The sequence below is a fragment of the Salminus brasiliensis genome, chromosome 1 (genome assembly GCF_030463535.1).
Source record: "Salminus brasiliensis chromosome 1, fSalBra1.hap2, whole genome shotgun sequence".
NCBI lineage: Eukaryota > Metazoa > Chordata > Actinopteri > Characiformes > Bryconidae > Salminus > Salminus brasiliensis.
This window is the reverse complement of record NC_132878.1, coordinates 18,770,600-18,842,688: the sequence shown is the minus strand read 5'-3', so window position 1 is coordinate 18,842,688 and position 72,089 is coordinate 18,770,600. Positions and strand designations below refer to the sequence as shown.

At 39.8% G+C, this 72,089-nt stretch overlaps 3 protein-coding genes across 4 annotated transcripts; 2 read left to right on the top strand and 1 right to left on the bottom strand.

Moving 5' to 3' along the window:
• The first annotated feature begins 21,363 nt into the window (after positions 1-21,363).
• gfm2 (GTP dependent ribosome recycling factor mitochondrial 2) lies at positions 21,364-35,189 on the top strand. The gene is made up of 20 exons (XM_072674019.1): positions 21,364-21,705; positions 23,037-23,118; positions 23,218-23,263; positions 24,604-24,701; positions 24,815-24,940; positions 25,050-25,138; positions 26,251-26,339; positions 26,535-26,595; positions 26,707-26,892; positions 27,381-27,461; positions 27,561-27,709; positions 27,914-28,054; positions 28,543-28,642; positions 29,209-29,398; positions 30,440-30,516; positions 31,041-31,179; positions 32,687-32,857; positions 33,407-33,522; positions 34,149-34,331; positions 34,645-35,189. The coding sequence occupies exons 1-20, from the start codon at positions 21,670-21,672 to the stop codon at positions 34,771-34,773; spliced, it is 2,289 nt and encodes a 762-aa protein (XP_072530120.1). The 5' UTR covers positions 21,364-21,669; the 3' UTR covers positions 34,774-35,189.
• Positions 34,870-49,812, bottom strand: hexb (hexosaminidase B (beta polypeptide)). Of its 2 annotated transcripts, none has more exons than XM_072674035.1 (14): positions 49,504-49,812; positions 48,322-48,470; positions 47,611-47,676; positions 47,058-47,104; positions 46,263-46,373; positions 44,772-44,873; positions 42,778-42,910; positions 42,314-42,494; positions 41,923-42,009; positions 41,760-41,832; positions 37,747-37,924; positions 36,536-36,626; positions 35,740-35,844; positions 34,870-35,366 (listed from the first exon to the last, which is right to left on the bottom strand). In XM_072674035.1, the coding sequence occupies exons 1-14, from the start codon at positions 49,755-49,757 to the stop codon at positions 35,303-35,305; spliced, it is 1,641 nt and encodes a 546-aa protein (XP_072530136.1). In that variant the 5' UTR covers positions 49,758-49,812; the 3' UTR covers positions 34,870-35,302. The 2 variants fall into 2 exon arrangements, with proteins under 2 accessions (XP_072530136.1, XP_072530143.1); XM_072674042.1 differs by lacking the exon at positions 37,747-37,924 and adding an exon at positions 40,567-40,741 and having other exon boundaries at positions 49,504-49,811.
• Positions 49,813-54,831: 5,019 nt separating this feature from the next.
• On the top strand, positions 54,832-66,990 carry enc1 (ectodermal-neural cortex 1). Its single transcript, XM_072674028.1, has 4 exons — positions 54,832-54,914; positions 56,457-56,756; positions 56,881-58,408; positions 66,603-66,990. The coding sequence occupies exons 2-3, from the start codon at positions 56,463-56,465 to the stop codon at positions 58,360-58,362; spliced, it is 1,776 nt and encodes a 591-aa protein (XP_072530129.1). The 5' UTR covers positions 54,832-54,914; positions 56,457-56,462; the 3' UTR covers positions 58,363-58,408; positions 66,603-66,990.
• Positions 66,991-72,089: the final 5,099 nt, after the last annotated feature.

The window sequence follows — 72,089 nt, the reverse complement described above, 5'->3', positions numbered from 1 at the left end:
ACATTGTGACCTCATGATATTGTGATGTCACGATGCATTGTGACCTCATGATATTGTGATTTAACGATTCATTATTACCTCGTGACAGTATGATGTCACAATGCATTGTGACCTTATGATATTGTGATGTCACACTGCATTGTGACCTCATGATATTGTGATTTAACGATTCATTATTACCTCGTGACAGTATGATGTCACAATGCATTGTGACCTTATGATATTGTGATGTCACACTGCATTGTGACCTCATGATATTGTGATGTCACAATGCATTGTGACCTCATGATATTTTCATATAACTATACATTGTGGCATTATGATATTGTCATATAACGATACATTGTGGCATTATGATATTGTGATGTTACAATGCATTAAGACCTCATAATATTGTGATGTCACAATGCATTGTGACCTCATGATATCGTGATGTCACAATGCATTGTGACCTCATGACATTGTGATGTCACACTGCATTGTGACCTCATGATATTGTGATGTAATGATGTAGTGATGTCACAATGCATTAAGACTTCATAATATTGTGATATTAATGCAATGCGTGACAATGTCACAATGCATTTTGACCTAATCATATTTTGATCTCACAATGCATTGTGACCTCATGATATTGTGATGTCACAATGCATTGTGACCTGATGATATTGTGATGTCACAATGCATGGTGACTCCATGATATTGTGAAGTCATAATGCATTGTGACCTCATGATATTGTAATGTTACAATGCATTAGGACCTTATTTTATTGTGATGTAACGATATATTGTGACCTCATGATATTGTGATATCACAATGCATTGTGACCTCATGATATTGTGATGTCACAATGCATTGTGACCTCATGATATTCTGATGTCACAATGCATTGTGACCTCATGATATTGTGATGTCACAATGCATTGTGACCTCATGATATAGTGCTGTCACAATGCATTAAGACCTCATAATATTGTGATGTCACAATGCATTGTGACCTCATGATATTGTGATGTCACAATGCATTGTGACCTCATGACATTGTGATGTCACACTGCATTGTGACCTCATGACATTGTGATGTCACAATGCATTGTGACCTTATGACATTGTGAAGTCACAATGCATTATGACCTCATAATATTGTGATGTCATGATATAGTGATGTGACAATGCATTAAGACCTCATGACATTTTGATGTAACAATGCATTTTGACCTCATTATATTGTGATGTCACAATGCATTGTGACCTCATGACATTGTGATGTCACAATGCATTGTGACCTTATGATATTGTGATGTCATGATATAGTGATGTCACAATGCATTAAGACCTCATAATATTGTTATGACACAATGTGTTGTAACCTCATGATATTGTGATGTCACAATGCATTGTGACCTCATGATATTGTGATATCACAATGCATTGTGACCTCATGATATTGTGATGTCACAATGCATTGTGACCTCATGATATTGTGATGTAATGATGTAGTGATGTCACAATGCATTAAGACTTCATAATATTGTGATGTTAATGCAATGCGTGACAATGTATTGTGACCTCATGATATTGTGATGTCACAAGGCATTGTTACCTCATGACATTTTGATGTCACAATGCATTGTGACCTCATGATATTGTGATGTCACAATGCATTGTGACCTCATGACATTGTGATGTCACAATGCATTATGATCTCAAAATATTGTGATGTCATGATATAGTGATGTGACAATGCATTAAGACCCCATGACATTTTGATGTAACAATGCATTTTGACCTCATGATATTGTGATGTCACAATGCATTGTGACCTCATGACATTGTGATGTCACAATGCATTGTGACCTGATGATATTGTGATGTCATGATATAGTGATGTCACAATGCATTAAGACCTCATAATATTGTGATGACACAATGCATTATGACCTCATGATATTGTGATGTCACAATGCATTGTGACATCATGATATTTTCATATAAAGATACATTTCAAATAAATATGCATTGTGACCTCATGATATATTGATGTCACAATGCATTGTGACCTCATGATATTGTGATGTCACAATGCATTGTGACCTTATGACATTGTGAAGTCACAATGCATTATGACCTCATAATATTGTGATGTCATGATATAGTGATGTGACAATGCATTAAGACCTCATGACATTTTGATGTAACAATGCATTTTGACCTTTAACAATGCATTTTGATGTCACAATGCATTAAGACTTCATAATATTGTGATGTTAATGCAATGCGTGACAATGTATTGTGACCTCATGATATTGTGATGTCACAATGCATTGTGACCTCATGATATTGTGATGTCACAATGCATTGTGACCTCATGATATAGTGATGTCATGATATAGTGATGTGACAATGCATTGGACCTCATGATATTGTGATGTCACAATGCATTGTGGCCTCATGATATTGTGATGTCACAAGGCATTGTTACCTCATGACATTTTGATGTCACAATGCATTGTGACCACATTATGTTGTAATGTCACAATGCATTTTGACCTAATCATATTTTGATCTCACAATGCATTGTGACCACATGATATTGTGATGTCACAATGCATTGTGACCTGATGATATTGTGATGTCACAATGCATGGTGACTCCATGATATTGTGATGTCATAATGCATTGTGACCTCATGATATTGTAATGTTACAATGCATTAGGACCTTATTTTATTGTGATGTAACGATATATTGTGACCTCATGATATTGTAAGTTCACAATGCATTGTGACCTCATGTTCTCTCTTTCTCGCGCCATGTTCATGTTCTCTCTTTTTTTTTCTTTTTTTTTTTATATTGACTTACAATATCATGAACTTACAATACCTCATGATATTGTGATATCACATTGCATTGTGTCCTCGTGATATTAAGATAAGATAAGATAAGATAGTCCTTTATTAGTCCCGCAGTGGGGAAATTCACAGTGTAACAGCAGAAAGGGATAGCAGGACACTCAGTTACAAAAATTTAGATAAATAAATAATTTACACTATATACACACAATATAGATAAGAATTAAAAAAGCAATAAACAATATTATTTACAGCAAAAGACTCTTAATTGCACATGGGGGTGGGATATTGCACATAGTATTCCCTGAACATGAACATGTGTGTGTAGTTAAGTGTGTGTGTATGTGGTCCGCTGGGAGCAGTGTTGGTTGTGTAGTCTGACGGCAGCAGGAAGGAAGGACCTGCGATACCGCTCCTTCACACACTTGGGGTGAAGCAGCCTGTCGCTAAAGGAGCTGCCCAGTGCTGCCAGAGTCTCATGCATGGGGTGGGAGCTGTTCTCCAGCATGGATGCCAGCTTGGTTGTCATCCTCCTGTCTCCCACCACCTGCACTGGGTCTAAGAAGCACCCCAGGACAGAGCCGGCCCTCTTTATGAGTTTGTCCAGTCTCTTCTTATCTGCCGTCGAGATGCTACTGCCCCAGCAGACCACTCCATAAAAGATGGCAGATGCCACCACTGTGTCGAAGAACGTCCTCAGGAGCGCTCCCTGCACTCCAAAGGACCTCAATCTCCTCAGCAGGTAGAGTCTGCTCTGGCCTTTCTTGTAGAGAGCTGCAGTGTTGACTGACCAGTCCAGTTTGTTGTTCAGATGAACACCCAGGTATTTATAAGAGTCCACACTCTCGATGTTCATACCGCGGATGTTCACTGATGGAGGGGGGTGTCTGCACCTGCGGAAATCCACCACCAGTTCTTTGGTTTTTCCAGCGTTTATCTGCAGATGGTTCTGCAGACACCAGTCCACAAAGTCCTGAATAAGTTCTCTGTACTCGCTGTCCTCCTCATTGGATATGAGGCCGACGATCGCTGAGTCATCAGAGAACTTCTGGAGGTGACAGGTCGGTGAGCTGTACATGAAGTCAGCAGTGTACAGGGTGAAGAGGAACGGTGCCAAGACCGTTCCTTGAGGGGCTCCTGTGCTGCTGACCACCAAGTCAGAGACACAGTCCCGTGCCCTCACATACTGTGGTCGGTTGGTGAGGTAGTCCAGTATCCAGTTTGACAGGTGACTGTCCACTCCACAATGTCCCAACTTGTCCTTTAGAAGCCCTGGCTGTATGGTGTTAAAAGCACTGGAGAAATCGAAGAAGGTGATCCTCACAGTGCTGCCACAGTGCTGCCACAGTGCTGCCACAGTGCACAATGCACAATGCACAGTGCACAATGCATTGTGACCTCATGATATTGTGATGTAATGATGTAGTGATGTCACAATGCATTAAGACTTCATAATATTGTGATGTTAATGCAATGCGTGACAATGCATTGTGACCTCATGATATTGTGATGTCACAATGCATTGTGACCTCATGATATTGTGATGTCACAATGCATTGTGACCTCATGACATTGTGATGTCACAATGCATTATGACCTCAAAATATTGTGATGTCATGATATAGTGATGTGACAATGCATTAAGACCCCATGACATTTTGATGTAACAATGCATTTTGACCTCATGATATTGTGATATCACAATGCATTGTGACCTCATGATATTGTGATGTAATGATGTAGTGATGTCACAATGCATTAAGACTTCATAATATTGTGATGTTAATGCAATGCGTGACAATGCATTGTGACCTCATGATATTGTGATGTCACAATGCATTGTGACCTCATGATATTGTGATGTCACAATGCATTGTGACCTCATGATATTGTGATGTCACAATACATTGTGACCTCATGATATAGTGCTGTCACAATGCATTAAGACCTCGTAATATTGTGATGTCACAATGCATTGTGACATCACAATATCATGAGGTCACAATGCATTGTGACATCACAATATTATGAGGTCACAATGTATTGTGACATCACAATATCATGAGGTCACAATGCAGTATGACATTGTGATGTCACACTGCATTGTGACCTCATGACATTGTGATGTCACAATGCATTGTGACCTCATGAAATTGTGATGTCACAATGCATTATGACCTCATAATATTGTGATGTCATGATATAGTGATGTGACAATGCATTAAGACCTCATGACATTTTGATGTAACAATGCATTTTGACCTCATGATATTGTGATGTCACAATGCATTGTGATGTCATGATATAGTGATGTCACAATGCATTGTGACCTGATGATATTGTGATGTCATGATATAGTGATGTCACAATGCGTTAAGACCTCATACAATTGTGATGACACAATGCGTTGTAACCTCATGATATTGTGATGTCACAATGCATTATGACCTCATGATATTGTGATGTCACAATGCATTGTGACATCATGATATTTTCATATAAAGATACATTTCAAATAAATATGCATTGTGACCTCATGATATAGTGATGTCACAATGCATTGTGACCTCATGATATTGTGATGTCATGATATAGTGATGTCACAATGCATTAAGACCTCATAATATTGTGATGACACAATGCGTTGTAACCTCATGATATTGTGATGTCACAATGCATTGTGACCTCATGATATTGTGATGTCACAATGCATTATGACCTCATGATATTGTTATATAACGATACATTGTGGCCTTATGATATTGTGATGTCACAATGCATTGTGACCTCCTGATATTGTGATGTAACGATTCATTATTACCTCGTGACAGTATGACATAACAATACATTGTGACCTCATGATATTGTGATGTCACAATGCATTGTGACCTCATTACATTGTGATGTCACAATGCATTGTGACCTCATGACATTGTGATGTCATGATATAGTGATGTCACAATGCATTAAGACCTCATAATATTGTGATGACACAATGCATTATGACCTAATGATATTGACATATAACGATACATTGTGGCCTCATGATATTGTGACGTAACAATGCTTTATGACCTCATGATATTGTCGTATAACGATATATTGTGTCCTCATGATATTGTGATGTCACAATGCATTGTGACCTCATGATATTGTGATGTCACAATGCATTATGACCTAATGATATTGACATATAACGATACATTGTGGCCTCATGATATTGTGACGTAACAATGCTTTATGACCTCATGATATTGTCGTATAACGATATATTGTGTCCTCATGATATTGTGATGTCACAATGCATTGTGACCTCATGATATTGTGATGTCACAATGCATTGTGACATCATGATATTGTGACGTAACAATGCTTTATGACCTCATGATATTGTCGTATAACGATATATTGTGTCCTTATGATATTGTGATGTCACAATACATTGACCTCATGATATTGTGATGTCACAATGCATTGTGACCTCATGATATTGTGATTTAACGATTCATTATTACCTCGTGACAGTATGATGTAACAATACATTGTGACCTCATGATATTGTGATGTCACAATACATTGTGACCTCATGATATTGTGATGCCATGATATAGTGATGTCACAATGCATTAAGACCTCATGACATTGTGATGTCACAATGCATTGTGACCTCATGACATTGTGATGTCACAATGCATTGTGACCACATTATGTTGTGATATTACAATACATTAGGACCTCATGGTATTGTGATGTAACGATACATTGTGACCTCATGATATTGTGATGTCACAATGCATTGTGACCTCATGACATTGTGGTGTCATAATGCATTAAGACCTCATGATATTGTGATGTCATGATATAGTGATGTGACAATGCATTAAGGCCTCATGACATTTTGATGTCACAATGCATTTTGATCTCATGATATTGTGATGTCACAATGCATTGTGACCTCATGACATTGTGATGCCACAATGCATTGTGACCTGATGATATTGTGATGTCATGATATAGTGATGTCACAATGCATTAAGACCTCATAATATTGTGATGACACAATGCGTTGTAACCTCATGATATTGTGATGTCACAATGCATTGTGACCTCATGATATTGTGATGTCACAATGCATTATGACCTCATGATATTGACATATAACGATACATTGTGGCCTCATGATATTGTGACGTCACAATGCATTGTGACCTCATGATATTGTGATGTCACAATGCATTGTGACCTTATGATATTGTGATGTCACAATGCATTGTGACCTCATGTTGTTTTGATGTCAAAATGCATTGTGACCTGATGATATTTGGATGGCACAATGCATTGTGACCCCATGATATTGTGATGTCACAATGCATTGTGACCTCATGATATTGAGATGTCACAATGCATTGTGACCTTATGTTATTTTGATATTACAATACATTGTGACCTCATGATATTGTGATGTCACGATGCATTGTGACCTCATGATATTGTGATTTAACGATTCATTATTACCTCGTGACAGTATGATGTCACAATGCATTGTGACCTTATGATATTGTGATGTCACACTGCATTGTGACCTCATGATATTGTGATTTAACGATTCATTATTACCTCGTGACAGTATGATGTCACAATGCATTGTGACCTTATGATATTGTGATGTCACACTGCATTGTGACCTCATGATATTGTGATGTCACAATGCATTGTGACCTCATGATATTGTGATTTAACGATTCATTATTACCTCGTGACAGTATGATGTCACAATGCATTGTGACCTTATGATATTGTGATGTCACACTGCATTGTGACCTCATGATATTGTGATTTAACGATTCATTATTACCTCGTGACAGTATGATGTCACAATGCATTGTGACCTTATGATATTGTGATGTCACACTGCATTGTGACCTCATGATATTGTGATGTCACAATGCATTGTGACCTCATGATATTTTCATATAACTATACATTGTGGCATTATGATATTGTCATATAACGATACATTGTGGCATTATGATATTGTGATGTTACAATGCATTAAGACCTCATAATATTGTGATGTCACAATGCATTGTGACCTCATGATATCGTGATGTCACAATGCATTGTGACCTCATGACATTGTGATGTCACACTGCATTGTGACCTCATGATATTGTGATGTAATGATGTAGTGATGTCACAATGCATTAAGACTTCATAATATTGTGATATTAATGCAATGCGTGACAATGTCACAATGCATTTTGACCTAATCATATTTTGATCTCACAATGCATTGTGACCTCATGATATTGTGATGTCACAATGCATTGTGACCTGATGATATTGTGATGTCACAATGCATGGTGACTCCATGATATTGTGAAGTCATAATGCATTGTGACCTCATGATATTGTAATGTTACAATGCATTAGGACCTTATTTTATTGTGATGTAACGATATATTGTGACCTCATTATATTGTAAGTTCACAATGCATTGTGACCTCATGTTCTCTCTTTCTCGCGCCATGTTCATGTTCTCTCTTTTTTTTCTTTTTTTTTTTATATTGACTTACAATATCATGAACTTACAATACCTCATGATATTGTGATATCACATTGCATTGTGTCCTCGTGATATTAAGATAAGATAAGATAAGATAGTCCTTTATTAGTCCCGCAGTGGGGAAATTCACAGTGTAACAGCAGATAGGGATAGCAGGACACTCAGTTACAAAAATTTAGATAAATAAATAATTTACACTATATACACACAATATAGATAAGAATTAAAAAAGCAATAAACAATATTATTTACAGCAAAAGACTCTTAATTGCACATGGGGGTGGGATATTGCACATAGCATTCCCTGAACATGAACATGTGTGTGTAGTTAAGTGTGTGTGTATGTGGTCCGCTGGGAGCAGTGTTGGTTGTGTAGTCTGACGGCAGCAGGAAGGAAGGACCTGCGATACCGCTCCTTCACACACTTGGGGTGAAGCAGCCTGTCGCTAAAAGAGCTGCCCAGTGCTGCCAGAGTCTCATGCATGGGGTGGGAGCTGTTCTCCAGCATGGATGCCAGCTTGGTTGTCATCCTCCTGTCTCCCACCACCTGCACTGGGTCTAAGAAGCACCCCAGGACAGAGCCGGCCCTCTTTATGAGTTTGTCCAGTCTCTTCTTATCTGCCGTCGAGATGCTACTGCCCCAGCAGACCACTCCATAAAAGATGGCAGATGCCACCACTGTGTCGAAGAACGTCCTCAGGAGCGCTCCCTGCACTCCAAAGGACCTCAATCTCCTCAGCAGGTAGAGTCTGCTCTGGCCTTTCTTGTAGAGAGCTGCAGTTTTGACTGACCAGTCCAGTTTGTTGTTCAGATGAACACCCAGGTATTTATAAGAGTCCACACTCTTGATGTTCATACCGCGGATGTTCACTGATGGAGGGGGGTGTCTGCACCTGCGGAAATCCACCACCAGTTCTTTGGTTTTTCCAGCGTTTATCTGCAGATGGTTCTGCAGACACCAGTCCACAAAGTCCTGAATAAGTTCTCTGTACTCGCTGTCCTCCTCATTGGATATGAGGCCGACGATCACTGAGTCATCAGAGAACTTCTGGAGGTGACAGGTCGGTGAGCTGTACATGAAGTCAGCAGTGTACAGGGTGAAGAGGAACGGTGCCAAGACCGTTCCTTGAGGGGCTCCTGTGCTGCTGACCACCAAGTCAGAGACACAGTCCCGTGCCCTCACATACTGTGGTCGGTTGGTGAGGTAGTCCAGTATCCAGTTTGACAGGTGACTGTCCACTCCACAATGTCCCAACTTGTCCTTTAGAAGCCCTGGCTGTATGGTGTTAAAAGCACTGGAGAAATCGAAGAAGGTGATCCTCACAGTGCTGCCACGGTGCTGCCACAGTGCTGCCACAGTGCACAATGCACAATGCACAGTGCACAATGCATTGTGACCTCTTGATATTGTGATGTCACAATGAATTGTGACCTCATGACATTGTGATGTCACAACGCATTGTGACCTCATGATATTGTTATGTCACAATGCATTATGACATCACAATATCAAGATATCAATATCAATGCATTGTGACCACATTATGTTGTGATGTCACAATGCATTTTGACCTCATGACATTGTGATGTCAAAATACATTGTGACCTGATGATATTTGGATGGCACAATGCATTTGGACCTCATGTTATTGTGATGTAACGATATATTGTGACCTCATGATATTGTGATGTCATGATATAGTGATGTCACAATGCATTGTGACCTCATGATATTGTGATGTCACAATGCATTGTGACCTCATGATATTGTGATGTTACAATGCATTATGACCTCATGATATTGTGATGTCATGATATAGTGATGTCACAATGCATTAAGACCTCATAATATTGTTATGACACAATGTGTTGTAACCTCATGATATTGTGATGTAATGATGTAGTGATGTCACAATGCATTAAGACTTCATAATATTGTGATGTTAATGCAATGCGTGACAATGCATTGTGACCTCATGATATTGTGATGTCACAATGCATTGTGACCTCATGATATTGTGATGTCACAATGCATTGTGACCTCATGACATTGTGATGTCACAATGGATTATGACCTCAAAATATTGTGATGTCATGATATAGTGATGTGACAATGCATTAAGACCCCATGACATTTTGATGTCACAATACATTGTGACCACATTATGTTGTGATATTACAATACATTAGGACTTCATGGTATTGTGATGTAACGATACATTGTGACCTCATGATATTGTAATGTCATAATGCATTGTGACCTCATGACATTGTGGTGTCATAATGCATTAAGACCTCATGATATTGTGATGTCATGATATAGTGATGTGACAATGCATTAAGGCCTCATGACATTTTGATGTCACAATGCATTTTGATCTCATGATATTGTGATGTCACAATGCATTGTGACCTCATGACATTGTGGTGTCATAATGCATTAAGACCTCATGATATTGTGATGTCATAATATAGTGATGTGACAATGCATTAAGGCCTCATGACATTTTGATGTCACAATGCATTTTGATCTCATGATATTGTGATATCACAATGCATTGTGACCTCATGATATTGTGATGTCACAATGCATTGTGACCTCATGATATTGTGATGTAATGATGTAGTGATGTCACAATGCATTAAGACTTCATAATATTGTGATATTAATGCAATGCGTGACAATGTCACAATGCATTTTGACCTAATCATATTTTGATCTCACAATGCATTGTGACCTCATGATATTGTGATGTCACAATGCATTGTGACCTGATGATATTGTGATGTCACAATGCATGGTGACTCCATGATATTGTGAAGTCATAATGCATTGTGACCTCATGATATTGTAATGTTACAATGCATTAGGACCTTATTTTATTGTGATGTAACGATATATTGTGACCTCATTATATTGTAAGTTCACAATGCATTGTGACCTCATGTTCTCTCTTTCTCGCGCCATGTTCATGTTCTCTTTTTTTTCTTTTTTTTTTTATATTGACTTACAATATCATGAACTTACAATACCTCATGATATTGTGATATCACATTGTGATGTCATGATATAGTGATGTGACAATGCATTAAGGCCTCATGACATTTTGATGTCACAATGCATTTTGACCTCATGATATTGTGATGTCACAATGCATTGTTACCTCATGACATTGTGATGCCACAATGCATTGTGACCTGATGATATTGTGATGTCATGATATAGTGATGTCACAATGCATTAAGACCTCATAATATTGTGATGACACAATGCGTTGTAACCTCATGATATTGTGATGTCACAATGCATTGTGACCTCATGATATTGTGATGTCACAATGCATTATGACCTCATGATATTGACATATAACGATACATTGTGGCCTCATGATATTGTGACGTCACAATGCATTGTGACCTCATGATATTGTGATGTCACAATGCATTGTGACCTTATGATATTGTGATGTCACAATGCATTGTGACCTCATTATATTGAGATGTCACAATGCATTGTGACCTCATGTTGTTTTGATGTCAAAATGCATTGTGACCTGATGATATTTGGATGGCACAATGCATTGTGACCCCATGATATTGTGATGTCACAATGCATTGTGACCTCATGATATTGAGATGTCACAATGCATTGTGACCTCATGATATTGTGATGTCACAATGCATTTTGACCTCATGATATTTTCATATAACTATACATTGTGGCATTATGATATTGTCATATAACGATACATTGTGGCATTATGATATTGTGACGTCACAATGCATTGTGACCTCATGATATTGTGATGTCACAATGCATTGTGACCTTATGATATTGTGATGTCACAATGCATTGTGACCTTATGATATTGTGATGTCACAATGCATTGTGACCTTATGATATTGTGATGTCACAATGCATTGTGACCTCATGATATTGAGATGTCACAATGCATTGTGACCTCATGTTGTTTTGATGTCAAAATGCATTGTGACCTCATGATATTGTGATTTAACGATTCATTATTACCTCGTGACAGTATGATGTCACAATGCATTGTGACCTTATGATATTGTGATGTCACACTGCATTGTGACCTCATGATATTGTGATGTCACAATGCATTGTGACCTCATGATATTTTCATATAACTATAGATTGTGGCATTATGATATTGTCATATAACGATACATTGTGGCATTATGATATTGTGATGTCACAATGCATTAAGACCTCATAATATTGTGATGTCACAATGCATTGTGACCTCATGATATCGTGATGTCACAATGCATTGTGACCTCATGACATTGTGATGTCACACTGCATTGTGACCTCATGACATTGTGATGTCACAATGCATTGTGACCTCATAATATTGTGATGTCATGATATAGTGATGTGACAATGCATTAAGACCTCATGACATTTTGATGTAACAATGCATTTTGACCTCATGATATTGTGATATCACAATGCATTGTGACCTCATGATATTGTGATGTCACAATGCATTGTGACCTCATGATATTGTGATGTAATGATGTAGTGATGTCACAATGCATTAAGACTTCATAATATTGTGATATTAATGCAATGCGTGACAATGTCACAATGCATTTTGACCTAATCATATTTTGATCTCACAATGCATTGTGACCTCATGATATTGTGATGTCACAATGCATTGTGACCTGATGATATTGTGATGTCACAATGCATGGTGACTCCATGATATTGTGAAGTCATAATGCATTGTGACCTCATGATATTGTAATGTTACAATGCATTAGGACCTTATTTTATTGTGATGTAACGATATATTGTGACCTCATGATATTGTAAGTTCACAATGCATTGTGACCTCATGTTCTCTCTTTCTCGCGCCATGTTCATGTTCTCTCTTTTTTTTCTTTTTTTTTTTATATTGACTTACAATATCATGAACTTACAATACCTCATGATGTTGTGATATCACATTGCATTGTGTCCTCGTGATATTAAGATAAGATAAGATAAGATAGTCCTTTATTAGTCCCGCAGTGGGGAAATTCACAGTGTAACAGCAGAAAGGGATAGCAGGACACTCAGTTACAAAAATTTAGATAAATAAATAATTTACACTATATACACACAATATAGATAAGAATTAAAAAAGCAATAAACAATATTATTTACAGCAAAAGACTCTTAATTGCACATGGGGGTGGGATATTGCACATAGCATTCCCTGAACATGAACATGTGTGTGTAGTTAAGTGTGTGTGTATGTGGTCCGCTGGGAGCAGTGTTGGTTGTGTAGTCTGACGGCAGCAGGAAGGAAGGACCTGCGATACCGCTCCTTCACACACTTGGGGTGAAGCAGCCTGTCGCTAAAGGAGCTGCCCAGTGCTGCCAGAGTCTCATGCATGGGGTGGGAGCTGTTCTCCAGCATGGATGCCAGCTTGGTTGTCATCCTCCTGTCTCCCACCACCTGCACTGGGTCTAAGAAGCACCCCAGGACAGAGCCGGCCCTCTTTATGAGTTTGTCCAGTCTCTTCTTATCTGCCGTCGAGATGCTACTGCCCCAGCAGACCACTCCATAAAAGATGGCAGATGCCACCACTGTGTCGAAGAACGTCCTCAGGAGCGCTCCCTGCACTCCAAAGGACCTCAATCTCCTCAGCAGGTAGAGTCTGCTCTGGCCTTTCTTGTAGAGAGCTGCAGTTTTGACTGACCAGTCCAGTTTGTTGTTCAGATGAACACCCAGGTATTTATAAGAGTCCACACTCTCGATGTTCATACCGCGGATGTTCACTGATGGAGGGGGGTGTCTGCACCTGCGGAAATCCACCACCAGTTCTTTGGTTTTTCCAGCGTTTATCTGCAGATGGTTCTGCAGACACCAGTCCACAAAGTCCTGAATAAGTTCTCTGTACTCGCTGTCCTCCTCATTGGATATGAGGCCGACGATCACTGAGTCATCAGAGAACTTCTGGAGGTGACAGGTCGGTGAGCTGTACATGAAGTCAGCAGTGTACAGAGTGAAGAGGAACGGTGCCAAGACCGTTCCTTGAGGGGCTCCTGTGCTGCTGACCACCAAGTCAGAGACACAGTCCCGTGCCCTCACATACTGTGGTCGGTTGGTGAGGTAGTCCAGTATCCAGTTTGACAGGTGACTGTCCACTCCACAATGTCCCAACTTGTCCTTTAGAAGCCCTGGCTGTATGGTGTTAAAAGCACTGGAGAAATCGAAGAAGGTGATCCTCACAGTGCTGCCACGGTGCTGCCACAGTGCTGCCACAGTGCACAATGCACAATGCACAGTGCACAATGCATTGTGACCTCTTGATATTGTGATGTCACAATGAATTGTGACCTCATGACATTGTGATGTCACAACGCATTGTGACCTCATGATATTGTTATGTCACAATGCATTATGACATCACAATATCAAGATATCAATATCAATGCATTGTGACCACATTATGTTGTGATGTCACAATGCATTTTGACCTCATGACATTGTGATGTCAAAATGCATTGTGACCTGATGATATTTGGATGGCACAATGCATTTGGACCTCATGTTATTGTGATGTAACGATATATTGTGACCTCATGATATTGTGATGTCATGATATAGTGATGTCACAATGCATTGTGACCTCATGATATTGTGATGTCACAATGCATTGTGACCTCATGATATTGTGATGTTACAAAGCATTTGGACCTCATGATATTGTGATGTTACAATGCATTTGGACCTCATGTTATTGTGATGTAACGATATATTGTGACCTCATGATATTGTGATGTCATAATGCATTGTGACCTCATGTTATTTTGATGTTACAATACATTGTGACCTCATGATATTGTGATGTCACAATGCATTGTGACCTTATGATATTGTGATGTCACAATGCATTGTGACCTCATGATATTGAGATGTCACAATGCATTGTGACCTCATGTTATTTTGATGTTACAATACATTGTGACCTCATGATATTGTGATGTCACGATGCATTGTGACCTCATGATATTGTGATTTAACGATTCATTATTACCTCGTGACAGTATGATGTCACAATGCATTGTGACCTCATGATATTGTGATGTCACACTGCATTGTGACCTCATGATATTGTGATGTCACAATGCATTGTGACCTCATGATATTTTCATATAACTATACATTGTGGCATTATGATATTGTCATATAACGATACATTGTGGCATTATGATATTGTGATGTCACAATGCATTAAGACCTCATAATATTGTGATGTCACAATGCATTGTGACCTCATGATATTGTGATGTCACAATGCATTGTGACCTCATGACATTGTGATGTCACACTGCATTGTGACCTCATGACATTGTGATGTCACAATGCTTTGTGACCTCATGACATTGTGATGTCACAATGCATTATGACCTCATAATATTGTGATGTCATGATATAGTGATGTGACAATGCATTAAGACCTCATGACATTTTGATGTAACAATGCATTTTGAACTCATGATATTGTGATATCACAATGCATTGTGACCTCATGATATTGTGATGTCACAATGCATTGTGACCTCATGATATTGTGATGTAATGATGTAGTGATGTCACAATGCATTTAGACTTCATAATATTGTGATGTTAATGCAATGCATGACAATGCATTGTGACCTCATGATATTGTGATGTCACAATGCATTGTGACCTCATGATATCGTGATGTCACAATGCATTGTGACCTCATGATATTGTGATGTCACAATGCATTGTGACCTCATGACATTGTGATGTCACAATGCATTATGACCTCATAATATTGTGATGTCATGATATAGTGATGTGACAATGCATTAAGACCTCATGACATTTTGATGTAACAATGCATTTTGACCTCATGATATTGTGATATCACAATGCATTGTGAACTCATGATATTGTGATGTCACAATGCATTGTGACCTCATGATATTGTGATGTCACAATGCATTTTGACCTCATGATATTGTGATGTCACAATGCATTGTGACCTCATGATATTGTTATGTCACAATGCATTATGACATCACAATATCAAGATATCAATATCAATGCATTGTGACCACATTATGTTGTGATGTCACAATGCATTTTGAACTCATGACATTGTGATGTCAAAATGCATTGTGACCTGATGATATTTGGATGGCACAATGCATTGTGACCCCATGATATTGTGATGTCACAATGCATTGTGACCTCATGATATTTTGATGTTACAATGCATTTTGAACTCATGATATTGTGATATCACAATGCATTGTGACCTCATGATATTGTGATGTCACAATGCATTGTGACCTCATGACATTGTGATGTCACACTGCATTGTGACCTCATGACATTGTGATGTCACAATGCTTTGTGACCTCATGACATTGTGATGTCACAATGCATTATGACCTCATAATATTGTGATGTCATGATATAGTGATGTGACAATGCATTAAGACCTCATGACATTTTGATGTAACAATGCATTTTGAACTCATGATATTGTGATATCACAATGCATTGTGACCTCATGATATTGTGATGTCACAATGCATTGTGACCTCATGATATTGTGATGTAATGATGTAGTGATGTCACAATGCATGAAGACTTCATAATATTGTGATGTTAATGCAATGTGTGACAATGCATTGTGACCTCATGATATTGTGATGTCACAATGCATTGTGACCTCATGATATTGTGATGTCACAATGCATTGTGACCTCATGACATTGTGATGTCACAATGCATTATGACCTCATAATATTGTGATGTTATGATATAGTGATGTGACAATGCATTAAGACCTCATGACATTTTGATGTAACAATGCATTTTGACCTCATGATATTGTGATGTCACAATGCATTTTGACCTCATGATATTGTGATGTCACAATGCATTGTGACCTCATGATATTGTGATGTCACAATGCATTGTGACCTCATGATATTGTGATGTCACAATGCATTGTGACCTCATGATATTTTGATGTTACAATGCATTTGGACCTCATGTTATTGTGATGTAACGATATTTTGTGACCTCATGATATTGTGATGTCATGATATTGTGATGTCACAATGCATTGTGACCTCATGATATTGTGATGTCACAATGCATTGTGACCTCATGATATTGTGATGTTACAATGCATTTGGACCTCATGATATTGTGACGTTACCATGCATTTGGACCTCATGTTATTGTGATGTAACGATATATTGTGACCTCATGATATTGTGATGTCACAATGCATTGTGACCTTATGATATTGTGATGTTACAATGCATTTGGACCTCATGTTATTGTGATGTAAAGATATATTGTGACCTCATGATATTGTGATGTCACAATGCATTGTGACCTCATGATATTGTGATGTCATGATATAGTGATGTCACAATGCATTGTGACCTCATGTTATTTTGATGTCATGTTATTGTGATGTAACGATACATTATGACCTGATGATATTTGGATGTCACAATGCATTGTGACCCCATGATATTGTGATGTCACAATGCATTGTGACCTCATGATATTGTGATGTTACAATGCATTTGGACCTCATGTTATTGTGATGTAACGATATATTGTGACCTCATGATATTGTGATGTCACAATGCATTGTGACCTCATGATATTGTGATGTTACAATGCATTTGGACCTCATGTTATTGTGATGTGACGATATATTGTGACCTCATGGTATTGTGATGTCACAATGCATTGTGACTTCATGATATTGTGACGTCAGAATGCATTGTGACCTCATGATATTGTGATGTCATGATATAGTGATGTCACAATGCATTGTGACCTCATGATATTGTGATGTCATGATATAGTGATGTCACAATGCATTGTGACCTCATGTTATTTTGATGTCATGATATAGTGATGTCACAATGCATTAAGACCTCATGATATTGTGGTGTCAATGCATTTTGACCTCATGATATTGTGATGTCACAATGCATTGTGACCTCATGATATTGTGATGTCACAATGCATTGTGACCTCATGTCATTGTAATGTCACAATGCATTATTTAATCACAATACTGTGATGTCACAATGCATTGTGACCTCATAATATTGTAATTTTTCATGTTATTGTGATGTAACAATACATTATGACCTCATGATATTGTGATGTCACAATGCATTGTGACCTCAGGATATTGTGACATAACAATGCTTTATGACCTCATGATATTGTGATGTAACGATACATTGTGGCCTTATGATATTGTGATGTCACAATGCATTGTGACCTCATGATATTTTGATGTCACAATGCATTGTGATCTCCTGATATTGTGATGTAACGATACATTGTGGCCTTATGACATTGTGATGTCACAATGAATTGTGACCTGATGATATTTGGATGTCACAATGCATTGTGACCTCATGATATTGTGATGTTACAATGCATTTGGACCTCATGTTATTGTGATGTAACGATATATTGTGACCTCATGGTATTGTGATGTCACAATGCATTGTGACTTCATGATATTGTGACGTCAGAATGCATTGTGACCTCATGATATTGTGATGTCATGATATAGTGATGTCACAATGCATTGTGACCTCATGTTATTTTGATGTCATGATATAGTGATGTCACAATGCATTCTGACGTCACAATATCATGAAGTGCATTATAACAATGCATTGGGACCTCATAATATTGTAATTTTTCAATGCATTAGGACCTCATGTTATTGTGATGTAACGATACATTATGACCTCATCATATTGTGATGTCACAGTGCATTGTTACCTCAGGATATTGTGACGTAACAATGCTTCATGACCTCATGATATTGTGATGTAACGATACATTGTGGCCTTATGATATTGTGATGTCACAATGCATTGTGACCTCATGATATAGTGATGTCACAATGCATTGTGACCTCCTGATATTGTGATGTAACGATTCATTATTACTTTGTGACCGTATGACATAACAATACATTGTGACCTCATGATTTTGTGATGTAATGATTTATTTGATCATATTGTGATGTATTGAGGTAACGACACATTGTGACCTCATGACATTGTCATGTAACGATCCATTGTGACATTGTTACCATATGATGTAACGATGCATTATGACCACAGTATCATAACATTGTTATGTCACAATGCATTATGACCTCATTATATTGTGGTCACAATGCAATGTGACCTCATGATTTTGTGATGTCACAATGCATTGTAACAAGCAATTGTCCTCATGACATTGTGATGCAACGATGCAATGTTACGTCAGAGAATTTTGATAGATGTAACGCTGAATTATGACGTGATATTGTCATGTAACGATGTATTGGGACTGCATGATAGTAAATTGTCTCTTAAAATCACTCCTGTGTAATTTTGTATAGTACTATGAATACAGACTAGTTTTCCTCACTTACTGAATTCTTGGTGAACTCACAAACTGACGTTCAGTTAGAATTAGTCAAAGAGATAAAGCATTCCTGCTGCTATTAATATATTTAATAGTCAAACTAAACACATTTTTTTGTAATCTTTAAGTTATCGTAATCTTTTTCTCTGTTCTTGTTGTGATATTACTACCACTTTTGTTTTACTATTTTTTTTTTATTTAGATTAGATTAGTTTAAACTTTATTTTCATTGTGAAGAGTGCAGGTACAAAGCCAATGAAATGCAGTTAGCATCCAGAAATGACTATAACCATTTGGGGGTCATTATATAAATAATGTATATAATGTAAGTATACACAGAATGAGGGATAAGGGGGTGGAATATAAACATAGAATATAAATTACTATACATATATACTGTAAGGGAGCAAAATGTAATGATTGCACAGAGCTGCATATGTTGAAATATTGTAACAGGGTATGCAATACAGATATGAATAGTGCAATATGACTTGCAGAATTGCGAAAAAAGAAATACACAGGTGTGCATTGCACCACGGACCAGCTACGCTTCCTATGAGGATAATAAAGTCCAACTTGACATGAGGCACATCAACCACACAGATCACCTTCTGCTCTGCTGGATTGTTATTCAGTCCCTTTGACTTTGAAGTGTAGCTTTAATCAATAGTAATTGTAATTTTAACAAGTTACACTATGTGCCTGTGTGCTGCCCTCCAGAATGATTGACACCTTAGAAAGCCTATGGACTACGGATTTCTACTAAGTCACTTCACCTATTTTCACAACTGGATGCTGCTCTGTCATGTCTGACGGGATTTACATAAACATACTTTATCTCAACAATGACCTTCTGAAGGAGGCTTTGGCCATCCATTAGCAGAGCAACTATGACACAAATGTACCACATGTAGCCTGAAACATGTATTCCATCTTCTTATCTGTTTCTTTCCGGTGAGGGTCACGGTGGGTCCGAAGCTTACCTGGAAGCATTGACACAAGGCAGCAATAAATACTCCCTGGACAAGGGCGCCACTCCATCACAGGGTTTCACTTGCACCCATTCACTCACATCCTGGGGCAGTCTAGCATGACCAGTTCACCTGCCATGTGTGTGTTTTAGGGGGTGGTAGGTAACCGGATTACCCAGAGGAAATCCAAGCAGAAACAGGGACCCAAAATACATTCTTAAGATTATAAATTATCATAAAATAATTTTGCACAAATTATTGAATTTTATTTTTAATAATATTATATATTAATAATATTATCATATTGTTATTGGTTTTTTAATATATATCAATGTGTGTGTGGGTGTGTGTTTTCTTACTAATGAACCACTTAAGAAGCCCTTTTTAGGTTGAGCCCGGTTGTCATGGTAGTGACCGCAGGTTTCTATGGCAATTGTGAACCTCGGAACCTTGTCTTTCACCCTGTTTCCCACGGTCTTATTTAACGATGCACCGCTCCTTGCGCTGTAGGATTCTTCTTGGGCTTTTTAAAGTTTATTAGATGTAATTGTTGTAAATATGAACTGAGTTATTACAAGTTAAGAAGTTTATATCAGTAGATATTTATTAACAGTTAATTTGGGAGAAATTGAACATTTTTACAGCGTCACTGTGTCTTTATATAGGCTACGTCTAATAGAGGGCACAGATGAGTTGACAGCGGTTAGATAAGTGTGTGGTGTAGGAATGAGCAGCGTGCTGTGCTCCAGCGTTAAAGTATGACTCCAGTATTTTAGCCCTGGACTTGTGGAGTCGGTTCAGCGATGCGGTTTGGAGTGACATTCGCTGTTCTCCGAGGGGTAAGAGTCTCCGTTACATCTTTCTCAAGAGCTGACCGCATCTCTGTGCCCCCCTGACCCACACAACTCGGGGACTGGAAGCTCCTCTCCAGGGCTTTAAAAGCATTAATCGCATTAATCGGAAGATTGAACAGACTGTTTATAATTCAGCATTTTCACTTTAGAGTTAAAGACACTTTTGCCTGGTTAGTTTGTGTCCCTGCCCATTAGTACCATAAGAATAAAAAATGTATCCTGGAAACTGGCTTAACCATTACTACTACTTTCAATACCTTGCTATAGTAAACCTTCAGTCCCATTAGAATCAGTCATAGCTCACCTGTTAAACCATTAGGATACGTTTACACTGCACTATCAATCTACTATGAAACCCTAAAATACCAGTACTGACCATTAGACACTTACAGGACCACAATAGTGCTTTCTTTGATTTCTTTAAAATTGGGGCTGATTCCTTCTGTCAACAAATTCTGTCTTCGCAATCTGTAATAAACAACTGTAGTTGCTTTTGCCAGCCTCTAAAATGTCTTTTGGATTATTGATTGCGCCAACAGCCAGTAATATCATGTTTACCTAGAGCTGTGCAATATGATATTTTATTGTATCGTGATAAATGTTGGTATTGTGATAGACAGTATGCTTTTCTAAGCATATTGAGGATATGATAAGTGCTCAACAAACACTTATCAACTGCAAGTTTCATTACAAACAGTGTAATTAGACTGGTTAGTTAGATTAAGTGCTGCAGATGTTGAATAAAGATCAGAGTTTTCAATACGGGAGAGTATCTGAATAGTAGAATTTGTTGCCATGATGTATTTGGGCTGTGATGACATGTATCAGCATAAGTATTGTGTATATTGTAAAAAAAAAATCTTTAAATATCATATCGCTCAGCCCAGCCTTATGTTTACCACCTTCAGATGTCTGATCATTTGAGTGTGGGTGTGCTTATAATAAAGCCTCACTCGGCACCCTGCTTTTGATCTTTGACCTTGTAGTACATAAAATATGGCAAAAAAGAGACAGATTGGTAATACAGTTTTTAATGTTCATACACTGTTTAAACGTATGCCAATATTGGGGACATCGGCAATGTTATCACTGGCAGGATGACATCTAGGCTGATCAAAGCAACACCTGTATAGAAAATTGAGCATTGTTGTAGTGAAGTGACTTTGACCTTGAACAGGACTTTATGTGTTAAGACATACATGAGGAATAGGGCAATAAAAGGCCAATAAAATAGTAAGTTTTTAGAGAGTATAGTGATATTGAATTGTATCTGTTTCGACCAGCTCTACCACAACATTGTGCTTGTGTGTTTGTAGTGTGTACAGCGTTGTAGAAGCTGTCCTTCACATGCCTGCGGGTGGAGATCACAGTGGCGAAGGAGCTACAGCTTCCTTAAAGGTGAGACCTGACTGTCAGGAAATGTCTGAAAATCATGATTTTGTTCTTAAAGTCTGTCATGATGGTAATTGAGGCATACCGTATTCAATCTCTCTGCAGATGATGTTAAATCACCTCGAGCTGTGGTCAACCCAGACATCTCAAAGTAAGACACCAGTTCTTGCATTATTGTTCAAGAGACTTTTAATAAAAATCTAATGTAGAAGGTGTAGCTAAGGACAGTTAGTAATGTCTCTGTGGCTTTACGGGTTTTAATGTTCTGGTTCTTGGCCCTTAACCTGAGGCACTCTTATACTACATAGAGTAGTTTATGGGCTGAGTTTCCCAACAGCCTCTTTTGGCACAAAGACAAGTAGCTACGTTTCTGTTTGTTTCCTGTGCAAAATACAATGATAACATGAAAATACAAAAAAAAAAAAAATCAAGCTTGTTTCCATTGAACCGACGAAGCAATGATGTTGAAGTTATGCTGACGTTATGTCCCGCATAGGTTGTGGTTTATCAATATAAAAAGTTGTGTATGACATGTTTCCAGCCCTATTTTTATGTATGCCGTAAATTCTGTATTCTGTATCAGCTTTCTTTGTGTCCTCATAATCTACTGATCAGGACTTTCTGATAATTATTTCTAATTTTATATTTGTAAAATAAATTATTTTATAAAATATTAAATTAATAATTACATTTTATTTTATTATTATTATTTTTTTTTTTTCACTATCAAACAGATCCGGTTTCTCCACCCTATAACGCTGTATTAGAAGTGCTGCTTTCTAACTCATCATTCCAACATAGATAACAACCAATATGCTTTTTTCTGAGGACTAAGGCAGAGGCCATAGGTCTGACTGGAGGTTCTCGTCTCTTCCTCAGTTCACTGTTCCTGTTGGGCTTGTTTTCAGTGTTTTCAAATGCACGCCTGTACACATTATGTGCTATGATAAACTTGCAATGGTGGTGAACTTTTTTCATATGAGGCAAATCTGACACACAGTACTATATTTCCTGTTTCCAGTGCAGGCATTAGCAACCTTTCTGGAATTGAAAAAACGTTTATCCATTAAGGTTGAACAAAAACAAAAACAAAAAAACGTTTTGTTGACATTCATTAAATATTACAGAAAATGTCAATTTCCATAGCCTACATCAGCAAACTTTTGGAAGCATTTGAAAAAAAAAACATATTTTAAATGGAAACGTAGCTATTGTTAAAGAGTTAAGGGATCATCACATTAAACACCCTCCCTACCAGAGTGGTGGATTTTAGTATTAATAATAATAATAATAATAATAATAATAATAATAAAAGCTTTTGAAAAAAATTAGGCCAAGACTATTCAGCTCAAGGGCTTTCCCAGAGACATAATGTATACAAAAAGCAAGTATGACCTTCGGGCAAAAAGCTATATTGTGGTGCACGCAATTTCCGTCATATCTACCTACAATAATAAGCAAAGCAATTGGATCTGTTATATATTTTTTTAGAATCCGGAACATTGGTATCATGGCCCACATAGATGCTGGGAAGACCACCACCACAGAGAGGATGCTGTATTACTCTGGGTATACCCGTGCCCTCGGAGGTGAGTTTTTTTTTTTTGTTGGGGGGGGTGGCACAGTTTAAATGTCAGCCTCAATCATTTAACCGGTCTTCATTAATGCTAAAGTCACTGAGGTGAATTGTTCTGTTGTGTAGACGTGGATGATGGGGACACTGTAACAGACTACATGGCTCAGGAGAGAGAACGGGGAATTACAATCCAATCAGCTGCAGTCACCTTCGACTGGAAGGAGCACAGGATTAACCTCATAGACACACCAGGTATGTCTGCTCACACTTATACAGGCTTAAATGGTTCCCTGCCTGTCTGTGTGTTTGGGTTTTGCCCTTACAGGCATATACGCCTTGAGTCAATTCTGTTGTCTTTCAGGACATGTGGATTTCACTCTGGAAGTTGAGAGAGCTCTGCGTGTGCTAGATGGAGCTGTTGCTGTGTTTGATGCTTCAGCAGGAGTGGAGGTTGGCCAATGACGTGATTTCTGTGTATTTCCAGTGTACAATTACATATAGTGACTACTAAGAGCAAGGGATGCTTAGAGGTTTATTACCCTCTATCCGCACGCTTTTACACCTTATCTGCTACAAAAATTAATGATCCGATCTGATCTTTGTGTTTCTGTAAATAATACACTTCCACATCTTGGATAATACATGCGGTTAATTAACACTAGAAAAAGGGCTTTATTTTAACTGACCCAAAACAGCATCCAAAACAAGGCTGAAGTTGTTCTCTTTCTCTAACTTTTTGTTCCACCTTAAGTGGTACAACAGTAAAGTTCTGCTGTTGAAATGTACACAGTGTAACTGCTGCATCATTTAGGGTGGAATTAAACGTCACAAATGCTTTTAGGGTAGTTTTCAAGTTCCTTACTCTGGCAGGCAGCAGCTGAAATCAGGACATTCCTACTAAGAATCTACGGATAGGTACTGGGCAATTTGGAAAAATCTTCATTATTTAGGAACTTAAGTTTGAATAATCAGAATTGAAGACTCTTGCATTTGTTAGTTCCCTGATCATATTTTAGAACAGTGTCATGTCATGTAAAGCAACATTATGTAGCAATTTTACCTTGAAATAACAGCTCTGTCACATCAGTCCACGTGCTTCTTTCGTTTCAGATGCTAATTCTGTATCTTTCAGCTTGTAAGGAAATGCACGTGTGCAGTTGTAAACAGGGAGCTTAAAATGCATTTTTTTTCTTTGACAGTGGTGTAAAAGTTACACTCAATAACTGAAGGGGGGGGGGGGGGGGGTCCAAGCAAGAAATCTTGGGCGAATAGCAGAGTGTTCACCCTATTGACTTGTGTTTAGTAGTGTCTTAACTTAGAGGTATCTTTGAATTTTGCTCTATTCAAACTAGCTGAGGTTATTCTTAAGTAAATAGCAAAGCACTTTTGTAAGTCACTCTGGATAAGAGCGTCTGCTAAATGCCTTAAATGTAAAGGTAAATCTTGATTTTTGATTACATCATCACACCCCAGTGGTTTGAGACAATGATGTTAACTCGACAATATTATGTTTCCTTTTCCATTTTTTGAGATTCACCTTGTCTTTCTTAATTGAATTGCAGGCGCAAACCTTAACAGTGTGGCGGCAGGCAGACAAACACAAAATACCATGTGTGTGCTTCCTAAACAAGATGGATAAACCGGGTGCCAGGTAACGCACACACACTGCCCTCTATAGGCAGACACATTGATGTTAATGTCATCAAATGTGTGGACATATCACATACACTAGTTAGACACATTCAAAAGTCAGAGAACACCCTTCATTTATTGTTCTGTCAAAACATCATTTAGTGAAACTTTTTTTTTTTAAATAAGATTTTGTGCTATTAATGTCCTCCGACAGCCTGAGTTACTCTGTAGAAAGCATCAAGACAAAACTGAAGGCCAACCCTGTTCTTCTACAGGTAAACTTGTTCTTGTTTACAGTGCTCTATTAAACCTCATTCTAGACCATGATAAACAATGTATTAATTCATTTTAATCGTAACTGTTTTTCGTTGTTTTTTTCTTTACAGATTCCCATTGGCTCTGGAAAAGGCTTCATAGGATTGGTGGACTTACTCACCAAGCAGCGAATGACGTGGCAGGGGAAGTCCTGGGCAGAGGATGGACGTGTTTTTGAGGGCCGAGCCCTTGAACTCACAGACGATCCGGAATTACTGGAAGAGGTCAGACAGGCCAGAGGAGCACTTATAGAACAGGTACAGCACAGTCAAAAACTAGCCATTATTTAAAAGGTTGCATTGCTTAGTTAGTACCACGTTACTGTCATTGTTGGCCACAATGAACCACTCTTGAAAAAGCCACCTACATTGCATATTCTAGCCACATACACTCATGACAGACATGACCATATAAGTAGGGATTTATCTTGTTTCTTTTCCAAACTTTTCTAGAACTTTACCATAACACTGTATTTTCCTATCATACAAAGCATTATTCATCTTGGTTTTAGGGGACTTTAAGAGCCCTGAGACGCCAAGCTGACTCTTGGCTTTCAGACCATCATTGAGCGTCTGTTATAAGTTGAATGCTATCGTTGTAGTGTAGCATGGCTGCTCCCCCAGAGACTCCCCAATGTGGTCTTTCACATGACTGGGGAAAAATAATGGTCTCAAATTGTTGGTCTCAGAACAGCATATAAACAGAAGTTAAGATATTTTAAAAGGGTTATGCATGTTCTTTACAGGTAGCCGATCTGGATGACGAGTTTGCGGAGCTCCTTATTGGAGAATATGGCGACAATTTCGACACCATGCCTGCCGAGAAGGTAGGCCTTGCTTCCATGTTCAGCATGTGTGTTTTATTATTTTTATTCTTTATTTTTAAGTAAATGTAATGTAATGAAAATGCATGCCTGTGTTCTCAGTTGCGAGAGGCCATCAGGAGAGTGACGCTGGCTCGTAAAGGAGTGCCTGTGTTGTGCGGCAGCTCTTTGAAGAATAAAGGGGTCCAGCCACTGCTGGATGCCATCACAGAATATCTCCCTGCGCCCAATGAGAGGAGCCACGACCGGGCGTATGTTTTGCTTTTCCTTCTTTCCTTAGTTCCCTCGAAACATGAGTTGGCCTTTGTCAACTGCATACATTCAGCCAGATATATCAAATGTCAAATCCCCCCCCCCCCCATATGTCCATAATAATTACTATAATGTTTGTGTTCAATTCAGTGTGACGTGACCCTGATATTTGCCTTTTAATCTGTCTGTATTTGTGTGTTTAGGCGCTGGTATAATGATGACTTGTGTGCACTGGCATTTAAAGTGGTCCATGACAAGCAGAGGGGTCCTCTGGTGTTTCTTAGGATCTACTCTGGCACTTTAAAACCCCAATCAGCAGTATATAACATCAACAGAAACGAAAAGTAAGTATAATGGCACACATCACTAAAAGATTCTGAGCATCGGCTTATATACTCAACGTTGTACACCAAAGGGTTAATGAAGTGTTCTTAAAAGACAAAATGGTTCTTTGCAGGGTTAATGGGTTCTTCAGATTGGTAAAAAAAGTGATTGATGGTTCTATAAAGAACCTTCAAAAAATGGTTCTATATAGTGCACTTTTTTATGAGTGGAACCCCTTAATGTCATGCAAACTGCATGCTCTAAACTGCATAGCAATACTTGCCCCTATTTTCTCCATCCATGTGCTAATTTCCAAAAAGATATCTAGATCTCAAAATAATTCATAGTTTTACTTATTATTGACAGTAGAACATTTGAGCAATTTTACATTATTACTGCAGTTTGTTGGTCAATTTTGGTAAATGTAATTGTGGACTCTGATGACCCAACACATGTATACATTTGGATTGAAGGCTGTATTGAGTGGCACATTTCATTTGTGCTACAGAGAGAGAATAAGTCGTCTACTCCTGCCGTTTGCAGACCAGCATGTTGAAATCCCTTCACTGTCTGCAGGAAACATCGCCCTCACTGTGGGACTCAAACAGGTACTGATGTTTTCTTTTTGGACACTCTTTTCTCACTTTTCTGAAGCTTTCAGTAAATGAGCAAATCTCCTCTGATACAATCTGAACCTTCCCACCCAAGCCTCCAGTGCTAACATATATAAAAGCTAACACTGAAGACATTATTTGCAAAGTTAGAATTAATTCATTAATTCTCATTAATGAACCATAAGCCTATTTAAGACTACAATTTAATTATCTGACTATTGTCAAGTATACAAATAAGCCAAAAAACATTTAAATGATTTGTTCTGCTGAGTAACAAGCTTTGTTTTAGAGCAGAGAAGACATTACAGGACCAGGATTTGTAACCACAGTTCTATAGTCTATAATCTAATTGAATCATTGTAAGGAAAGAGATTTTTAACCCTAGTAAATACTCCAAAATTGAGTACCTTAAAACTAGCAGGCCAGTCTGGAGTGCCTTGGTAACCACAGGCTTTTGAAAGTACAGCCAGAGGAATATTATATTAGTCACTGTTGTTTAAATATCAATACAGATGTTCCTTCCATGTTACTTCATTTGCCTTGATGTTTTACCCACTCAGACTGTGACAGGCGACACCATTGTCTCATCCAAAGCCTCAGCAGTGGCTGCAGCACAGCGGGCTCAGAAAGGGGCTGAAGAGAAAAAAGGGTCAGTTCGACAGAGCAGCAGTCTGGTGCTGGCCGGGGTGGAGGTACCTGAGCCCGTATTCTTCTGCTCTATAGAGCCACCCACCATGTCCAAACAAGCAGGTAATCATTTACAATCATTAAAATGACATAAATATCATTTGCATGAACTGGAGAACAGTATGGAAGTTAAAAAAATAAAGGTCAGTAAAGCTCTGACTGTGTTTACCTAAATTCTCTGGATGCCACAGTGCTACAATGGTCTTTGTTTCTTGTCAACGTTACCTGCAGCAATCAATGGAGGGCAGTGTAAGCATGTACATGAAGTAGTAGCAATGATAATAACAAGTCCTCAAACCTGCAACTTGATCAGTAAAACTAAAAAAAAAGAAAAAAAGAAAAGGGAGGAAAACTACACAAATAATTTTGGTGATATCTACCTTGCAACAATCTTGGGTGAGGGCATATCTGGCTTTCAAGCTATACTCAGAAATCTTCAAAAGTACTTAAACTACCGAAAGGTCACATGTACCGAGTTTACTGAGTTTTTGGGGTGTTTGATTTCTTGATTTTACCTGATTTCTTGGTTTAGAAATGTACACAATAGATAATTTTACAGCTATTTAGAAGCTATACATATATAAATATATTACCATCAGGGAAAACTGTAAGCTACTACTTAAGACTTTAACTCATGCTTATGTGTGGCACTTTACAATGTGGATCATAATAATTCAGTTCTGCATCATGATTTTTCAGACTACAGTCATAAACAGAGCCAGATTTTCATTTAATAAAAATAATAATAATAGGTTACTGCTCATTACTGCCACTGGTTAGTTTAAAGTGGTGCTGGATGAGTGTAGCTGTGGCTTTTATTGTCATGGCCTACATTTGTGAATAGATTTGTTGACAGAACTGCTGACACTAGGTCAGAAAACATTAACTATATTGGATGTCTGATGCACTGCGTATCCAGTCTATAATGATTTATGATCGTATAAGTTATCAATTTTTACAGCTTACATTATAAAGCCATGACATCCCCTGCCCTATATCAGAAGCTACGCAGACAGCCTATAGATGTATTCTATTTTAGAACTGCTTAACAATTGAAACTGTTGACGTATTTCTCACTGTTTCTCACTCTGCTGCTGTTGGCAGATCTGGATCATGCTTTGAACTGCCTGCAGAGGGAAGACCCCAGTCTGAAAGTCAGGACAGACCCTGACACTGGGCAGGTGATAAAATCCATTCTTTGCGAGATCCTGCGTGAAATGTCTCTGAGGTTACATGTGACTTGTTAGGCTACTCAACATATTGTTGCTGCTGGAACCTTTTTTTTTACCCTTCCCATCCATCAGACCATAGACTACCATTAAGCAGATATCTTTAGGGTGGTGGGTCATTCACAGCACTTTCACTGACGTAGTATGTTGCATTGGTGTGGTGTTGCTGGAGTTTGTACACACCTCGGTGTCACTGCTGACTTGGGAATAGTCCCCAAATAGCACCCAAACAGTAACTGGTCATCCTGTGCTGATCCTTCTCTGTAGATGGATTGGGTAGAAGAGGTATAATGAACTGTGTGGCAACAGATAAGGTACAGTCAGTACTTGTAAACCCACAGTGTGCACCTAGAATGTATGTACACCTGCTGAAATGGTCACAGGGTCAGTTGTTATTCAGAAAATCATATGACCAATTTTTACTGCATATTTGATCAGTTTTCTTTTCCCCTCTCTTTCATGTGTCCTCTACATAGACAGTCCTGTGTGGAATGGGAGAACTTCATATTGAGATTCTGCACGATCGCATTAGGAGAGAGTACAACATTGAAACCCACCTGGGACCCTTGCAGGTGGCCTACAGAGAGACCATTTTCAAGTCAACAACCACTTCAGGTAAGACTAGTGACCAAAGAAAAGCACCTCATAAGGGTCATAAGGTCTAATAGCACTAGAAGATGGAGTGCCTATAGGGGTCCATTAATTATGGATATGTATTTTTTTTGTTGTTGTAACAAAACTAGAGGCTGTAACTAGAGCCTTTATACACCTCTAGGACATGCCTGGCATTAGACATGGTGCCATTAGGTTTATGGTTAAATTGTGTTCTAGTTGTATTCTGTTGGCAGTATTGGGTATGTGCATTTGCTGGATTTTCCACTAATATATATATAATATCCAGCAAAGGGAGTAAAAATAAATAAGCAAAAATGGGTTGTTGTGTATATACAAATATACAAAGCAACGCAGTGTAAACACTGTTACAGCAATGGTCATAAACTGCAAGGCACATGCCTAGGAGTGACCTGATTAGAGATCTGACCTAAATCCAGTTAAAGGGCAGAGTGGTTGTTTCTCATCAGCATCATCCAGGAACACCCTGATTAGAGGCTAAATATAAATGGTAAAGCACTGGTAAAAAGAACAGGGTCCCAAAAGTCTTACAATCCCAGATGGTTTTAAAGGCATCATCATTTTTTTACATACATGCTATATAACTACTGCCATGACAGTAAAAGTTACAGATATACTCATCTACCACCACTTTAAACTAACCAGTTGCAGTCATTTATTTAACGTGTGAGATCTGACTTTACTTTCCCGTGCAGAAAGCACACCAACACGTCCATCATTTCCATTTGACTTTCTGTAAACAACGTTTAGTCCTTTCTCTAACTGCTCTAGATGTGTCAAACCACAGACACATACATTAAGAATTCCACTTGGAATCCAGAACTCTCTTCCAAGAAAACACTTCAGTGGTTTATGATATTGTATTGTTTTATGGTTGCCATATAAGTTAAGCTAATAAACCCTGAAACCATGCTACATTATATGTCCAAAGGTTTGTGGACTCTTCTAATGAATTCCTTCAGCTACTTTAAGTTGCACCCATTGCTGACACTGATGGCAAATGCTCACACACAGCTTGCCTAGTCCCTGTAGAGAAATACTGCCAATAGAATATAGGATTCTGTGGAGTCATAAACATGAACCTATTGGCACCATGCTTCCTAATGCCAGGCATGGGCTAGAGGGGTATAAAGCCCCCCCCCCCCAAAGCATTGAGCTGTGGAGCTGTGGAACCTCTAGGTGTTCTCTGGAATGATGATGCTGGTCCAGTACTTTTTTGGGGAGTTTAGGACGAGGTGGGATGGTGATCATCCACCATCCTGACTTGTGTACGTGTGAAAAGGTTAATACCCTTGATTCAATGAAATAATGAAAGAGCAGGTGTCCCAGTACTATACCCAGTGCCCATATTGTGTATCTCAGTAGGTTAAATGTGGAGCAGCGATGGGAAGAAATGTGTAAAATGCACTAAGTACAGCGTTGGATTTGATACAGTGCACAATAATGAATAATGTGTTAAGAAAGTCTACTGTATTTGTGTTTGTCCCAGACACCCTGGATCGCACGCTAGGGGAAAAGAGGCATATCGTGACAGTGAAGCTAACCGTGAGCCCTTCAGCAGAGTCTGCCACTGTCACTTATGAGGAGGAAGTGGAAGCCCATCTATCTGCAGAGGTCAGAGAAGCAGTGGATACTGGCATTCAAAGTTCCTACCTCCAGGGTAAGGTATTGCCATTTGTGACGATGGGACCCATGCACTGTAGAGATTTTGTAGTGGTGTTTGAAAATGACTGGGAAAGCATAAATGGAAAATAAGAATGCTCTCCAATAGGAACTTTACAAACCTAGCCTTTAAATTCATTCAGGGGGGTCTGCATTGAGGGTGGGGGGTCTTGATTGATTATCTACATCTGGGGTAATTGATGAATCTTATTCATTAGATTTTCTTGCCAAACTGTTCCTTGGACTGTACGAAACCTTTGACCTGGATCACAAATTCTCTATTAGTGTGCAGTGTAGCTTCTGAATGTGTAATGTAAGGAATAGTGATTAGGCAACCATGTCAAACTCAAGGTTGTTGTGATTTGTAAGAGTGATTAGACAGACTACTGTGGGTCAGAGCTGTAGCAGAGATTAAAGAACCTGTGAGCTTTCTGCCTAAACACATTCTGGTTTTCCTAACTGAAGTCCAACAAAGGCCTGTTGTCCATTTCAGCTGTCTGAATGTATCTGTAGATCCTGTGTGAGAAGTGTTGTCTCTGCTGTGCAGGTCCTGTGCTGGGTTACCCCGTGCAGGGTGTGAACACAGTCATCCACAGTGTGTGTGTGGAGCCAGGTACCTCGCTTGCCATGGTATCCGCTGCGGTCTCCCGGTGCATGCTTAAGGTACTGTGTCATACATGAGTGTAAGTCTCAAAGTTGAAGTCTAGCATTTGAAGCCAGCTATGACATTTTAACTGAAATACAATCCTGCTAAGTAAGGGTTAAAATAAAATACATGTGAAATGAACCAATATGGAAAGTGTGGGCCGATGTGTAATATTGTTCAATGTATGAATACTATATGGACAAAAGTATTGGGACACCTTCGCATTCAGTTTCATCTGGCTTCACACATGATGCCTGTAGGTTCATGTTTTCCTGCTCCAGAGAGTCCTATTCTATTGGCAGTACTTCTCTACAGGGAGTAGACAAGCTTTGTGTGTGCATTTGCACATCTGTGTCAGCAACTTACAGTAACTGAATGCATTTATTGCAAGGGGTGTCCACAAACATTTGGACATAAAGTGCATCTACCAATACGTTAACTTTTCAGTAATGTGTAAACTGTGATGACCTCTACATGCATTAGCATCATAGAGAGGTAGAACACGTTTCTAATGGGGTACCAAAGCAATAAATGCTCCATTTAGCATTATATAACGATATCTTTTATGTCTCTTGTATTTCCCATGTAGTTTATTCTGGATTTTTGAGACAGATGAGAACTGACTATGTGCATGTATGTGTAGGCTCTGCAGCAAGCAGGTGGACAAGTTTTAGAGCCTGTGATGGCACTGGAGGTGACTGTTGAGGAGGAGTATCTGAGCCCTGTTCTTGGTGACCTCGCCCAGCGCAGAGGATCTGTCTGTGATGTCCAGTCTCGCCATGACAACAAGGTGCTTCTAGCCACTGTTCCTCTTGCAGAAATGATGGTGAGTGGACCAATCTTGATACTTCTGTACATTTTGCTTGGAGCACTGCATGGTTCTCAAGTAACATTTGTTGCTTTGCAGCAGTGACACTGTGTGTCTTACAGTGTGACCATTACAGTTTACAAGCACTTCATGAATCCTGCTAGTTTAGCTCAGCTCATGTCTGTGGATTCTTGTTTGGGGTGAGGTGGTCTCATGTTCAGCTATTCCCAGTGTTCTGCAGCCTGAGCAAAACACTTGCTTGGCAGAATTTTAATTGATAAACAATTTTCTAACACTGAACAGAAATGGTGACTAATACTTGTCTCTCCAGGGCTATTCAACGGTTCTGCGCACATTGACCTCAGGGAACGCGACCTTCTCTCTGGAGCTGGCTAGCTATGAACCCATGAACCCCCAAGCCCAGAAAACTCTGCTCAACAAGATGGCTGGACTGTCCTGAGGTCATTTTCTTTTACTTTGCACTTGAACAGTTTGCTCTTGGGAAGATGTTAATATTAAATGTTTGAAAAAGGAAAAAGTAATTTCTCCCCCCATCTGTAGTTTCCCTTTTGTTTATTCATTTCTAAATCACAGCAACGTCCAGTTACACATAAAAACAAACAGATCAAGAAATACGTGTCCCTGTAGATTACTGATACGACTGTCAGGGGTCTCTTCTAGAACCTGAGTGATGAAATACTGAGGCGTGTTTGTGTGGAATGGATACAGCATGTCAAAATAAGAAAAACCAGCCATGTCCTGCACAGTACGTAAACAAATCCATGGGGTTAAATTTACTAAAAATTTACCTATGAGGTAGTCCCTCATATACATATTTAAAAAATAAAATTCATACCAAAAAGTGCATTTGTCAGACATTGTTTTGTTGTCAAAATTCATCAAAATTCTCAGTGCATAATAATCCTAGAAATGGACTCCTGTGTATCAGCATTTGTTTAAGTAATAATTCCACTGGTCCTGATTTGAGCTCACAGGCCATCGTACTCATGAGGACAAAAGCCCAGATATAAAGGTTCTGCAGGTATGCCTCTCCTGAAAATAAAGAAAGAAAAAGGAAAAGTTAAATGCATTTTAGTTAATACACATTATGATGTGTTTCATCATAATTAAGATATTAGTGAAAAAAATTATGCTTAAAAAAAAACAAAAAAAATAAACAAACTTAGCTAATAGCTAGTATGAAGGGGTACCCCCCCCCCCAAAAAAAAGACTGACAGTAGAGTAATTTTACAGGACTTTACATAAATGTGACAGTGTACTTAACACTGCAAGAACATGTTACAGCGCAATTAGCTGCGTGGCAACCCCAGGTGATTTACCAGATAATTACACCAAGTTTACCAACAACTAATAAAATCATTCCGAAATGCACTTTAGGTCATTATGACCAAGGTGTGTGACTTACCTGACCATTCGGCAGCGGTGTTTGATCAGACGATTGTAGGCGCTGCCCAGGTCCTTCACATTCTCATCACTCCATAGCCGCTCACCTACTGCGCTTGCCCGTGGCCTGTGAAACGTACATCGCACTCTTTCTTTAAACTGAGCAGTTTATATAGATTATAACTTGATTAATTGTTTAGATAAAATATTATAATAACTGTGATATTGATTAAAGGTTATATGCAATCTGAAAACAGAATCTCACTAATACTTCCAGGACATTTTTAGCAATTTTCCAGATGTTTCCACAACAAGAAACATTGTATATTAATTTTTAGGTTCTCCAGGATACCTGTGAACCCCAGTAAAGTCACAGTGCATCACTTTCTACAGGGGATACGGTGCACTTTTTGAGAGGGTTTGAGGAGGATAGATGTACTTGTTTTGTGAAAGATTAGGGTCTGAAACGTGCTATATTAAAGGACTAATCCTAAAGGGATTTTTATAAATCATAAGTGTGAACAAAAAGTACAGAATGAGTCTAAATTACTTAAGACTGAGATTGATTCATGGGTTTTGTGATTGAGATTAGGCAAGTAATTTGCATAATGCAAAGAAGTAGATATAACATATATTAGCTTATAATATTATTATAACAATATTAGCCTATTAACTCCTGTACAAAACCAAGGAACCAAACCTTCAAGTAGTGTTGCATAAAGTTAACTATGGTTAACTACTAACGTCCAATACTTATAACCTAGCAGCAGGTTCACACTGAACCCTGCCTGCATTTGAAGTGGGATTTGGATTCATACCACAGTCGGGGAGTGAGGTTGGTTGCATCCACATACTCCCCCCAGAGACAAGCCTCTCCACCGATCACCAGCTTCTTCTGCTCTGTTGTGCCTAAAGGGTCAAAAAGGGTGGGGAAGAGAAAAGAAACAGGTGTCACTTTTTTTTTTTTTTTTTTTTTTTACATTTTTACATAGCTGTTTTATGATTGTTTTTTTCTAACACTGTACTATATTGTACTATAAGGGTCACTAAAAGGCATTGCTTCACTCAACAGGAGTCCACACCAACAATGACCTGTGGATAAGGCTCAGCTGACAGAACTCAAAACCACAACTATTAAGATCATGTAGGCCAGTGCAAAGTCACAGTTTACAGAACTGATTAGGAAACACATTCCTTTGCTTCAAATAATGTATAAGCAACACACCCATCACCTAACAGTCAGTCCTTTCAGACAGATTTTATGGCTCCAACCCAGATGAACAAGCTTAACAAAAGTAAGTCAAAACATACAACTTTAACTTAACTTTATACAAAGACCACAATTTAAAAAAAAAAACAAAAAAAAAAACAAACACGTACTACACTCTGAAGAATCAGTGGGCTAAGACTTCAGTGTTCAATTCTAAAACCATTCCCAAACTTTTAGAACCACATTCACCAAAAAAAAAAAAAAGATAAATAACCCAAAACACAATAAAGGACTGCCCCAAAGAGGGGGAGTGGAGTTTCAAAATGGACAAGCAATCAAATTTTATGTAATTATCGAGTGATGTGACAAATCAAATTCTTAACAATATTCAAGTGTTTACAGGCTGTCTGGAATTATGATGCATGCAAGTTATTTAGTGTAATAGACATACTGGTGATGGACTTACTGTGGGCATCACTATTGTTGTTAAATTATACTATATTAAATTCCCATCCTCTATACTGCAGAACAAACATACAGTGCCACCTTCAGTAGCACGCAAACGTTCAGTCACCCCTGGTCAAAATGTGTGTAGTATGGGGACATTACATAAGTACGCACACATGGGAAAATATTAAGCACTAACGGAAGATTACGCCATTTAAGAGGTTGATGTACTGCTCAGCCCTATTTGGAGGCCATCTTTACTCAGCTATTCACGATCACAAACATTTTGAATATGGGTGGCCAAACTTTTGCATGCCACTGAACGCCTGAACCAATCCATGACTTTCTCTTCTATTGTGCCCTCTCACACACCATTGAAGTTCTGAGGGTCAGCCTTGTAAACGCCCTGCCAGTCTTGGCCGTAGCTGATGCGATTTAGGTACCAGGGAGTGGAGAGGAGGGTGTGGAACCCAGCTGCAGTTATCCGTGCCATTTCATCCTGGTACTGTGGTTTCTCCTTCCACACATGGAGCTGTGTGTCTGCTTTCAGCTACACACAGATACATACACACAATCACAATGCCACATTTGCAAATAAGCATGCACCTTGTTCATTGGGGGGGGGGGGGGGGGGGGGGGGGGGGGGGGGGGGCAGCGCTTCTCTGAGTTCACCAAACTGATTAATGTGGGGTCAGATGTACAGGGCACATTCACATGCTAAATGCTAAAGTAATTTAGTCAGAGTTAGTTCAGTCCAGTAACACTGTGTTAAAACCAGGGGTTATTTGAGTCTATGCGTGTTATCGGACATGGCAGTTAAATTAGCACTGACGGCAAACAATCAATAGAAATCATGACAGATTAAGACAATCCCAGACGAAGAAAGAATTACTTTCTATGGGCATATGTTGGTAAATATAGTGGTACATTATTAAATATTAGTATATCAGTGTACAGCATTAAGGTTGAAAAGTATTGGAATATCTGTATCAGCAGGAATCAGATCAATATTTAGATTTGACCGATTTGATTTGTTTTATTTAACCGCAATCAGATAGTTGTATTTCTCTTTAATGCTAATCCAGATCAATATTTTTTCAGTTTTGAGTCAGTAATACAGATACAGACATAAAATCACATATCTGCATCAGCCCACGATTGCCACATCTGGGCATCCCTAAACAGTCTACATGCATACTGTTTACAGAAGATATGCTTTGACTCAATGTGAATGTGCCCCAAGTGTAACAGTCTTAAACTCTGATCAGACCTGGCATTAACTTGCGTTTTTGGTGATCCGATTACAAAAGGCACTCAAGACGCACCAGATTAACCCTTGGCATTTTGAAAGATCTCCAGTGACCACTTGTAGTGAAATTTCTTACACTTTAACATCACTCTGCCACTGCATTTGCCCTGCAAATCTCTGCTCATGTTCTAGTAGGGGTCATTTCACAATTCTTTGATCACAAGGTCTTCAGAGCCCAACTTATAAATAAAAGGGAAAAGCAGCTGCACCCATATCTGTGTTCACAACCTAGACCCCACACCAGAAGTGCAGATCAGTAGGAACAGGCTGTGCCTTGGGCATTTATTAATGAACTGGTGTCTGGCAAAATTCACATTCGATGGCCGTGATATTACTGATGAGGAGCAATCAAGGATAGCATTCATACTACAAATGTGGTCACGTGCCCCTGACCACCTGTGAAGACTGAAGTATTGTACCTTGGATCACTCAAGATGAATGTTAATGCCAAATGTGAACAGGACTATAGATCCTGAATGCACTCCACAAAGCTCTAAAACTAAGCGGAGAGATTATCATATGCGGCAAGCGTTAGTGGCAGATGTGCAGTCAGAGGTGGGCTGAGCAACCTAAATCCATACAGCAGAGCGGTACAGAAGTACCAAGTCAAAAACAACTTGGGTACAATATCCAGGATCAACCTGCTTAGAAACTAGTTTGGTAGGCTCTGTTCTTCTCTTTACAATGTAACACTTTGTCTAAAGTGCAATGGAAGCTCAGAAGTTTGACCCATAATAAAGCAAAATGTTATCAACAGTGCAACAAAGTCAACTTACTAAATATTAATGCCTGAAAATAGTGAGCTGGAGAGGCTCAAATCCATCCAAAAAGTGACAAATAACTAATTATTTCCCACATCTTGTGTGAACAAATGCTGATGTCATACAAGGGGGTGTAACAAATATAGACTCCATCCAAAAAAATATTTAATAAATTACTGAAGGATGAAACGAGGAGGCAGGTATGAGGAGACAAGTCTTCCAAATAAAGAGAACAGTCACAATGTCTCTACACAAAACATGAGGCAGGAAGTCGACTGAACAAAGTTTCTAGGACCTAGGTTCTAATTAGCTAGAAATTAAATCCAAAGACCATCCACTAACAAACAGCTAATAAATAACCCCTAAGGCTGATGTCAGAAAGTCATCAAGACCATCACCTGAAGCAAAATCACTCCAAACCTGATAAGTCTATGAGCAAACGGTTTAAAAAAAAAAAAAAAAAAAAAAAAAAAAAAACGCACCATGAAAACTGCGTCTCAGCTCACCAATGTCCCTATGCCCGAGTGTGTTTTAAAATGGAAGCCTGGGAGTGAAGCATAGGCTGAATTTCATACTGCACAAAACTTAAGAGAAATCTTACCTACCCACAAGCAGTACTACAAAAAAAACAATCAACTTAATTCCCAAAAGCCAATTCTAGCAGACTAAGCAGGGAGGGAACAAAAGGTCCCATTAGAGGACTTTGCTAATCTATACCCATCTAACTATTTTCAGTTGCTAGCCAATCACAATTAACCCTTAGAAGTCAAGTGTTATATTATTTAAATGTAATTACATATGCGCCTTATATTAGTCCCCCCACAATTATAAGTGACCTACCTTTTCTTTACACAAGACTATGAGTCACAGTAATTTCATCAGATTTAAAATGTTATGGTTTTGACTAAACTTTTAGAACCGTTGCCTCAAACTGAACTGATGAGCTACTGTACAAACTGTATAAAGTAGTCAATATGGAATTACACCATGAACCCCGCATCACCTGTGACAACTAAGACTTCTAAGGGTTAAAATACATGAATGAATTTGTGCCAGTGTAACAGTAACCATGTACGATTCTACAAATGGGCCAAACAGAGAAGGTTTATTGAGCACACTAACCCTGAAAACTGAGCGGCTCAACCTTGTAGTACTTCTGCCAGTCCTGTCCATAGCTAATGTAGTCCAGGTACCAGGGGGCGGAGAGAATGGTGGTGAAACCAGACCCTGTGACGTTCTGAAGCTCAGCATCCACATTGTTGTTCATCCACACTTCCACGACCGTGTCACCCTTCAGCTGCAATAGGCACACAACTTATTGGCTTATTGCTTCTATGCCCAGTCTGACAGAAAGCTCCATTTGTTGTTCGCACAAGCGTAGATCACGGCAAGCGTTGTGGAGGTTTGGCAAAGCAGCATGCACAATGGCGGTCAATTAATATTTCCAAAAGTTGGGTGTTATTAGTCCCAATACAAGCTTAGGTGTGATAAATCAGTGAACATGAAAATAGCATCACAAAAACACAGTTTAAGACTGGTCATTCCACGTTACATTGTCTGAAGTCCGTCTTGTACAAAGTAATGTCACAAACTGCATTTGTGAAGCTCACTGGACACATTGATAATAATAATAATAATAAAAAATCATAATAATAGAGTAACTAAAGTAGTCTGATTACTTTCTTTTCCTCAAATAAATACAGACAGAAATAGATTTGTTCCCATAAAAGGATGTTCTGCATTTCCCACAGCATGTAACATGCAATACTAGACTAATGCAGACAAGGGGAACTGCTGGGTTTTGCCAATTGTTTAAACAAACTACTTCCTTTCCTCCCCCAGTTACATCAACTGATCTATATATCTTCTTTTTTTTTTATAGCTCCGAAATAAATAAGTAAAGTAAGAAAGTAAAATAGCAAATCGCAACTTTTCCTTTTCTTTGCATGCAATGATGATTGTCACCCAAAAAACCTTAAGAACCTTAACCTTAAGATGTACATGTGACATTACATTGTACGTTCTAAAAGAAAAGACAAACTATACAGTGTAATGGTCAACTCCACTGCTCTCCTCATAGACTGGAGTTTTATTCCCCACTCAGGGAGGCAAAGAGTTCCTAAGCATCAAGTAATTTGCTCACCACTGTATTTTCTTCCAATTGTAGCTAATCTAAATAGATGTGTGACAATGTTGCTTGGAATGACCATAGACAAAAGATAAACACTGGGTATATCTGTCTTCTTGCGTCTTCGCCTATAAGCTCAAAAAAAGTCAGACTGCAGTTTTAACAAGACAAAAAAGCCATCTCCTACCTTCACTCCATTGTCAAATACTTCCTGCCAGACAATGTAGCCTTTGTTGGTGGCACTCACAATGTCAAGGAGTCTGTATTCAGAAACAAGACATTTATTTACTACATTCTTTCTCTCTTATTTTACATAGAAATTACTTTTAATTTAATATATTTTTTTTTACCGTTGAATATAATAGGATTCAAGTTTTCTGTAGTCCTGGCCAAAGCCCTGCTGCACCATAAACTTCTGAATGTCAGGGTTTGACTTCCTGGAAAAGATTAAAAAAAAAAAAAAAAAAAAAAAAAAAAAAGACGTGATGGTTAAAAAGCAGTTTTTAATCTGGATTACAGGCAATTTTACAACTCAGCTAAACAGTCAGTTATATCGGCTTGGGTTGTATCAAAACGAAGACATCAGATCCGGTATCCAATCATACATGGTTTCTTGCATGTTTTCAAAAGTGTTTCTTTTGTGTGAATATTGACCATTTGCTTTTCTGTTACAGTAGCCTATTTTACAATGGTAAGATACAATGCAAGTGGGAAAAGTGCTAACTGAAGTCTCTCTCTCACCAACAGGAGAAGTCCACCTCGTCTCCTCCCAGGTGGATATAGGCATCTGGAAATACAGTGCTGACCTCTTTAAAGAAGCGGGTCATGAAGTCATAGGTGGAGTTCAGGATGGGGTTTACTGGGCCGTAGGTCCCTGTAGGACTGCTGCCAGAGAAGCACGGGGTCAGCAGATCTGCCTGACCTACATGAAGAGAGAAGATACATACAAGTATTGTACTGGTGGGAAAAAAATAAATAAAAATGTTCCTAGAAAAATGTTTTCAATAGCTTATGATGGGAACGATTGCCCAGGTAACAATACACTGCATTTTCACTACAGAAAAGCGAAGCACTTATTCAGAACAAAAGTAAATGCACTATGTGGCCCAATGAACCAAAAAGAAAATTAAAAAAAAAAAAATTAGTAGCCCCATTACATGGAACAAACACAAGTACACATTTCTAATCAAGGGTACTTCACTGACCTTTTCCCCAGGACTGGGTGTGTCCCGGAGTGTCAAACTCGGCAATCACGCGAATGCCTCTCATACGAGCAAACTCAATTACCATCTTCACATCAGATGGAGTGTACACGTGTGTGTACGGGTGATAGGCCCCCTTTTATACAAAAAAAAAAAAAGGAAAGAAAAAGCTATAAGCAGTGAACCCTGTAAAATTATAACATTTTCTTAGGAGATTGAAACTGCAGAAGGCAAGTTGTTTTCCTAGCCTTCTTTGGTCTTATTTAGAATGTCAATCACGCAAGGTCAACTGTGTTACCCATATTCAGGACGAGATAAATACAATAAGCAATAATATTGGACAATTTCATTTATATTTAATTTCCAAACTCAGTTTCAGTTAAGCTGTGCATTTTTGATGACTGTCAGAACTCAAATACATATTCTCTCAAATAAAAACTAGCACAGGGGCTGGATCTACTTATTACTTATTACAAATTTGGTGTCTAGCTACCTTACACTTTTCATATATTATTTGTAAAAAATGTTATTACAGTAACTGACTGTTTTGCAATTAATTCCCACCTTACTGGAGTCATGTGGATAAAAAGGGGATAACTCGCTTTAAGCTCCCTGGTGGCATCACTGTCTGTGTGGATTAGTCTTATTGTAGGGAGTTTGCAAGTATATATATTCAGAGATCAGTGCAACTAAATAACTGGTAATTTGTGATTTTCTTTCTTGGGTAAATGAGGGAAATGAACCAGCACAGAAAACAAGGACATAGTATGCAGTAGCACATGAAACAAGCACACAGATACAACTAAGATGCAACTATCTGCCTTAGCCCTGAGACAATGTAGGGCAAGGGTGATTACTACAGCTACAGTCTGTGTGTCTCCTTGTTTTATTTGTTTTACCTACCCTCTTTTTCCAAGAAGGCAAAAGAAAAGAACAAGAGGGAGCAGCTGTTAAAACTGAGCTAATCTGCTAACCCTGTCCACATTTAACCTTTGAAGTAAAGTACAACGTATGGGCTTCTCTACTTGTAGTCCATTCTACAGTACATTTCATCAAGCAAATGACTTTAGTTATGGTAAAATTATTAAATGATTATTAATTATTAAATATTACCATGATTATAACATTAAAAAACAATTAGTAAATAGAATAAAATGCATTATTAATTCATTTTAGACATCCAAATCTGCTAATTTTAGAACACAATAAACTGCACTTCTGTTTGTGAGGGAAGTTCGAATACAGGCAATGAGGAACCATCTCAAACATGCTTAGAGATTCTTACCCACTCCACACCGCTTCTGACATGTGACTCTTTTAAAGCATTTAAGCACAATCTCTAGATTATTAATCAAGCCTCCACAATCACTGTTTAGTATTACTGAGATTTTCATAAATTACTAACATTTATTAAAGCTCACAACACAATAAAGTGAGAATGTTATTTAACTAACACAAAGGGGAAGAGGGGCAGGGGTGGAGACTTAAAAGAAAAACATCCCATAATTAGTAATTATGTAATTGTTATGTAATGATGACTAATGAGTCACATGCTGGGCGAATAACATATATTGAATAAATATATATGGATAACATAATTCTATTCAACATCTACAGCACTTCATCTAATTACACTGTTAATAATGAAACCAACAGCTGAACAGTGTTTATCAAGCACTAACAGTATCCTCAATATGCTTAGAAAAGCATATTATCATAACAAAATTTATCACAATAAGATAAAATATCATTATATTGCCCAGCTCTAGTCATATGTAATGTTTTGGTAATTAAAACCAGAATGCCATTACAACATGCCGTTCTTTTGAATCTACAGATATGCTCACACAATATAAGAATGCAGTTTGCCCATTAACACAAGGCACAAACTCTCAGTGTAAAAAAAAAAAAAGAAAGAAAAAGCTTTTTAAATGCACATAGTCTTAAACAGAAATAAGAACAGAAGTGTCTAGGAATAGTCTCTAAAGATAGCTCACCCTCTGACTAAGGTCAGGGAAAGTACGACTTAGGAAGGGGAAGGATTGATCATCCACAATGTGCCAGTGGAAAACATTGAACTTGTTCATTGCCATGGCTTCCTATAGAGACAGCATGAAAAAGTGTGGTTAGACAGAGAACAACAATTACCAAAAAAAAAAACCCCCAAAAAAAAACACTTAAATTATCTTTGACAGTCAAAGGGAAACTTTAGCAGAAACCTGAATGGTGTCTGTACTTTTGTCCGTTTCTGCAGACATCAGTGTCCTATACAGGGTCAACCACTTGAACATGTCTATAACCCAATTAAAATTGCTATATAGGGTGGAACTTTGGAACATTTGGAAATTATGTGACAGCTGACTGCAGCAGGCAAAACACCAACAGATTTTGACTATATATGATAACATTTGATAACCAATTTTGATAACTTTTCAAATAACCTGGGAGTGAATTATTACAGCATCCTTCAGTGTGTGCAGCCTTAAACTGCTCTCAGGTCAGACGGCCTCATTTGAGAATTAAAAAACGAACTCTTGTGATGCGCATTTTGTGCTTGGTCACGAGGACTTTGTGAAAATAGTGGAATTGTTTTTCCAGTTTTGCAAGTAAGACCACTTCCTCGCACTGCGTCTTTCCAGTTGACAGAATACAGGGTGTACACAGATTAATGCACACAGAAGACACCACCTTAGAGGGAAGTGAAGAATACACAAGGTCAGGATCACTTCATGTAAAAAGCCTGTTCTGTGGGAGTGAATCCAAATGTACAGTGGCTTTTTTAACTGCACAGGTTGAGGTATATTCAGGTATTGCTTGGCAATAAGAAACTATGTAGCTATTTAGTCAGAAAAATCCAATGGGGGTTTAACATACAGTAACATGGAAATGTTTGGGCACATCTGGTCAAATTACATGTTCTGTTGATTTGTGAAGTGAATATAATACAAGTGAACACATCTGTGCAGGGAACAAATTTACATATTGCATAGTGTTTGCGCACAATATGTCAATATGTCATTTGTTTGTACATCATATTGTGTTTTATTCCAATATGTTAACTAAACAAAGTAAATGATAAATGTAAATGATGAGTAAATGATTTGTAAATGATGGGACGTTGAATTAAATAATCCAAATATGTTCATAAGGTACAGTGAGAATGTGCTTCATTGGCAATTTTAAAAACACAAGATTGATACAGTACCTCTATTTAAAAATAATTATATATATATAGAACTTCCTCCTCCTGAATCCCTTAATGAAGTAAATGAGTGAAAGAGAGTAACTACCACTCCAATGTGCTGATGGTGATATTAAAAGGAGAAGGAAACCTATTAAGGTCCCATTTTTGTATTGCTCTAAAGCATTAATATTTCATTAATCATATTCATTAATTTGGATGAAACATTGGTTTCATTTCACTCACACACTTAACAGTTTACCTACATACTTCATTAAAAAGTACCACCACGTGGCTTTATGCTTACCAGATTGGCCAAAATAGTTTTAAGTGGCAGGTAATGTCTAGATGAGTCCAGCAGGATGCCTCGATAAGCAAACCGAGGGAAGTCTGTAATACTCGTCTTGTTGATGTTATGCTGATGCAGGAAGACATAAATCACAGATTATAATATGTCTGAATCAGTTACTACTACACACATACAGCCAACCACCACTGTAACAGGTATGCTTAAAGGGACTTTTTTTTTATAAAAACTTTTTATTTTTTTTTTATAAATGTATAATACATGCACAAGTCTAAGACAGACATATGGGGTTAAATAGCTTGGAGTTTTGCATTTCTTAAACCACAGCATGATCAATGTATGGTGGCCAAACAGGCATAACCAGCCCTTGGGTTTAAGGGTTTAGGCCATGACCTGATTTGTCACCAACCCAGATGTAGTTCATCAGCCAAGACAGGTTTGGTCTTGAAAGTTTGCCTTTTTAGTTTAAAATCAGGAGATGCTAGGTGAATGTTGCTAACAAACAACGTTCTTAACCCATCAAGATCTTCATTCATTTTGTGCAGCCAAACAGATGTCGTAAAAACATGGTGTGACTTGTTTTTCTACACTAAAGTAATATTAAACGCCACATAGTTAAAGGTTGGGCAGTCATTTCAACCGATGTAAACTAAAGGAACAAACATCAAATTGCAAACGCGTCTTGGCTGATCAACTGCTTCTGAGGTCAGTGGTCAATCAAGGTAATTTCATTTTCCGCTAAACTGTTAAATCAATCAATACGGTCAATGCGTATTAACACAAGGGTGAACTCACAGCTCCATAGTCATCTTCATACACCAGCTGACTGAAGGTCTCAAGCCCTAAGAAAAGCAAAGTCATAAAGAATGTATATGCAGTAAAATATGGTAACTAAATCACTGTAAAACTGCAAAAACAGTGAGACTGCAATTAGATGAAGGTTTTTAAGGTCTTTATGGCACATGATAGCAGCTGCTGGTCATATGAAATCACACGGGAGTTACACTGTACTGCAGAAGTGCTTCATCATCTCTTTTAGGAGTATACTTAGAATACAGGGACATATGTAGCTACAGTAAACAAGGTCATGGAAAAAAAAGCAAGTACGTTTTTTTTTTTTTTTAATAAACAGGTCCAAATTTACTTATTTACCCGCTGTGCTAGCAGGTATTTTTAAACTAATAAAAGAAAATAAAAGATCACAAAAGACAAAAATACTAATTATATAACACTTAACAGTGGCTCTGTTTAGACTGTATTATACTTATATCAAGCCATTTTCTAACAGAACACAATGAAAAAATAGGATGCATCATAAGAAAGAGAACAGCATTAAAATTGAGTTTACCTCGCAATGCTCCCCATACATTCGCAGCCTTAAGAACAGCTGCGGGTGTGTCTACTTCCAGTTGATCTACAAACAGAAACGGCTTTAAAAACACACTTCACTTCTTCATTCGTGACTAAACCTTGCTGTGCTCAAAATTATGACTTGGGTAATTAAACTGTGCTGGATACTGAACACCAAAATAAATTAAGCCATATAATGACCCTTGATTGCTCATGATACATTCGCAAGTCTAAGCCAGAGAGACATAAAAGGTTATATAGCTTCCAAAAGGCAGAGTTTTGCATTTCTTAAACCTATTCAGCATGGATAACGTATGGTGGCCAAACAAGCATAACCAGCCCATGGGTTTAAGAGTTTAGGCCTATCTTTTTTTTGACAAATGCTAAACAGAAAATTTTTTGCTTGGAAACACACATTTCTCATCATAATTAACACAAAATGATTTCAGCAGCCCTGGCTTTGCATCACTGCCTTTTTTTCCAATTTCAAACCTAAACAAAAGGCCTGTTCATTGACAAACCAGGCCAGCTTCACCTTCTCCTTCTAACCTAAAGGAGGTTAAAGCATTTAACTTCAGATTATCCAAGCCCAGCAGCAGATGTCATGTCACGTATTGGATTACAGTAATCTCCGCTCTTCAGTAGGCTTAGGCTACCGATTAGCAGATTATTGAGACTGTAGGTAAGAACACAGGAAGCAGGAACTCACAGGACTCGTCTGTTTTTAGACTGGGATAGCCGTCGCACTCTGGGTCAGAGGACGAGATGAGCACCTGAAGCTCCGCCAGCTCAGAGTCGAACACCTTCTTTTGGTTGATTCCATGCTTCCTCACATTTCCAAAGATGTAATCGAAGTATCTGTGTGGCAAAAGACAAAGAGGTGCTTAGAACAACCGTCCCGTCAGGCTGTCACATGACTGCTCTTAGCCCTTCGCCCTCGTGATGCGACGGAAAGCCTAACCTGTTCTCGTCCCTCACCTGATCAAACTCCTGTCATGATTCGGAATGAAGGTGACTGCTAACCCTTACATGAACTTCCTTTTATTAGCTCTTAAACTGAACTACATACTCATGATACTCATTTTTAACATCCTCTTTGCCTAACACAGACAGTAGACCATCAATATTCCAGATTTTCTGCAGAATTAAATGGTCAATATGTCAGTAAACATATTCAGCGGTTTGAGGTGAAACGGCTTAGATCTAGATGTACTTACCAGCTCAAAAAAAAGCAAACAAGTCGGCTGCCTAATCTCTGAAACACTGTTTTGCAGCACTTTTAAATGAAAGTTGTGGCTTCATGGTGGTGGGCTACATGGAGGGTGATGTTAGGCAAAGTAGTACCCAAAGAAACACTATTTTACCATCACCAACACTACTTTTAACAACTCAGAAGACATGTGTACGATCATTTGTGGGGTTTTGTATAGTAGCTAGCTAAGCTGAATGGCTATGTTGGTGTTGCAGACATTGTCACCCTAGTTCCTTATAAGCACCACTAATTACACTAGCCATCATCTGCACTAGAGAAGGGGGGCTTCAGCTTTTGGTTCTCAGGGTTTCTTCTTCTTCACACTGGAAGATATTTTTGCCACTGTTTCCCTCAGCTGATTCATTAGCTAGTGCTAACTAGGTGTCTATTCAGTAGATCTGAGGAAATACTGCACACATTAGCTAGCTAGTGCCAGCTAGGTTAACTAACTGATTACAGGACCACAACAAACGAACCTGGTGAGAGAGCTGCGGATCTTATGACCAGCATTAAAATCCAACACATGATAAACAAAGCACTTCCTCATTGCTAGTCTTCGACTTTGCCTGGAAGGACTCGTTTAACGCGTTAAGAAAGCTTGAATCTAGCCTGAATGAAGGCAACTATAGCCGCCCGTACCTGCGGAAGGCGTTCTGGAGGAGGCTGCAGCTCGGGCCGGCCGTCGAGCTTTTAGCGTGGACGATCTGAAAGCTTGCCGCGCTCAGTTGAAACGCAGCCCCGGAGGTCTGAAACTTCTGCGGCAGCGGCCAAAGAGCCACTTCATCCGCCTCCCGGTTCCTATACGCTCCGAAGTTCTCAAAAAGCCAACCGTTACAAACGGAGACAGTTATTAACAACAGCGCCCAAAAGTTGAGCACATTCAGCGCTGCCATAGCTGTTACCGTTCTGCAGCGGACAGTCAGCTGACGGTTAGAACCGCGAGACCGTTTTGTAGGCGAACCATGGGCGGGGCTAACGACAAAAGAGACAGTCACGAGACTCTGCCTGGGTTCCAAATAGCAGCTCCATCCAGGGGTTGTAGTGCACTACATGAGGGTCCAAGTCTGTACGGTATACTATGTAGTGCACTATAGAGGGAGCAGGGAGTCGTTTGGGATTCAGCCTACCGTGGAGCCAGTCGGTTCATTGTGGTTCTAATGGTCAAAGACTCGCTTGCTTCTACAGGTCTACAGCTTTACTATATGAGTGTGTTTTTGACAACTGATATTCGTAACACTGGCAATAAAAAAAATATGAATTAAAACTACAGTTTCGAAGGACTAATTAAGAGTCATTTGCAATAACCTGTAAATAATATTGTTATTGCTTTTTAAATTCTTATTTATATATAGTGTAAATTATTTATCTACATTTTTTTAAGTGTCTTGCTATCCCTTTCTGCTGTGACACAGAGATTTTCCCCACTGTGGGACTAAAAAAGGATTATCTTATCTTATCTTATCTTATCTTACAGATTACAGGAGGACAAAACCAAAATATAAATATAATTTTTGTTACATATTGTATAACATATTGTCTTATGCAAATGTTTGTGCACCCCTGATCAAATGACAATAAGTGAAAATGTGCAAAACATAATCTACAAACCTACAAACTTAAATGTGCCATTTAGGACACAATTCCTATGTATTTTCTGAATTTAACAAATTGAAAAAAAAAACATTTGTTTTCCATTTAATGGTTTAATTTAACATATTAAATTAAGCAGATAAACCGTCATTATACTTTAGAATCTGTGGAAGTGTGTCACTGTAGATGATGTCCATAGATATATCACACAAAAAACATCAAATTTCCACATATAGACATAATGCAGATGCTCCACAATGAAATATGTTTACAATTACCTCCGTAGAAAGTTATGACAGATTTTTACTTCTTCTATTCCATTTTGGAGATATGAGTTTTTTGCACAGCAGCAATTATATATACCATTATCACCTTACTGCACTCCCAGGTTGAAGACATTAGATTTGATATTTTTGTGGTTGTGTTGGTGCAACATAATTGCAGATGGTCATTCAGGTACGTCATGAGTTCTCACAAAGTCAGGAGGTTCATTGCCTGCACATGTGGGTTTGGATTGAGTTTCATAGCGTCTAAACTGCAATCTAATGCCAGCTGATCCCATTCAGAGCACTGCTAGAGGACTAGCTCACTGACGGACATGACCTATGTTTTTACTATATAATCGGTGGTTAGTAATATAATTGGTGGTTTTAAATCTACTCTGTGAAAATGAGACGTTGGCCTCATTTGCGGTTTTCCTGTGGTGTAATGAAAGAAAAAAGAGCTAACATTCATTCAGTATTCTGGATGTGGACTAGAAATACAATAAATGCTGCCATCTGCTCACTTAGCACAGGAGATATAGGAAATCTGTTCGGAAAATGATTATCATGCCATATGGCGTCATTGCTTGAACTGGAAAGGGCTAAGGAAGGCTGCTATCTGGGGTATTCCAAGTGCTGGCTTTGAATATTGATGTATTTAATTTGTTAGTGTTATACTGCCAACACTTTATATGAACAAAACCTTTATATTTCTACAGCGCCTTCAAAAGTATTCAACCTCTACAAAAGTCATCAGTCTTTTGCCTGAATTATACAGATTGTACTAGACAGCATATTTACTGCAAAATGTTACTTCCTTAAAGTACATTTTTATGTATATATCCTTCAATTTCCAAAAAGAGGCCCAGTGAGAAAACCACAGAGGAAAATCATCCGCACAACATGAAGTTGCCACCCCTCACACTTCACATTTGTCATGTTTCCTGAAAAATATCTTATATTAGGTTTTCACTTCATTCAGTGTTTTGAATTTCATATCAGTCATATTCAAACCAGCAAAGAATTGGTATTTTGTGAGCCATCCCTCAAGAACGTACATAACTTTTAACTTTTAGATGCATTTCCTGACATGCTGAGAGATACAGAATCATCACTGAAAGAAGAATGTGGCTTTTTTTATATTTGTGGGAAATTACATCTCCAAAGTCATGTAGTGCAGTTAGCAGTGTGCTGTACTGGAAGTGGCAATGATAGAGGAGCTGTTCTCCTTATGGCAAGTCAGTGGAGCATTGCAATGATAAAGCTGTTGTTCTAAGGACAAAATGCTACATGATGTTGCTTTAGGTCGGATCTCTGTAAAAGATCTGTACATATGCTGCTCTCTTTGCTCTCTAACAGTGGTTCTGTTACTGCCACAATGTCTCCTCTTGTTGGTTAGATGCGGTATTGACTCTCCCTCCTCTAGCTCTTTCTGAGTTTCTTCTACTCAAACTACTTACACCTGTAGCTGATTCCCCGGACTCATCATAACCCATATAGTCTCCTCAGTGATAAACTCTTGCATCCGGAATGTTAGCATCACCTGATTTGAGGTGAAGAAAAGTTCTCATTGTTTAATATCCATTGTTTAGTATCCTGGACGTGTACTTTCTGAGACTAATGCAGCAGGTAGCAAAAGACATTGTTTTCTCCAACATGAGACAAAACTGGAAGAAATCTGTCTGGAAAATTACAGATGTGAATCCAGACGGGACTAAAGTTATCAGAGCACTGCAGGGTTCAGTGAAACACAGCAGATCATTAGTTCTGTAATTTTCTCAAAGGCAGAGGGAGAAAAACACAGACATTGCCGACCCGGATGACAAATAAATCACTGAGGAGCTTCAGTGAAAGACAGAATGACCCCAGGACCCCATGTTTGTTTAATCAGCTCCAAATATGGCTTTAGTCTCAGGCTCTGTTTGTGAGATCTGTGTGTTTTTTACTCATGATCTGAACTGTGTTCCAGTTTGTTCAGGTTTTCCTGTGTTCTGACCTCTCTGGCCTGCTTTGACCTTTGCTGTTCTTTGGATTTGTGATTATAGATTTGCCTGTATTTACCTGGCTTTGCCTGGTTTTGACTTCTGCCTACCATGGTGATGATTATTGGTAAGTCCCGCTGCAGCCTGCCTCACATCAGACATCATAGTTATACATTTGCACATTTTAAAAAGATGAATACGTTCATCTGCTTTAAGTTGCACCCATAGCTGACAGATGTGCAAATGCACGCACAACTGTTTGACTCCCTGCAGAGAAGTATTAGAAGTATTAGGGCTAGATGTAGACGGGGTATAAAGCTGTGGAGCAGTGCATTGTTTTTCTATGTTAATGTATTCAATATATAATGCATCCTCTATACTATAAAATACAGTATTAACTTAACTATAAAGAGTTTGCCCTTTACTGCAGTAACAGATTCCACTGGAATGGCTTAACCCTGGCTGTGGGAACACATGTGCTGTGATATTTTGAATGCCTTCAACCACAAGAGCATTAGTGAAGTCAGGTAACTAACAAACGCCACTACAGCTCATTACAATAGGTACTGGATGGAGCTCCATCACTCCAGAGAACGTAATCCCACTGATTCTGGGAGTATACACCCCTGTGGCTGCGTCAGAGCACTCCATTTTATTGGCAGTGTTTTTCTACAGAGATTATAGAGACAAGCTGTGTACACAATAGGAAGCACGTGTCAGTAATTATCTAAAAGCACTAATTAGAAGGCTTTACCTTTCTATGCATTATGAATTGGAGCCAAACAATACAGGGAGTAGCAGTCTTCTGCACGATGGTGTCCAAGTGAGGGCGCTATTGCCCTGCAAATGTTCCTCTCTCTTACAGTGGTTCTGTATTTCAGCTGATTGCCAAGCTTTTCATTCAAGACCCAGGTGTGTTAGAGTGAGGAACGACACACTCAACATGGGTTAGATATATTAGCTATATCAGATGCTATAAAGATAATGTGATATTAGGAACTCAGTGTTAACTCAGAGTGTATCCTTGCAAATGAGCTGCACTATTATAAAGACTAGGACTTCATCAAACTCTGGTCATTTTCCTTTATAGAACTACATAGTTCATCTAGATTAGCTTCTATTTTGTGGGTTTCTGCCAAACCATGCAAAATTTCTCTTAATTCATTGTTATATTAATATGACTATTAAAAGCATTATCCCAGTAATCCTACATATATATATATATATATATATATATATATATATATATATATATATATATATATAAATCATAGACTAACGTTCTTTGAGGTTTACTCAATAATATTAAAGCTATTATCAAGGCTTGATATCCAACAATGATGCAACTGGAACTGTATAAGTACCTTAACCTCTCTTTTAATCACTTTTAATGTCTGAAAAACAACAAAAACAACAGTTCTATTGGCACAAGTTGGATTATTTAGGTCATTAAACATATTCACCATCTTCTTTTTTCATATAACGCCCATTAAAGCTGTCACTATTGAGAAAGCTCTCGATTATTGTCACGAGTAATCGAGTAATCCGAATTAAATCAAAATGTTAAGCAGTAAAGGTGAGTTATCTGAACAATATCTGCACAATAACAACCTTTTCAAATACTTTACTGAAGAAAAAAAATCTGTGATGTCTTTAAATATCAGATTTTAACGTCAATTGCCAGCCAATCACGACCGATTAGGCGAGACGGAAGGCTGCATTCGAGTAATCGTGACGCCCCTACACCTTTAAACGCCAAATCCCTGACTCTGGCTTTACTGGAGGATTGCTTAGGCTATCTAGAAGCCTCTCTCTCTCACACACACACACACACACACACACACACACCACATCAGCCAGCGTATACCGTTTCAGAGAGGCTTCTGCATCTCCACTGGTTCCTCGTTCTTCTTCATTCTTCAGCCTCCCTCACATCTCCGCCCCCTTCCTCTGCTTCCCCCCTCCCATTAAAACACACCCCTTCAGCCGGGGCCAACACGCACTCTCACGAGCGGCTGGCACGACCAGACGGGTCCGAGAACACGAGCTGGACGCACGGCGAGAGGTCAGAAACTTTGTTTTGGTCGTGAAAGCCTCGGGAAATCGAGCCGTTGGACTGCAGTCGCCGGAGCGGTCGCGGTACGTGCCTGTCCACGGTTGGGCATGTTCGAGGGCTGAAGCGGACAGATCTGAACTCCTGCTTTCTTACAAAGAGGTACACCACAGCCTACAGCACGCTCTGCTGTTTCTGCACGGTCCACTCGCTCAGCCGTCAGGCTCAGTAGGGCTTTCATTGGCACTACATTAGCCTGTATATAAACGGCGATACGCGCGTGCCGTCTGCGTGAGGGGTCCGTTTAAGTGAATAGGACCCGTTTGTGTGTTGGAGAGCGAGGATGAGGATGTGTAATCATGCAACTTGACAAGTGTAGTTCACACGTTATTCTTCTTCTTATTATTATGATGATGCTTGTTATTATTATTATTTTATTTTTCTTCAAAAAATGTATGCTTTTATATGTAAGCCTTTAAGTTACAGCTATGTAACCTGGGTATGTATAGTTTACACATACTAGATATATGTGTGTGTGTGTATATATATATATATATATATATATATATATATATATATGCACAGCATTTTTCTATGATTTAATGTATGTAGCTACAGTTACACTACAGCTACAGTTTATGACGTTAAAGTTTCATGTGCTTACATATATAATATAATATAATATATAATAATATCTAATATAATTTTCAATAAATCTCATGTCTTAGTGCCTTAGCTACTTATTTATCCCATTGCTCTTGGGGGCTCTCTGAATTTATCAAACCCCATAGAAAGCCTTTTACGAGGCTTCTGTAGAGAACAGTGTAACGGAATGATTGGTAATGTGTAGACACCGGGCTTTTTGGCTGGGATCTGTCGCAGCTGTGAGCGGTTTAAATGCATTATCAGACGGCATCAGGTGCGATGTATCACCTTTTCTCGCTCTAACGCATTTAGCTCGGGTTAGTACTACATTTGGGTCTGCACAGCATTAGTGGAAACCCAATTAAACCCGCCCCGCAGGGTCGTTGACATCCAGCAGGGACCAGGGGACGCGTATCGGTTACATGGAAATTACGACTGATTGGATTTGAATGCGCACTATATGGGCGACCAGATGGTAGCCGGTGACACTGACACACTTAATGTTGACTTTGCGCCCAGTGCTCGTCTCTTTGTTGGTTTTGCTTTGACTGTGGTGGAGTGGTTGTGGTGTTTGCTTTAAAAACTTCTTTCCTGCTCTTTTCCCTTCCCTTTTCCCCTCTTTTCGTCCGCCTTTGAACACCTGGTAATGATTAAACTCACTTGCATTCCAGGCGGCTAGACATCAGAGACAGATCCAGTGGGCTTTGTGTATGTGTGTGTGTGTTTGCAGAATGACATCATGTTCTGTCGTCTGTTCTTGCTTTGGCTTTGCTCTCTGTGGATTTTGCTGATATTGATCAGTTGAGTTAGTGACATGTAACTAACCTCATTCGTATCTTGTAAGAATCCACAAACCAAGATTGTTTTATAGCGCACAGCCGAGAGCGAGCCAACAAACTTGTGTAGTGTAGTTCACTTTTGATTGAGTTCGTTGTGAGTGCTGCCCGAGAGTCCAGAACTTTGGGTGTGGGTCCTTTCTTGTCTTGAAACTTTTCTTTTCCATATTAGGAGGTGATCTGTGTCCTGTTCTGACTAGCTTTTTTGCTGTCCTTCTCATAGGATTCAATGAAAATGTCTGTCTGCGTCCACGAGAACCGCAAGTCGCGGGCCAGCACAGGCTCCATGAACATCTACCTTTTCCACAAGTCCTCATATGCCGATAGTGTCCTGATGCACCTCAACGTGCTCCGGCAGCAGAGGCTTTTCACTGACGTCTTACTCCATGCGGGCAGCCGCTCTTTTCCCTGCCACCGGGCCGTGCTGGCCGCATGCAGCCGGTACTTTGAGGCAATGTTCAGTGGCGGGCTGAGAGAAAGCCAAGCCAAGGAGGTGGACTTCAGGGACTCCATTCATCCAGAGGTATGGGAGTTTCCAGTCGTAGTTCTAGATTTGACTATAATTTATGTTTTTATCTTGTATTTAAAACATCTTGTATACTGAGGACCCAACATGACTAACATCAGTATCACTCCATGTCACCCAGGTGTTGGAGCTTCTTTTGGATTACGCATACTCGTCCCGCGTGGTCATCAATGAGGAGAATGCTGAGTCTCTGCTGGAGGCAGGCGACATGCTGGAGTTCCAGGACATCCGTGACGCCTGTGCTGAGTTCCTGGAGAAGAACCTTCATCCATCCAACTGCCTGGGCATGCTCCTCCTGTCTGATGCCCACCAGTGCACCCAGCTGTCCCAGCTCTCCTGGAGCATGTGTCTCAGCAACTTCCCGGCCATCTGCAAGACGGAAGAGTTTCTGCAGCTTCCCAAGGATATGCTTGTTCAACTGCTCTCACACGAGGAGCTGGAGACAGAAGACGAGAGGCTGGTGTACGAGTCGGCACTCAACTGGGTGAACTATGACCTGGAACGACGACACTGCCACTTGCCAGAGCTGTTGCGCACTGTACGCCTTGCCCTTCTGCCTGCCATCTTCCTCATGGAGAACGTCTCCACGGAGGAGCTCATCAACACTCAGGCCAAGAGCAAAGAGCTGGTGGATGAGGCCATCCGTTGCAAGCTACGCATCCTGCAGAACGACGGTGTGGTCAACAGTCCTTGTGCCAGGCCACGCAAGACCAGCCATGCCCTTTTCTTGCTAGGTGGCCCTACTTTTATGTGTGACAAGCTGTACTTGGTGGACCAGAAGGCCAAGGAGATTATTCCAAAGGCAGATATTCCCAGTCCACGCAAGGAGTTCAGTGCCTGTGCGATTGGCTGCAAAGTCTATGTGACAGGTGGCCGGGGCTCCGAGAATGGTGTGTCCAAGGATGTTTGGGTGTACGATACCTTGCACGAAGAGTGGTCCAAAGCGGCCCCGATGCTGATAGCCCGATTTGGCCACGGCTCAGCCGAACTGCGCCACTGTCTGTATGTTGTCGGTGGTCACACAGCTGCGACTGGCTGCCTTCCAGCCTCACCGTCTGTCTCCTTGAAGCAGGTGGAGCAGTATGACCCAGTTGCCAACAAGTGGAGCATGGTGGCACCTCTGCGTGAAGGTGTCAGCAATGCGGCCGTTGTCAGCGTCAAGCTCAAGCTGTTTGCCTTTGGAGGAACGAGCGTGGCCCATGACAAGCTGCCCAAGGTCCAGTGCTATGACCCAGTGGAGAACCACTGGACTGTCCCAGCATCTTGCCCACAGCCGTGGCGCTACACTGCGGCTGCTGTGTTAGGGAACCAGATCTTCGTAATGGGTGGCGACACTGAGTTCTCGGCCTGTTCCGCCTACAAGTTTAGCAGCGAAACCTACCAGTGGACTAAAGTAGGTGATGTTACGGCTAAGCGAATGAGCTGCCAGGCAGTAGCCTCGGGAAACAAACTGTACGTGGTCGGCGGCTATTTCGGAACACAGCGCTGCAAAACACTAGACTGCTACGATCCTACGTTGGATGCCTGGAACAGCATAACCACTGTACCCTATTCCCTCATCCCCACTGCCTTCGTCAGCACCTGGAAGCACCTCCCAGCCTGACAGACGCATGCCTTGACTGCCCCTCGACCTTCCTTCATCCTGTGAGGTAGGTACGCTCGCCGAAGAATGATTTGCCTAACAGCTCCTATCAGAATTGTTGGTCCTTTCATATCAAGGCTATTAGCATGAGCAGGTTGATGGATTTATAGGTAGTATATAATTAGATTAACATCAAAAGGACTGTGCAGCTCAGGCCCATGTAGAGCTTTTATGAATGGAGTGGAAATCTTGAAAGAATTACTCCTCAAAACATGAGGGAATTCCAGGAGGAAGTTTTAATGAGACGTGTCAAGCTACTGCCAATTAAGGTCACAAACCTGTTAAGATAATATCTGATAATGGATTGTTTTTCAGGCTTTAATTTAAGCCTCTAACTGGACAAATTGCATGTTTACACAAATCCCTGTGCTCATTAAAAAGACCGGAGGCTGGCACAGGATTTATCTTCAATTGTTTTGTTATAACACTTATAGAACAATTTTTTTTTTCTTCTTTTTTTTTTTCTTTCATTTAACCTGGAAAAGGTCCAGGTTGGAATGAGAACTACAGACCTAGGGTGTAGCAGTGGCCATTGTTTATGCTGAAATGTAATTCACTTTGTATTAAAAAAATCCCATCCATTTCCTGATCTCACCCCAGCTTCAGTGATGCTTATTAAATCAGAACCAAATTGGTTATTGATGGAGTAATTAGATTGCTCCATGATTCAGCGAGAAGGCACTGCATGCTTGGAATATCAACCAGTACCGTTTACACATCAATTTTGCTCATCTGCCCTTTCACCTCAACATCTTTATCTGTTTTGGTTCAGTCGTGTGGTTTGGCTTTCTTAACTGCTGTCGGCTAACCTCTGGGGGAGGGGGGGTTGGGTGTTTTGACTGAAATGAGCACACTAATTGCTATGTGCTAGCACAGTCAATATAGCCATTGCTGTGGACGGTTCTGGAGAGCATGGTTAGCATACAGTGGGTATTTATGTAGTTAGTCTCTATTACTCTGTTTCACCTCAGATGTTAGAAGAGTATAGATGTGTTATAGAAGGAATGCCTGATGATATCGTAATCGTATCGGTATCGAGATCATTTGTTTTCAACGTGTTTATTGCACTCCAGCCAGCAAACCATTTAGGTGACCCTGGGCTACTGCACTAAAACGTCTAGTGCAGGTGGATTTTGTCCCAGTTTCTCTATATTTTAAATGTTTTTGTAGGTAATGGGATACAATGCACTGGAATTCTGATGCGATACATTCTTTGATACAGCAGAAATGCATTTTTGCACTCCCACCTTTGTCCAGTTGAAAGGTTTCACATCTCTTTGACCTGATGTGTCACAATATCACTTATTTTCTCTTAATTTTAATCAACTGATCGACTTATCATCTTATTTTCTGGATATTTTTACTAATTGTCTCTAAATAATGGATAAATAGTGGACCGCTCAGGCCCAAAAAAACACCCCCAACTTTTGTTCACAATCTCCCACCCACAAAGTGCAGGGATGGCCTGTTTTAAGAGAGCTTTAAAAGAGCTTTACTTGCTCCAAATAGTTGAATGTATTGTCTGATGTCTGTGTGTGTGTTGAATTACTGTGAAAAGTGTAGGGTATCACCAATTGGCTCATGATTCCCATATACATGCATCCGTACGTTTAAGAGACTAGATGCTATAGTGTTCTATGGTTGAAATGAATGATTCCCTGCTTGGGTCATTGCTGGGTTGCTGAGGAAAAAGAGGCACAGCATGCCAGCATACATTTCTTAGCAGTGGTGTGTATATGCAGTGATGCAGGCTAGTGACTGTGTGTATGTGTGCTGGGGTCTCTGTGGGCTGGCTGATACAGCGACTGTGCTCTATCTGATCTCCCTCCAGCATTGGAAGTCAACAGCATGTCTAAGACACAGAAAGAAAGAGGGCTGAGTGATCCGTAGACCTTCTTGGAGTGATGGAACCCAAGGTTCGCATTTTCTTTGCTGTGGCAGACACATAGCAAAACCGGCTAGCGCTGCGAGACACAATCGTGTACACACTGTACATTTTTGCTTGGGAAGTGTAGATCCATGTGTGCATGTATGTTTCGGGAGATGTCTCAAGGGGTGTCTTGTTGAGTTATGATTGGGCCACGTGGGCCGTAGCACCAAGGGTAATTGAAACAGAATAGACGACTTTTATTGTCCCTGAGGGGGAAATTTGTCTAAGGGTGGAGAGAGGAGGGAAGAGAACGAGCGGGAATAAGAAAGGAGGCAGAACATAGCAAGCGAGGCGCTGGATAGCGGGAGAAATTAGATCAACAATATGCATGGCAACATGCTAGTAAGCCAGCAGGAGGTCTAAATCAGCTTCCGACACCTGCACTGATTGGACAGTGTGGTCCAGGTTAATAGAGCTCATGGACAGATTGAGTGCAGGAATGTCCATGGCTGACAAAACAAAAAGCAGTGCAGAAACAAAGGGAATGTAACAGCAAGCATTTTGGGGGGTGGTTTGAAACATGCTAACAAAAGCCAAACACATTTAGCCACAAGCCCTGAACTTAATTTTAGAATTTACCCTGGACATGAGCAAGGAGAAGCTTTTAGATCAGCTCTCTGTTCTAGCATGCTTATGTTAAGGCTGTGGTATCTTCTAATAAGGCAAGAAGCTGGGAAAGACTTGAGATATCGGGCTCTATATTCAAAGGCAGAATGTGCCAGGTCCATCTGCAGTTAATCTAAAAGGAGGGGGAAGAGGGAGAGATGTGAGGGGAAAAAGATAGACAAGGCATTTGTTCTTGGGAGGTTCACTCCCAAAGCGTATTCTTGTTCTTGAGGGACATTTGAGAGGACACACGTCCAAGCATGTGAACTTGTGAACAAATGGCCCGTGTGTGTGTGTGTTTTTGTGAGTGTTGGACTAGTGAATGTTGAGCTCTGTTCCGATTGGCTGCCTTCTATCATGCTTCATTCAGAAGCATCTCTCCTTAAAACATCAATGAGCTGAGCTAAACGGCTGTAGGCTGAAATTGACGGCTATATGTAAACGGGCTGGTTTTAGTGTGATGTCACAAAAACAATGATTTAAAAATAATAAATTATGATTGAAAAATAATAATAAAAACATAGCTCAAGGGGTTATGTTTGATTAAGCATTTTATTTAAAAATCTTAAAGACTAAAGGCACAATCAACACTGGATGAAGTCCTGAATAATGGTGCATCTATGGACTAGCTTCTTGTTGGCTTCTGTTGTAAAATTAGTTTTAACCATAGTCTACTGCAGTTCTTGAACTGGTTCTTATAGTGCTACTTTCTCAGTTTTACACTGATTACTAATGGGTATCCATTATGATATTATTCAGACATTAGCCAACATTATAACACAGACTGGTTTGAGACACAGCAATAGTAAGTACCCAAGTAAATGAATTTGTCATTGTATTTATTCAAATAAAGGTGGGGGACATTTGCCCTGCAGTGGGACCAGGGAGTCTGCAGATGAAAGGTTTAGTCCATTCCTAGATGACATTTCAAATGTTTGTCCAATCGTGACTTTTGCATTTGCAGTCTTTTTGCATTGCTCATGTGTTTGTAACAAAGCAGACAAGTCATACACTTACATGAGCCTGAACGTCTGGGGAGCTGTAAGGCCAGTAGACGAAACAAACTTGCTCCGACTTTGCTAGACCTCTTCACACTGGAGAGATAACAGGAAGCAGGACTGACTCAACTTTGTTAACCCTTGCAAGTAGGTGCAGTCATTGAAACAAGCAGAGACGTTGTGCGGAACCTGTGGATTCTAGACACTCATACCATATTTGTGTTCAGCAGCTGCAGATACAATTACATTTATATAGTATAGCAAAAGCAAAGGAACCACTCCCAAATTCTAAGGGTTTAACAAGGCAAGAAAAGTAGGAGTGCGAAGCTGCCAAGCGAGCTTTCTCCATTCCTGACCCCCTGAAGGTTGAGCATTCATCTTCTCGTCTTAAAGGCTCAGTGACCAAGTCTGTTAGAGTGTGTGTGTGTGTGTGTGTGTCTGGAATGCCGCCCACCTTGAGCGGGCAGTTAATTTCAAAGTGGAGGTCCTTTTCTTTTGTCCATTGGGACATTCCTATGCATTTAAATGACTATGAAGTGTTCTTAGTTAGCTGACCCCCACCCTCACCCCCTCCTTCCCTTTGTGAGAATGAGATGGCTCACCGCTGGCCAGAGGAGTGGGAGGAGAAGGAAAGAGAGGAGGAAAAGAGGATGAGAGGGAGAAGACTGGAGGAGGGCATGTAAACAAAGCTGTCTCTCTTGCGCTTTTTCCCCCCTAGTTGCTGCCTTTTCTCACACTCATCCTTGCACTATCTCTCCCCCATGGGAACTCGTTTGGCTACAGGCGTCCTCCGTTTCCTGCTACAGAAGGCAGTGCATAATTCATACCAGCGCACACACACTCTCGCACACATTTGTGGTTCTGCAGTGTAAAGACACAGGGCCATACATATGTTATAAGATTTTATATATATATATATATATATATATATATATATATATATATATATATATATATATATATATATATATATCCTGAAAAACAAATACACATACTCCTTTCCCTAATTTCCTCATCTCTTTAGGAGAAAGCATGTTCCCAAGTTTACTGTGAAGCAGGAATGCTATGGATGGACCAAAGCAGCTTACTCAAAATAGCAGCTACCTACAACACGCTCAGTGTAATTAGCTGTGTTGACCTACAGCCAGAGGGCGAAAACCTCATATCCTCAGCACATGTGACTGAAGCCTCATGATGTGCAGTTGAGTGCACAAACCAATCAACTCCCTTCGCTGCTTCTCCTTATCAGCATTGGACATCCTGTCTGAAAATAAATGAATTCCAAATATTATTAGCAAATGCTGTTACCGGATTTGCTGGACAAGCATTAGAACGTATGAATATCACATGATTACCGCAGAATTACATTTAACCCAACTCTGAACCCCATAATTGCCTATAAAGCCAATAAACCCTTCTCACGTTTGAATTAGTTCCCCTCCTATCTAGTTGAAACACATGAAGATATTCTTGTGGGCGAGCAGAGTTTACATTTCCAATCAGCACTATGTTCCTAATTCCATATAAAGGAAGGGAATGTTCAAAATGATATAGTATTTTGTGTATTTGCTTTCTGTGAGGTAGCTTTTATAGGGGAACTGAAATGCTTCAGATGGCCTACTGGTATCACCACCATTGTTTCACTACATTTTCTCTACAATGGAGCATTTTTATCTCAAACCACTCTGAATGGCTGTTTTCTATTTAACAATTTAGTAAAATCAGTGGGAATTCCAATTTACTTCCTTGTCACTCTAATTATGTACATTGCACTAAAATATATTGCCTCTGTCATCTAAAAAATTGAAACTTTATATTGTCTCAGATTTTCATGATGAATGGACCAATAGAAACCTGTAATTTAGAGACCTGTAATAAAATCTTTTTACATTGGCTTCTACTACAAGCTAAGAAGGGCTTTTCTCTAAAGTTGTCATTTTGAAGATACTAGGTATTTGCGTGACACCTACAATATAATATAGTTGTGATAACACTGTTATTAAGACTTTTATGATTCATTTCCATTGACTGATTGGCCATATAATTTAGTGCCAGGTTCTTCACCTGTGGCCAGTGCACAGTCCAGCACAGTTCGATGGCAAAACCCTCCAAGGTCAGGACTGAAGAGCCCTGATTGTGTGCGCGTGTGTGTATGTGTGCACACGCGAGTGAATGTATGCCAGGCATGCAGTGGAGGTCATTAGTCCAAGCTCTGCACCATTGACTATCAGCTCCATGCTGTCTTAAAGCAGGGCTCATGCTTCAGGGAGCTCTTTGTGCCCCGAACAACCTGGAGAAGCTCCACCCTGCCGACTCCTGCATATCGAGCTGGACAATGAGTGGGTCATTAGAGTGATGGATGGATGGATGGATGGGTGATTTGAGTCTTGCTTTCTGTCTTTTTTTCTCAGGCTGTTATTAGCGTGCTTACTTGTTAATTGCTGAAGGCTTGGCTGTGAACGTGGTGCACAGCTAGCTTTCACACTAAAAGCAAATCAGTTAGCCAGGTAATGTGCACATGAGAGAGAGAGAGAGAGAGAGAGAGAGAGAGAGAGAGAGAGAGAGGTGGACTAATAATGGCAGATGTTTTCATATGACTAGCCAGAGTAGACCAAGAACAATTGAGTGATAGTCAAAACTGATGAGTGATAGTCAAAACTGATAGACTGCTAACTGCTTATGGTCAAACTCTCACATGGAGTGCTAAAGGTTAGAGGATGTAGTTAAACTGGATATGATCAGAAGTTTTCCTGACTTAATTAAAGACATAAATCAACTGTAAATTGATTGCTAATCAGGGATTGCTGAAGCAGCAACCTTTGCTAGGACTTCACTAGCAAAGAGAGCAGTAAAACATAAGCACAGCCCTTTTACTCATATACATTTACCCAGGATTTTCCTAGTGTACCGGACATCCATTCCCAGAATCTGGTGATGACCTCTTTAACACTTTAACAGCGCGTTCACACTGGCCATAATGAAACATCATTATTAGGAAATAAAGCCTTCTGCATGCATAATAAAAGATGCACAGGGCTTCCTTTATTGTTGGATGCGCTGCATTTTTTTCTAAGTGAGTATGCAATATCATTCAGAGTGCAGTGTCAGCTAATAAGCAGTTGCTGTTTTTTTTGTTTTTTTTAGATCAGATTACCAACACGCTTGGTTGTTCAACACTTTTATTAACACAGAAGAGTGGATTGAACGGCAGAAACTGGAACGTCTCTACTTTTTAGCTTCTGCACTGATATCAATCACTGTGGGACAGTTAACCTGGTCTGCTAGTTGCTGCTAACGTCCTGGCACAGAAACCCTAATTGAGGAGTCACTGTAGGTCAGATAGATGACCTGGCACCGTAACGGCAGATCATGGCAAAGCATGGCCGCATTAAAATAGAGTCCCCTTTGTGCTTTTCTGTAGCAGACGTATACAGTGTCCCAGCTGCTGCTGAGGTTACAGAGTGATCTGAGCGTGTGCGGACAGTAAGGACGTGCACCCCACTGTTGCCTGGGTTGTGCCTTTACCCCGCGACGCCTGCTGAACAGGTGCTAGCACACGACCCGTCCAACTCCATCTGTTTTTCCTCGAGAACGACAGGAAAAGAAGGAGAACAAATGGTCAGGCTGAAGGAGCGAGTGTCTGGATTTGATCTTGCAGACTTGTTATTCTTTCCTGGAGCATTGGTTTGGGTGTGTGTGTGTCTGAAATGAAAGCATTTTTGAGAAAACGTGTCTGCTCCAGTTTGTTTATGAGATCCAATAGCACGAATGTGATCCGTTCAGTTAGGGACGGCAGCTTTCGTGCCTTAATAGGAAAAATGCTGCCAGTTCAGAATGACTTGGGGTTCAATCAAAATGACTTAACAGTTCCAATCATAGAAAAAGAGAATTTTCCTCGCCTTTTTTGGAAAGAAAAGTTTGATGTAGAATGTAAACATCATTGTCAAGTATCACATTTTAATGTGTAACATTTCTATCAATCGCAGAAAATGTACATCTAACCATTCAAAACATGTCGGGAACATCTCAGGAGCAACGTACAAGGTTTCTCTGCCGACAACAAACTAGCCAATACAAAACATGTGGTTATGTGATAACTAGCATCCATGCTAACAGTGTAAGGATATTCGACTTATTTATTATATCATTTACCAGCATTGAATTTGCATTTAACCATTCAAGTAACATGTTATAGCATCTCAGGAACAAACTCTCATTCTTTACAAGGTTTCTTTACTGAGAACGGCCTAAATGAGTACAGAGTTGAAAGTAAACTTTTTTTTTTTTTTACTAGTCAATACACAACACGACATTAAGGATATTTTATTAATTTCCTTTAAAATAATTATTCATTAGCATGCAGTCTCAGACATTGCCATTTAACCATTCGAACAACAGGCTTAAACAGTACAGGGTTGAGTTTTTAGCGTAGAACTAGTAAAATATACACAACATGTGGTCAACTAGCGTCCATGCTAACAGCATGAGGACATTAAGAAAATTCTACTGATTTCCTTCAAATCAATTTCTTAATGAACAATTTGCATTCTGTCTTTAGTTTGGTTAACACTGGACTTTCAGGAAATTTGGATGGTGTCAACTTCCTGTTGAAAAATATGGGAATGACTTTTTATTAATGTTGTCTTCTCTCTTTTCTCTCTCTACAGATTCCCTGTTTTCCCATTGTTATTGATGTCTACTGGATTCCGACTGTGAAGATTTTCGCCACCCTGTGCAATTCTGTCGATAGACACTTTCTTCCATTAAAAGCTCAAACTCGATGTTGAAGACGTCCCTTCGCGAAGCTTTCCTTTTTTTGGGCTGCAAGTTAACAGACGTTTCGCGTAGAGGTCTCTACTTCATCCCTTCGTCTCTGTGTGGAGTCTTGGAACGCAGTGAACAAACCAATCCCCACGCCAAATTAAAAAGACGAAGCAGCGTCCAGCATGAATTGGTGTCCTATGTCCATTGTGTTGGTGCATGTCGTCTGTTTTTTGTTTGGTTGTTTTTTTTTCCATTTAACAAAGACAGTAAAGTGAAAAGCGAAAAAAGACATGCCTCGCTATGAGGAGAGACCCATGAACCTGGAGAGGAACCTAAAAACCTCGCATTCTCTGATGTGTGTTCTGCCAGCGTTTCCATACAAAGCCTCTCTTACTCAAAATCGAAGGACAGAGATCTCAGAGAGGCCATTTAGATCCATGTAAATTGTCCTCTTTTTCTGGCCCATAAAAGATGGAGGCAGTTTGTCCCTCATTGCCTCTGTTTGAACGGGAACGGGCTGATGCTGGCCTGTTCCCGACAAACAGACCCTGGCAACCTGGTGTGAAACTGGCTGTTGGAGCACATCCTGAGGCGAGGCACACACCAGCTGTGTGTCTGTGTGTATGTGTGTGTGTGTGTGTGTGTGTGGAGAAGGTCAGCATGTCCCAGCATGTTCTCCTGAGTGAGAATCCAGCTGACGACACTCTCCGTCCAGTCGTCCGTTCTTCTTCCCAAAAAAAGACACCAAAAACGAAGGATGGAGCACGCCCTACTGTGGACCTGATGCACGGACAGCTGGAGCGACCAGCAAGTATAGACACTGTCATTTTCTCAGCGGCTCCTGATGACCTCCACGTAGGAGAGCGGAGAACATTGAAGAATAGACTGTTCCATCAGTATGAAGTTAGGCTGCTCACGAAGCTTAGCCTTGTTATAAGGTGGCGGGCAGCTCTGTTCTCACACATATGGCCTGAGTGAAAAAAAACATGAAAGACAGAACGATAAGAGCGAGACCGAGAGAGAGGTGAGAGTTGTTCTGTCAGCTGGAGAGGGAATGTAGTCTCCATGACAACAACAACGAGCAACCTGGGGGAAAAAAAAGAAAAAAAACTTGTGAATTTTCCTTTTCCTGGAAAAAAAAAAAGAAACTGGTTGTCTTAAGACCTTTCAGTGTCTGCTCATAGTCTTAATTTATGAGAATTGTTTTTTTTACTGTTGTTTTTTTTTATTGTTCATTTGAACCTATGTGTATTATTTTTGTATTTATTGATGATCTGCTTGCATACATATCCAGATGTACAGAAGTAAGACGAGTTTTCGTGTTTCGTGCTACGCATGGCCCATATTTGCTCTGTTACCTAAAAGCTGCTCTTTTGCACATATCTAGCTACGTCATGCCGTTTTGGTCGTGCCGGGGCGGAATTCGTAGGAGTCAGCAAGTGCTCGGACCTCTGGCTCGTCCGACCTGAAAATAGGGAGGGGGGCCAGGCTTGGGGTCGTAGGTCGTTGCCTGGATAACAATGAGGGGGATGATGTCACAGGATCAGATTGCCCAGGGTGCACAGGAACAGGTCAGCGGGGGGACTGCAAAAGGGGGAAGGGTCGGGGGTTTGGGCTGGCTGGTTCATCTTACGTCCGAGAGACCATGGTTTCAAGGTGGTGAGAGGGGGGCATCTACAACACACAAACCACCTTTTATGCTAGTGTTAGTGTAAGCTACAATAAGACCTTTATTTCGGAGGCCGAGCTTGTACACTACATTGAAACCTCATATCTGTTACAGTAACTCTGTGGCTAATGCTAATGCTAATAACAAGCTGGCTGGTGACTGTAGAACAGGTTTCCAAACAGAAATGTAGAAGGATGGTTCAACCAAACAGTCATGCTAATCTGCTACTGCACTGGTTGTTAGGGATGCACCCATATGGGAATTGTCGCCAATGGCAATATCTGATATTCTGAATATCTACTTTGTAATTAACATTACAAAAAAATAATTACCTATTGGTTTGAATTAGTGCTCGTCTGTCAATGGCAATCATTTGTTTTTGGCAATTAGTTGCCAATACTGATCTGATTCCGATATTATCGTGCATCCTTACTAGCTATTATTCCTTGTGGACCACTTTTGCACTTCAGTTTGGTTGAACTATCCTTTTAACACCTGTAGTTGACGAACCTTAGTTGACAGCCACAGCATGCCGGCTGAATGCTAAACGTCGGCAAGCATGGCCCCTTGCTGACCCCGCTACGTCAGTCCCTCTGGCAGTACTCAAACACGACCTGACCCAGAGTCAGCCCGAGTGGTAAGGGCCCTGTGGCGCTATGTGAGAAATGTGGAAATCTGCAGCTGCTCCTAGAACAGCTGGAACTGTCACAGTGTCGTAGGTGTGACTCGCAGCAAAGCGTAAGGGTGTTAAGTGTTGTTAGCAGACTCTGCAGCATCTGACCTCAGATCAATGTTAAAGGGTCTAAGCCACCAACACTTGCAAGCAGAGAGATTGGCCTGTTAGAAATAGAAATTGGCTCATGACGTTGCCTCCTCTCAGGGTGTCCTATAGCACCCTTCCCAGATGACCTGGGATGGGTTTCTCGAAAGCATCAAAAATGGTCAAGTGAGCATTACACTAAAAACTCTCTCTTTGGCTGAAAATACCTTTGCTGAAACAAGGCCCTGAAGGTTTTTCCACGAGCTTTTAAAAAGCTAAATATCACTGCCATTTGGCAAACAATTCTGTTGTATAGGTCACAACGGCAAAGGAAATGATGAAGGCGTAGATGATGATGATGATGATGATGATGCTAATGCTAAATCCCAAAGCTTCTTAATAACACTTTCTAAAGGCAATGTCTACACAAGGGCAGACACCATAGTGCTTTTTAACCAGTGCCAATGTCATTGTCTGTATAGTGCAATAGTTCTCAGATGTAGTTCTGCAGTAGCCATGCACTGCAACCTTGACTCAACTCGAGCCGAGTTGCTGAGCTAGGGAAACCCCACGTTCAGTGAAGCACTGCGCATGAGAACCAGTGGTAAAGCTAGACGTCTTGTGAGTTCGATGTTAGGGCGTTGTTTAATCCCTACAGTTTTATGTATCTGTCAGGCTGCAGCACAAGGTACCAGTTGGCCGTTGTTGCTTAGCACGATTTGCTACATTGTGATTGCTCTGTGCATCAACAGCCTATTGCTTATGCTTTAGTGGATTGCTAAGATGTACACAAACCCACTGAACCCAGTGCTTGAACGGTATCTCTATGCTTTATTTGTCAAGCTAATGCTGGCTTCTCTAGCAGATCTCTATAAAAGCAACAGTAACTTCTATATCCAGTTCCTTACAGGATTAGGACTTAGCATGAGTTTTAGCAAAATCATACATTTACACAGAAAAAGAGGGGCGGAGAGCAAGAAAGGGAGAAAGCTTTGAGGGGTCAACCTTTACATTTTGTCTCAGACCCTCCTCCCCTTCCACTTCCACCCTTCTGCAGCAGAGTGGTTTCAAGGAATTCCTGCTTTTTTAACCTGTTGCCATTAAGGATCTTGCATACACCCCTCAACTTAAAGGCCTTCCTCTTCCTCCCACCCGCGGGATCTTTTTCCTTTGCCTTTCCAGAACATTGCACACACCAACCGCCAGCCAGCCAATCAGATCGCCCTTTCTCGAGTACCGTTGCCCTGGCGATGGTCAACAGTCACCCCACCAACCCCCTTCATTGAAACTGGTGGCCGTCAAGTGTTTTGTTTTTCTTCTCTTCCCCCTCCCTCTCTTTTTCCTTCACTGACCCCTCTCCTTCCTGAGCCAGAGTGACCAGGAGGCGTGTGGCAGGACTTGTGTGTGGCGTCCACTCTTAGGCCAGAGACATACCATGGGCGAGTGCGTAAACATGAAATCATCAAAGACAAAGTAGCAATTGAAATTTTGTGTCAACTTAAAATGCACAGCTTTGCAGCAAGGGGGCGCTAATTGGAATACATCCCAGACATAATTTGAACAAGTGAGACTAAATACTCTCCATTCTTCTTGCATTTTTTTCACCTATGCAACATGTTAAGTGGCTCAATTTTGACATGTGGGATGTTGTTTGTAGCTATTGTAATAATAGCAGATCTAATCGTCACTCTCAGACAAAAACCTTGTATCTTTAGAATAGCAATTTTACAGGGAAAGAAAAGACCTTTGCAACTTTCAGTGGAAGTCATTTTGGACCATTTCTATTGGTCAATTCCTCTATGAAATTTGGACCCAGTGTAAAGAACAACTGCCAGATTTAATTTATGTAAAAAATGAAAATATGGCCAAAATGGACATTGGTTTTTGAGTGACAGTGACGTTTTTTTTTTTTTAATTATTATTATTATTATTATTATTTACAACCTCTTTACAGCCCTCAAAGGTAATGCATGATGAGTACATACAACTGGACTAATGTTTTAACAGGGAATTGTCATTTTCATTTGCGTACTTGCCTGGGATATGTTTCTGGCCTTGACCATCATATGCCTTTGTCAATGGACGCATTGCTCGGATGCTGTCAATGTTGGGCTGTAGCGTTCTATCCTGTATGTGTTACTGCGTTGCGTTGTTCTGTTGTTGCTCTATCTCAACCATGGCGGTTAACATTATTTTGTACAAGTGATTTTTTTCACAATGTGAAATTCATGGCGAAATAAACATAAGAGTTTTTTCCTCTTGATTGTTAAAAAACAACTTGTCTTATTGAGTCTTTGTTCAGCCTTTAGAAGCCAAATACCGAAGAATTTCAGTACACATTCTTGAGCTGTGAGCTTGGGCTCTCTCATTCTCTCTCTTTCTCTCTCTCTCTCTCTCTCTCTCTCTCTCTCCATTTTTCCTGCTTTTCTTCATACTGTCTCTGCCAGAGACACGTGCACTCACACCCTAAAGCATGAAAAGCGCAACAGTTGTCTATTCCAGCACAGCCTAGTCCAGCCAAACTCATTAGAGCATTTCTCACATATCTGCTAGGCTCTGCAGGCCAGGAGCCCTACTGTCTGCAGAAAGCATTAGGCCGGGTGTGTGTTCTTAAAGGCTTTGCCTAAATGTGTAGGAGAGGCCCAAATCATCTTATCTGAGTGTGCATGTGTGTGTGTGTGGTTGAATAGGTAGGATGAACCACCCCTACACGGCCCATCAGATACTTTCCCTTTTATGCTGCCGTTGCTGTGGCAACTCTTCCCTTTATCTCCAAACTGTGGGGGCTGATTTGGAACACTCCTTCCCTCGCTCTCTTTCTCTCTTGCGCACACGCTCACTTACTACTCTCTCGCTCATTGCCCCCCCCCCCGCATTTTCTTAAAAAATAAGCCATCATGCTTTAGTCCGCCTCTAAGTACTTCCTTTCTGTTTATCACCAGGCTCTTTTTTTAAGATGCG

What these genes read in the sequence shown, in the direction of transcription:
- gfm2 (XM_072674019.1), top strand. Translation starts at nt 21,670, where the DNA reads ATGCGGTTTGGAGTGACATTCGCTGTTCTCCGAGGG. An exon ending in CAAGTCAACAACCACTTCAG is followed by an intron (nt 31,180 to 32,686) that starts GTAAGACTAGTG and finishes TGTTTGTCCCAG; the next exon opens with ACACCCTGGATCGCACGCTA. An exon ending in TCTCCCGGTGCATGCTTAAG is followed by an intron (nt 33,523 to 34,148) that starts GTACTGTGTCAT and finishes ATGTATGTGTAG; the next exon opens with GCTCTGCAGCAAGCAGGTGG.
- enc1 (XM_072674028.1), top strand. Translation starts at nt 56,463, where the DNA reads ATGAAAATGTCTGTCTGCGTCCACGAGAACCGCAAGTCGCGGGCCAGC. An exon ending in GGGACTCCATTCATCCAGAG is followed by an intron (nt 56,757 to 56,880) that starts GTATGGGAGTTT and finishes CATGTCACCCAG; the next exon opens with GTGTTGGAGCTTCTTTTGGA.
- hexb (XM_072674035.1), bottom strand. Translation starts at nt 49,757, where the DNA reads ATGGCAGCGCTGAATGTGCTCAACTTTTGGGCGCTGTTGTTAATAACT. An exon ending in ATGAAGATGACTATGGAGCT is followed by an intron (nt 46,374 to 47,057) that starts GTGAGTTCACCC and finishes TTCCTGCATCAG; the next exon opens with CATAACATCAACAAGACGAG. An exon ending in CACCGCTGCCGAATGGTCAG is followed by an intron (nt 35,367 to 35,739) that starts GTAAGTCACACA and finishes CTTTATTTTCAG; the next exon opens with GAGAGGCATACCTGCAGAAC.